Source organism: Drosophila novamexicana, unplaced genomic scaffold (genome assembly GCF_003285875.2).
Source record: "Drosophila novamexicana strain 15010-1031.04,08,12 unplaced genomic scaffold, DnovRS2.1 tig00000137-arrow-arrow-pilon, whole genome shotgun sequence".
Lineage (NCBI taxonomy): Eukaryota > Metazoa > Arthropoda > Insecta > Diptera > Drosophilidae > Drosophila > Drosophila novamexicana.
The window spans coordinates 1,023,206-1,095,294 of NW_020824777.1; the positions used below are offsets into that span (position 1 = coordinate 1,023,206).

Below are 72,089 nucleotides of genomic sequence, written 5' to 3' on the forward strand. Positions count from 1 at the left end.
GGGGTAAGTTGCGACAAGCCAAATGCCAAGTTATGTGACATGTGAAAAACAGCTGTACCGGAATTTAATAAACCAATTTGCGCTGGTCATAAACATCGTTGGAGGCATTCAAAATGAAAAATCTATACGATGTTTTCCAGCTATTTTTATAGCCCCGACCAAGCAGCTGCCCGGCGGCAAATACTTAGCTGGATTTAGTGCTCCATTATAAAATCATCATTAAAGAGGCCTGACAATTGATTGATATATGGCGCTTAGGTCTGGCAGGGAGTTCCGCTTACTTTCGAGGCGTATTCGGCGCCCAAATTGTGGGCTAGTTTGGCAAATGACTTCATTAGACGGCAACACGGCAAATTATAAAAATTTCTATCAACAGCTGCTGCTCACTTAAACGGAACTACCCTCAACTTAAAACTGGAAAAGCGAAAAAAGCCTAGACTAATTACAATTACAAAAGAAATGGAGAATGAAAGTTCTATAAAATTAAAAATAAAATGTCCAAAAAGTTGTCTACTTTCATCAAATACCTATTAAATCTATGATTGATGCGCTGAAATAAACTTTCTAGGATAGTAAATTCTTAACTTCTTCTTCTTGCTTAATATCAAAAAAAAAAGAAAAAGAATTCTGGGCTAACAGAAAAGTAACGTATAATAAATTTAAATAAAAGCTGTGCAAAATAGATATTCTTAATTACAAAAAGAAAACAAGAATGAAAGTTCTATAGAACTTTAAAAAAATGTACGAAAAAACATAGAAAACTCTATAAAAGTTTTTTATAAATTGTTCCTAAAAGGTGTCTGCTTTCATAAAAACATAAAATCTATGATTGATGCGCTGACAGCACAAAATCTGACAGAAATTCCATTGAAAAAAACTTAAATTTTATAAAGAATTTGAATAGTGAGTTCTTACAAGCAACGAACTACCCTCCACTTGACCAGCCGAAGCCAGGGAAACAAGACCTAGGCTAACAGAAAAGTATCATATGACAAATTTTAATTAAAGCTATGCTAAATACGCTAACCTTAATTACCAAAAGAAGAGGAAAATTCTAAGGAAGTTTTTTTTTTTTATAAATTTGTCCTAAAAGGTGTCTACTTACACAAAAACATAAAATCTATGATTGATGCGCTGACAGCACAAAAATCGTAGAGAAATGCCATCGAAAAAAACTTAAAGTTTTTAAAGGATTTTCATGGTAACGTCTCAAGTTTTTCCAACCACCTTTTGGGTTTTTCTTGCTGTGCGGCGTGAAAATTCGGAGCCGCATCTGCTCAAATGCCTGCACATAGTCTATGCAAATCAGTTTTAACCGTCATTCCATCATGCGGCATTCCATCAGTCTTGCAATTTGAGTAAGCGAATGACATAATTCCCGACACTGTGACGAACTTTGATTGATATGTGCGCGTCCGTTGAGATCAGTGAAAGTTTCTCTGGATGCGACAGCCATGGCGAATCCGGCGACTGGTTGCAATTCTCTTGCCGCCCTTTCTCTTCTCTTTCAAGTGTCAGAAATCTGTTTTTTGGGATTGATCACTTGAGAACATGATGTAGAGCGTGTTCTGCTTTCCTTTCCATCTTTTTTTTTTTTGCATAATTTAGTCGGGGCTTACATGAGTTTTACAAGGGATAATCGTTGGCTATGGGAAAAGTTTGGCTGACACCCTACTGACATTTTATGATGTGATTAGCCATAGGTTGAAAATATTTATAATTGAAAATACTATATAGGATATATGGAATGTTGCTGGCCTACACAAAGTTCAGCACAAGTTCGAAATTTCAGATTATATTAAAAAGGCTGGCAAATGAAATTTTAGAAAAATATTTTGTGCTTGTATAGACAGTGAAAACTCTCTTGAATGAACAGAGAGCGTCGGGTAATTTTTTACGCTCAAGAGGAGGACTAGAAGGAAATGGGTGTGACTTAATTTATAGGATTATCCGGAACATCCGTTAGGAAAGTTTCACTAAATAAGCTATTGAGCTGAGTGATATTTATTCTTCTGGAAAACGTGTCAATATTATGTTTCTAAAAGTATAAAACATATATAATCGTAATAAAGACAACTGTACACTTATATAGGCCATGTCTATCTATTGGTCTATCTGCTTTTCTTGTTAAAACCTTTATATGGAATCGTCAATGGGAGATTTGCTTATGTAATGGAATAAGAGAAAGAATAAAAAAATATAATATAAAATTAACTGTTCAATATTTTGGAAGGTAGAGGAAGCTCTTGGTACATATCTCCTACACAACCTTCTAACTGGGGCTAAGCTCCTTGTCTCGCTCAGCTCGTGCCGCATAAGAACCGCCTTGAACTGACCACAATCTTTTCTTCTACTCTCACTTACTAGCCACAAAGCCGCACACTCGACCAGTACAAAATTCGGTGACCCACAAGACGCAAAGATGAGGATTATGCAAAGGGAATGTCATTAGTCAATGGAAGATCAATGTAGGATCAACGCAGAATCAATGGACCCATATTTGAACTCTGACCAGAAACGCGTTAAGTGGACAAAATGCCAGCAGAAATGATGCCAATTTCTGTATGTTAGGGCCGAAAAAAAATGAAAAGAAAATACAAAAACCGCAAAATGTGTACACAGCGCACAATCCCCGAACAGGGAGAAAGGCAAGAAAGTTGATACCTGGCAGGGCACAGAGAAAACCCTCGATTGGAATATATTTTCGTAGCGCTTGGAGGTAAAACGTTTTGCAACTCGCGGCATTTACCCACCCCGACCCCCTTTGGACGACATAAACAATCTCATTGTGCGCACTCGAGCCAAATGATGTGTGAGATATCAATTGTCAAATTGACAATAGAAATTGACAGATCGGTATCTGTAACGTACCAATAGATGCCTGCCTTGCACCGTAATAAAATTAGAAGTTTATTGATTTGTCTTGACACATTCGCACAGCAAAAATTTCTAGAGACTGGGAATCAGATTGATTTAGACTGTCCTCCCTGAAAGGTAGCATATTATCAATGGGTGTGGCTCCGACTGCTGCTCCTATTGCCACTCCTGCTGCTCCTGCTGCTGCTGTCTTACCCCTTGCTGATTTCTCGTTGTTCTATAAAAATTATATGCAATTACATACGAAACAGTACAGAATTTTATATATATGAGTATGTATATATTCTGTCGCTGAGTTGTCATAAAGTGTGCAACTTTATGAGGTACTGTAAATATTTTGATGGCAAGCGCTAAAATTTTCGTTGGACTTCCGCTGACGATAGCCAATTTTTTCAGTTGTTTCAGTTTCCACACCCAGGCCCATATACCCAACGTGATGATGTTGATGTTAAGGTTCTTTCTGCCGTTCGCGTTGCTTCATTTCCGGACTGCCTGACGGACTGACAAATGAAGCAGCGCTTCCGCTTCAAGTGTCCCCGAGCACTTTTGGACTACGCCCCGTTTTAACTTACTTTCGATTTCAACGAAAGCAACAAACAGGAAAAACTGATAGAAGACAACTATCATTAATAGCATGACTTGCGCTATTTCAAGTAGAGTTCGTGTAGAGTTTTAAAGTTGTACTAATTATTATTAATGTGTCCATTAATGACTCTACCCAACGGCTGTCGATGATGCCTCGCTCTCGGGCACTGTTTGGGTCTGTTTTGAGGCATTGTCCGTTGGCTACAGATGCGAAAAGCGAAAGTTGCAACAGTGGGTCACAAGCTACAAGGGTGTGGGAAATTATGAGGTTGCTTGAATTTGAGATATCAAATAATAGAAAATGCATAATTGATGTTATTCTTGTTCATCTTCGACTAAGATAAGACTATAAGCATGTTTTGACTCCTTCCTTTTATATTTTATATTCCAATTGATATTTTACCATGAATCTGATCCCAAACCCAATCGGGAGCTACATAAACAGCCCAAACGTCACCCGCACTGAATTAGAATTTTCCTAATATTGTTTCCTCAGAGCATGAGCCCGATTCAAAGTTCGCGCTCACACTTTTCCATGGTTCAAACCTTGAACCGAGTTATTTGATTTTATTTATGCTTTTGCAGCCCAAATAACTGCGAGGAGCACATTAGAAGTAAAAATCTGTCATGTGCTGCTAACAAAAGATCTCCAAACGCGCGTATATCTGCGGGCCTCTTCCACACCTTCTGCTCTTGTTCCTGACACATAATCTCAACTGAGCCTGTCAGCTCTCGGCTCTCAGCTCCCAGCTCAGCATATCGAAAAGCCAAACCCAATCCTATTATGCAGTCCCCCACCACCCGCAAAAGTCGAAGTCGGAGTCCCACACTTGGCTGCATCTCTTCTAATTTAATAAAAAGCACACAGACTCAAGGATGCGCCTTTGAGCAGCTAACAGAGTTCCGTCGTATCAGTCATCGCTTGTTAATCCGAGTTAAACGTTTCGGCGGATATTATACGGCGCACATATATACGTGTATATATAACTTATATATATTTTCTTTTTTGGCCCGCAGCTGAATGCAAACTACGCGCAAACTTGGCTGGCAGCAGGAAGCCAAACGGTGCTGGCAGCAGGATATTAACAAGGTAAGCTAAAGGCGCCGCAAGCAGGACAGTAGCTGGTGCTAGGGTCTTGACTACAAAAGCGTAATGTTTATTAAATGCACTCAAGAAGATTCAATTCATATTTCAGAACGTTTTGCTTTCATTAGGCTGCCAACAAAGGCGGCAGACGTCGGGCGTTCTCTTCGCCCGCCGGAGGCGGCGACATGTGAGGAATTTGGGAAGCGCGTGCGCTGCCTTTAAGTGGTTTACGCCAAGAGGATTTCTCTGTGTGCTGGTGTGTGTGTATGTCAGGATGATGACACCTGTGCCACTCACACACACAAAGAAGACAATGCGCCTGACTTTCAGCTGATGTTACCTGCTTGTGAGCCCCGCTTCTTGGCCAATTGTCTGTGGCAACCGCAAGACTAACACAAAACACGCCCGCAAATTGACTCGATTTCGCTTTCACAGCTGAAAACCTCGCTTAGCCCTTTGTCATGTGAAAATATTTGAGGAAATTAAAACGGATTTCCCAAAAATTCCTGCCACACAATGTACTTAGCTAGAGTACAAGAGGAAGCAGCTATCCTAAATGCTAATTAGCTTGTCTTCTTCACAGTCGACTAACATGCATAGCATAAGTAGCTGCAGGTCCTGTACAAAGTTGCATTAACAAGGACCTTAAGAGAAATTCATGCAAGCAAGTTGTGGGAGCATGAAAATTCTGAATTATCTTAGGATTTGCTTAATAAGTTGTGAGATATTTTATATAAAGTGAGGCAAAGCTAAAGCAAGCCGACGTATAAATATCCTTCACGACTTTACAGATATGTGAGACGAAAAGTGAAGTTGGTAAATGCTAGTCCTGGTATCTTTGAAAACAACAAACTTTTCCACACAATTTTTGGTCCGATTCTACCTACAGAACTTTAATATATAATATGATGTATAAGATGTTAAGATATCGCTTATATGTTAGGAGCTTGGTAAAGCTCAAACAGGAGAAGTTTCCTGATTTTTTTTGAAAAACCAACAAGTTTACCTTGCAAACATCTTTATACATAGAAATAAATTTAATTTAATATTAAATATTATGAACCCAATATTATTGTAATATTTAGAATCAACTGAAACAGATTTATAAAGTTTTCTATTTCTGATCCGTAGATCTACTTTATCCAAAAGTCATCTAGGAAATCTGTATAGCACATAAACACTTATTTAAAATATGTAAAAAATTAATATATAATATTATTAATACGAAGTTTTAGAATATGTAGAATCAGCTGAATCAGATTTAAACAGATTTAGCATTTACTTAAATTTCGGTTCTGAAGAATATTCAGCTTCTTCCGGGAAACCTTTGGGAATGGTTTTTAGCACTTAAAACATTAATTATATATATAATATAATATATATACAAATTTTATATTGCTTTCAATTATTTGATTAATGTATGTATATGGAAAAGGGTTTTCCTGCTCTTAATTAATCGTATTTTAGAAATAGGAAATAATTGTATTTCATTAATTTCCGGAGAGCTACTCCAGTTTTCCGTAAAACATTAACTTTTAAGTTAGTTTTTCTTAATACAATAGCTAGCCATGTTTTAGCGATCATTTTAAGTTTTACAATTTTTTTCAACAAATAAATATCCGGACAAGTTTTCCACACGCGTTGAAAGCCGTACTAAATCGAGTTAATTAAAAAAATTAAACATTTTCTGAATTTTAGAAATAGCCTGAAATGACAATGTCAAACCTACAATTGCCCGTGGATTGTGTGGGCCACAAGGGAGATGTGGTCCAGCTGGCCTACAGCAAGGTCTGCAAATCGGGCTACTACTTGGCTTCGGCCAGCCAGGATGGGCAGGCGATGTTGCGTCATGGCGACACCGGTGACTGGGTGGGCACCTTTGAAAAGGACGGCGAGCCGATTCTCAGCGTGGACATCAACGGAGAGGCGACACGGCTGGCCACAGGCGGCGAGGATTGCACGGCGCGCATCTGGAATGCAGTCGACGGCAAGCAACTGACAAAGATTATGCTTAACTCACCCGTACGCTGTGTGGCGCTGGGCGCCAATTCGGAATATCTGGCCGTGGGCTGTTTGGATCGCAAGACTGGCCATCGCACCGACAAGGTGCTCTATCTGTACACACTCGAGCAGCCGGATATGCCTACCTTCTTTGAGGGACAGACGCGCGGCATGCGCGATGTGCTCTTCTGTCGTGATGACCGCGCGCTGCTCTCCTCCTCGCACGATCGCTCCATACGTCTCTGGGATCGACTGAGCGGTCGGCAGGCGCACTCCATAGCCCTGCCGCATCATGCCAAGTCGGTGGAGCTGTGCGCCGACGGACGCACCGTGACGATTGCCTATGGCCACAGTGTCGTCTTTCTCGATGTCGATCGCTTTGAGGTGCTGCAGCATCGCAAGCTGCCCGTCCGTCTGATCGGTGTATCACTGCATCCCGAGAAGAAGACGTACGTGTGCGCTGGTAGCAATCGTTGCATCTACAAGTGCGACTATGCCACGGGCGAAATCCTGGAGACGTTCAATGCCCACGAACGCCACATGCACTGCATCAAGTACAGTCCCGATGGCGAGGTTTATGCCTCATCGGCGGCCGATGGCGGGCTTCGCCTGTGGCAGCAAACGGTGGGCAAGAAATACGCATTGTGGGATACACGAAGCGATCAGAGCGAAGACAACGACGCACAGCCGGAATCCGGGGGCGATCAGAACTGACACAAGAAATACACAACAACACAAAAACCATCCTGAAAACTGGAACTCAACTGTAGTTGTACACGTGTTTTGCGTTCCTCTGCCTTTATTTTCATCAGTTTCTTCAGTTTGGTTTCAATAATAATAAAAAGAAAAATAATACAAAAAAAAAGGGTCACGCTCTGGTCCCTCTAATAAATTTGTCTGCGACTGCGCGGCGTTGTTGTGATTGACTGCCCCCAATCTATCTACCTGCCTGTGTCTACCCACAAGCCGGACTGTCTGAGCGTCTATAAGCCGCCACTCCTAACTACCTAGCATTCGATTGTATTCTCTACCCTGTAAATAATGCAGAAACAGGCCATTAGTATTTCAAATCTCTTAATGGTATTCTTGAACTCGGGAGACTACAAGGTCTATCAAATTTGTATCAATTAAGCTATATACGATGAAAAATAAGGTTTAGGCAACAATCCATTCAGGAAATATGATTTTTGACATACATGCGGTACAAATTCTTAGGATTTTAGTTTATCTGTATATCTTTACGAATAGATAATAATTAATCCGTTTCCGAAATATCATAAAAGAATTCATATAGCCGGAGGACTTTTACAGAAATCACTTTGATTTTTTGTATACGTGTGTTTTAGCTAACCAAAATTGTAAGCCAATCGCAAATAGAACACAAAAGTTACTTGAGACTCGGCATACATGATTTCTGAAAACTGGGTATCTTAGAGTCGAGCAGTCGCTTCAACGAGAGCCTCGCCCGATTCTTAATTTTTTCTTCATCGCCTGCTCTCAACCTGTTTTCGTTGCGCATTTAGAGTTGAGTAAAAGGTTTCCTGAAAGGATTTTGGGAAACCCAAGACGTCTTCTCAATGCTCCAACGTGTGTTTTTTATGCCGTTTCTCACCAAAAATCAGAGTCATAAATGCATTTTATTATTATTTATACAGTCGTGGCAGTCGAGAAAACGTTGCCCCTGGGGCATTGAAATCGTTTTATTATGCATCCAAAGAAGTACAGAGTTTTTCTGTTGTTGTTTTTGTCTTTCACGTTGGGGTAGGTGCATGGCGAGAGTCTGTCCTCAGCTAATGCAGCTGATAGACTAGGCAAACAGACAGGCCAAAGATACAAAGATACACAGGAGCATAGATACAGATACAGTCTGAAGTTTTGGGGCAAACACCAAAATGCTGACCTATGTTACCTTTTAAGATTTTGTCGCTTGACTTTGTTTGTTTGTTTTTGCTGCAAATGCATTTCCATAAATATTTATAATTTTATTTTCTCTCTTTTTTTTTGCTGGGGAGAGCGCTGATAAAACTAGTTTTCCATGCACCCCCTGTTGCTGCTGCTGCTGCTGCTGCTCCTGCTGCAATCATGCTGCGTTTTTTCCACGCGTTTACCAAGAAAACACGCCAGCAAGTAGGACGTTCCCAGTCCGATAACCTCGCCCTTTCTCTCTCTCTCTCTCGCTCGCTCTGTGTGTGTTTATCTAGTAGGTTGTTCCAATAAAGTGAAATGAGTTGTCATTTCGGCCTGGCCCTGAAACCTGGTTATCTCGCTGGCACAAGTGTGCGGCCCTTGATTGATGATGATTGTCCTTGCATTCTGGCAAGTAGCACAGTAGCCAAAAGGATTTTCTCTGTAACGGTAGCCAGTTTAAATATTTGCATACACATATTTAGCCTTTTTATTTTCGTATTTGCATTGCATTTGAAAACCCATCAATATGGCTCATCTAACCATTTATTAAAGCTGATCTTAACTGTCAAACAAAACTCTGGCACTGACCGCAGCAATTTGTCCGAAGGTGAAAAACCCCAAGATAAGCCACAAGTCATTTGTAAATGTCCTGAGACTGTGAATAGTTTTTCATATTAATGATTGGTCATTCACCGAGGGTTCAGCAACTAGAAATCTCAGCGATCATACGAACGAGATTCCGAGTTGAAGGAAATCACACAATTCTAACAAAAAGAAGAAGAACTTGATATGCAGGGAAGCATGCTGGGACTAAGATAAATGTATGTAGATCTTAGAGGATTGATCTTATGGTAAGGTTTAAATCAAATCATGAACGAAATTCATAAATCATATAGAAATCTATCAAACAACTCAAGTAGAACACACAATTTGGAAATTATGGAGAGGAAGATATGCAAGAAACGTGCTGAGACCTAGATAAATGTAGCTCTGAGGGGTTTGATTAGTTAGAGGATTACATATTTGCAGATTATACTAGTCTGAGAGACAAGGAAAAATAAAATAGCTTAAAATAATCTATTGAAGAATAACTCTTAAACGAAATTTGTCAATTATATACATATCTATCAAACTATTCAAGCAACATGCACAAGTTGGGAATTATAAAACTAATGCAGGAAATTATAAAACTATGTATGCAGCTGATTTAAAACTCTCTCGTTAATATCAACTTTCTATGGCTAAAACTAAAAACTAAATGAATCTAATGCACCGCAGCACATAATTGATCCGTTAATGGAAAATATGCCATTTTCTGTTTCCTTATGCAGAACTTGCCCTAAAAAGCACCTCAATTGCAGTTCACTTATGAATAAAAACAATTTTCCCATAGACTGTTAGACTTCATTACACCCCATCGGGAACACTTCCGCTGTATTATGCGAATAAGTTCGTGGCAAACCCTTGAAACGTGAAAAATATCCTTAACCATAGCGCACCTGCCCCCGAGTATCTCAGTTGAAATTGAGCTTGCGGTCACAGTTCGTGAGCTAAACAATTTTATGGCAATTTCCTTACGGAACAGAGCGCTATATATAGAGAAATATATCTTATGGCATTTTGGAACGTTACTTCGACAGTCACGCTGCCTGAACACTACGTTGGGCATGGAATACCTCCCGCTAGGCCGTCGTGGAACACGTGGCATATACTAAGTCAAGTTTTTAGTGGTATTCTATGTTGCCCCGTGGGCAGGGGGTGGGGTGTCTGTTGATTTTATGTTCCGCTCGGCGCGATAAGGCGTGCTGCATTTGAAATGAGTGTAACGTATATTTTATGCAGTGTCCGTTGAGGTTTTCCAATGAGATAATAATATTCCGACAATGGCGACCTTCAACTTGGGCATTGTTTGTGCCTCTTATCGAGGCATAGCGCAATAAAAGTCCGTCCTAAGCGCTTATCAGAGGGCATACTCTATAAGACTAAGAGTTATTGATTAAATCCAATTAATTATCGGATGTTCTGAACATAAGACTAAGTTTCTATTGCATTCTGTTAGTCAACCAGCATTAAGGGCCAATTTCTCTTTGTATAAACAAATGTGCATCTAATACCCGCACGTTCCAACGTTGGACAATCCTTTAATGGGCTGCCCTTATAAAGGATTATAAGCACCACTTGAAGTACACCCCATTGTTATGCTACCTCTTTTATATTTTCCTGCACAATTCGACGCCTTTTTTCCGTGTGTTTACACAGCAAAATGCAACCCATATATATTTTCACTACATCCTGTAAAGACATCGTCAACTTGAGGAAATTACTTAAAAGGATCACGAACTCTCGCCATCCATCGGCCCCCTTTACTACAGGATCTTGAGTTGTTTATGTTTCAGGCATGACTGCCGCAACTCAACGCCGGCAGAATTTTTCCAAATTTGTTAAAAAGTGTGTAAATTTACGTTCCTATATATTTCTTCTATTTTTTTTTTTTTTTTTTGTTCTCTTCAGTTTTTTTAGGAGGGTGTGTCCCATAAACAGAACTCTGCGGTGTGTCTGCTTATCACTTGGTAGGGATAGGGAGGCGAGTCAAGGCTCGATCTTGGCTGCCTAATCGATCGATAGATCGTTTCCTTGCTGCCTTTTTGGGGTGATTGCACTCGAGGCAGGGTTATTTAATTACAGTGAGTATTTCTTTTTTTTACGTTTGAAAAACCAAACGTTTGCTTTTTATTCGAGTTTTTGTGTGCAGTGCAAAGGTACAAAGCAAATGATGTCTTTAGTTCCGAAGCGGGTTGACTTTTTCTTTTTCTAATATTTTTCTCGCTTTTTGTGCACTTTAATTGCATTTGTGCAAACAATATAAATCGTTTTTTATTGCCCTGGCAATGTAATTTAATTTTTTACGATTTTGCACTTAAATAGCAAAGCTTGGGAAATTGTTGTATATTTTTTGAATCATGCTCTCCAAGTAACGGCTGCGTGTCGAACATAGCGGTAAATTATCTTTACACCCTATTCCGTATGTTCTAATGCACTTTTCAAAAAGTTGGCCCACATTTTCATTTGATGGCCCCAAGTTACAATAGGAAAGTGAAACTGTTGGAAACCGTCTGCGCTGCCGCCCTAAATCCAATTTGTCTGACTCTCAGACTCGGCAACAAAAATACAAAAACAAAAATCCAGTTTCAGGTTAAACAAACCGAAGCCAAAACATTTTTATCTACCCATCGCATTCAAACCAAAAGTACAGCTCCAACTCGCGCAGCAACAACAAGCAGAGACGCTTGGATATTTCCGCAAGCCGAATAGTGCATGTCCTTAAATATAGTTTTTCATATGAGCAATTCGATCATTTAACTTTCAGAGGTAATTAATATTTTGCTAGCTATTAAAGTGTTTAAGCAGTTGCTAGCGCGCTGTTGATTAAGTTTGGCTAAGTTCGAAGTGCGCTACATTATCTAAAATTTCTGTCCGCATGGGCAAATCTATATGCCTAGTTTTAAATAGAGCATTTGAGAACAACAAGGCGCTGCTTCGATCGTTTTGAATTCGAGGGTTGCTGTTGTGTCGTCACTGCAGTACGTCGTTGTATGGCAACGCTGCGGTGGTTGTTTGACGTTTGGTTTTGTGGTTGTTCTTACTCTCACTGCCTCTCAGTTGCTCTCCGACTTATTGAACGAAAAACTTGATTTGAGTGCAGTGTCGACTGTTTGTTCTTGTTTTCAACAGATCTAGCCAAAAATTGGCTATGTCAAGAACTTTAGCTATTTTGTGACAACCTTTGAATATTTCTCTATATATTAAAATTTCAAAACTAATATTATAATCTACAGCATATAAAAAGTTATAATTAGTCAGATTTTATAAAATTAATAGCTGTAAAATATATACGCGTCTTTGTTTAACATTTAACAGCCGTTTCCCTCTGTTTCTAGCCGTGCCCACTACAACACCGCACGCTTAGCTTGTCTTAGCCGTTTTTTCGTTATCGCATGGCAACCGAGCGCGTGCAGCACTGTCTGCGAGCGACACCAAGAGAGTAACTTGAGCGCTCTCTGAGCGCAAAGATATCCGCGTATAAATATCATTTTTACCCGTTTGCTTACGTTCAGTTTTGTTATTCTGCTCGTTGAGCTCAGTCGAAAAGTGCGTTCGCATTGCGCACTTCAAGGCAAACTAACAAAACATTCACTAAAAAACATAAATTAAAAAAACGCGACTTGTTAAATATATAAAAGATCTTACAACTTAAGTTGTAAAAGCAATAGTACACTGAACACGACGTGCAAACACACAAAACGAACGCGTCTTTCGCAATTGTCTCAATTTGTGAGTGCCCGACTCGTCAGTTTTTTGTGATTTGAGTGAGTTGGTTTTTTACGTGACCAATAAGAACAGCGATAAAGGCGTTTGCAAGTGCATAAAAACAATACACAACGAATTTGTTTATATCATATTTCTAAACAAATACACGTCAAATACAACAAATACGAATTTCACTTTTAAAGCGAGTGTATAAGAAAATACAAAAAGACTGCACCAACACAAGCGAACATTTACGCTCAGACACGCATACACAGGCGCAACTGAAACGAGATTTGGAGACTTGTGTCTCGTGTGTATGTGCATGTTTGTGTAAGCGTGTATTAGTGAGTTCGCCCCTCTTTAGCGCTGGGCAGCGACTACGTACAGGCGAGTGCAAAAAACCAACACTTTTTGGCGCCAAAACTTTGACAGTTCGCTTAGTCGTGCGATTCGCAAACAAGTGTCCAAAGTGTAGGCAGCAAAACTGCGTCGCATCGCAGTCCAAAACACAGGCAACAAAAATAGAAACGAAACAAACAAATTTTAAATAAAACAACCAAACGAACAACAACAAAAACATGGTCAGTGCACGCATGCTCCATCCGGTGGTGCGCAGTGAATTCTGCAAGATGAGCTTCAGTCCCGCCGTCAGTCGCAATTCACCCTGCGGCCCTCAATTGGAACGCATTAAGCGAAATCTCTTCGGTGCAGCACAGACGCCGCTGGTGGAGACCAAACCGTGAGTAAAAATTCAATCATGATCAAATCATGTTAATTTAATGTAAAATTGTCAAAATATTAAAAAGTGTATTTCTCACCTGCAGCTCCTTTAGCGCAGAACTGGAACGCCATCAAGAGTTGGCCACAAAGAAATGGGGCTTTGATTTTCGTAGCGATCGCCCGCTGGCCACCAATGCCAGCTACATCTGGGAGCGCGTCAGCACACAGGAATCGGACTATGCGCCGCAAATGTACACACTCACCCGTGCCGCGCATGTGCGTCCCGATACCTATGACTCGGCCAGCGACATGGATGTGCTGCTCAATGAGCGCGCCGATCGCGAGAATTTGGCCAACTCTTCGCTGGACTCCAACACAGACACCGAGTATGACTCACAGGATGAGTCGCTGCCATATCGCTTCACCAGCAGCAGCGGCACCGGCAACGTGGTCGCCTCCACTTCGGCCGCCGCTTTGACCGCCTCCTCCTCGTCCTCCGCCAACAGCAATTCGCCCGCGCAGCAACGCAAGCGACAGCTCAAAATCACAGGTGAGTTGCGTGTTTCCCTTTTCTGTTTTCCTTCTGCCGTTCCCGTAGCGTGTTCTTTCCCAGCGTTATACCTGATTGCACAAAAACCATTTCGACCATTACAAAACTTATTTCCCATAACCCACAAATTTCGCTTTTTGTAACCGTTTAGTGGGCAACAATCCAACCCCAGCCTCAAGCTCTTTAAAGATACTTCTTAAAATAACCTAATATTCGTAATAGGAAAATTTTATATACACAAAATCCAGCCCAACATTTGGAAATATTTATTAATAAATTTGTAATTTGTTGATAATTTTTCTTTCAATATTTCCAATTCTTACTCATAAACTTTATATAAAGTTGTGGTTTAGTTCTTGATTCAGGAAGTTATTTATTAAAGCTATCATGCTACAAAAAGCTTAAATGTCAATTCAGCTCTCAGAAGAATTCCAGGCTCTACTCTGCTTTTCCGACAAAGTGGAATTGTGAAACTACATACCCCTACCCCATTAAAGCTAGCCTCCTATAGCATGCAGCCAGATTGATTCCCATGGGCGCAGCCTTTTCTTTAACTGCCGCGTGGGCGTTGTTTCTTGTTCTCGAAAAACCATAATAGCAGGCTCTACCAAATGCTGCTAGGCATATAATTAGTTTTGTTTTATGTGATTTAGTCAAGGGGTTACGTTATAGAGGGCCGATCGTTGCAGCTGTTTTTTTTTTCATCACTCAGCGCTCTCCCTCCCCTTGCCGCTGGCTTAGAGTCAATGCACGCAACATCCATCCCTGCGTCTCTGCGCCTGCGTCGCGGGGGTTGATTTCCAAATGCGATCATTGCATGCGGGTTGCTGTAAATGTTAACAGATGTGCATGGCTCTGCTTTTGGGCAGCCCTCCACGCCTTCGGTTGACCTCATTAGAGACAGCGACAAGAGGAGAGAGAGATGGAGCGATAGAGAGAGTGGAGAGAGGGGAGCCGGGAGCGCACAATGCGCCGCCATCAAAGCGCAGCACTTATCAACGGCCGCTGATTGCTTTTGTATAATACATTTTTTTCTCTTGCCACTTGGCATAGTTATTAGCATAATAATAAAAAACTGTAGAGAAGTGTCTGCGCTGGACAGCCCGCATGGGCCGTGGCGCAGCCTTGTTGGACTAGCTGTACTTTTGTGCAGCCAAGCCTAGAAACTTGCCCAGTTGGCAGGGCGTGTAATTTATGCAGCCTATGCAAGATCCATGCAGCGTTCACTACCTGAGCAGCAGGCAGCGTCTCTCGTTTTCATTCACTATTTGCTACCCCTGTGTGGCAGCAACCCCTGGCCAGCCAGCCACGTGCCACAATTCAAAATCAAAATGTGCAAAAACAGGCGGCGCCTGCTGTTATTATGCCCTTAGACAATTATATCAGTGACTGATGCTCAAACTGGGGGTAGCTCGAATGCCAGCTGACTTTAATCCGGACAGACAGAATTATTTGTATTTATTTAATTACTCACGTGCTTCCTGGTTCTTTCTCTTCTTGCAGAGTTCATGAAGGAGCGCAAGCGTCTGGCCCAAGCGCCCAAAAAAATCTCACCCGCCAAACGTATGCGCACCAGCTCCGGCAGCGGCAGCAGCAACGCCAGCTCCAGCTCGAGTACAGCTCTATTTGGTTGCCAGCTGAAGCGTACGCGTCACAATTAAACTCAGTCGGCTGCTGTGCGCCGCATCCCAGCGAGAGTAGTTGCAACCTACTCGCCACCAAAAAGAAAAACGAAAGCGAAAACTCAATTTGCAATTTGTATTTGTAATATTATTTTTAAATTTTTTATAACACTGCAAACAAAATACGTAATTTTTTGTACACATTTCGATGGCTAACATTTTAAGTAGCTTTCACATTACATTTTTTATACAAATTAAGTACTCATTTTTGTGCAGTGCAAGGGCGTAAGTTGCGAATATTAACTAATAGTCTAACTAGTTTAAATGCCAGTTACTACAACCAGTACTAGTACTAGAACAAAATAGCGACTAAGCATTTAAGTATCGAGCTATATGAAACTTTTTAGATTTCTCTAGTGAGAAATGCCATAAACTAAGTGATTAGTTCTTAACAACAACAACAAAACAAACACAAAAAAAAAACAACAACAACCACACGAAAAAACGTAAAATTAATTGTTTAAAGAAAAACAAAAACAAATTATCTAGAGACACCTTCAATGAAATCCACCTTTAACCATGAAATTTATAAGCTACTAACGAAATATTTGTAAATTCCAAATTGATAAATTTTACCAGCAACTCTGCGGTTGCTTGTAAAATTTACCATGCAAAACTTGATGTCGCTCTGCTTTACAAAAATTCTACATGTACACATTTATTTGTTTTTACACATATTTTTTTGTCGAAAAGCAGAGTAATATTGACTTTTTTCTCTCAAAACAGACCCTAAAACAAACAATTATTAGGCCTACAATTTTACAGTCAGGCTTATGCTTGTTTTTGTTTTTGCGGCTGTAACTAAAGTCCTTAATTCGACCAGTGTTATAACCCATAAATTAAGCCTAAAGCGTTTGCCAATTTGTGCGCTTTTGCAAATACATGTTACCATATGTTGACGTATTTGTAAAACCTCACAAATTGCCAATTTGTAAACTCTCAACTGTATAAAATTAATTTCCATCCGTTGCCAAATTGTTTGGCAAATGATGAAAGAGATTTTGCTTAACTATCATGTACAAATGCTATTATTGATAAACATTTATACATAAACTATTATATATTTAGGCAGAGCCTATATTATTAAATAACATTTTCACAGATCATCCTAATTCATAAGCTTAGCATAGAACAAAATCCAAAGTATTCACTTAATATTTATATTTAATTCATATTGTGTGTATAATCAAACTCATACTTCAATAAAAAGCAAAAAACTAGCAAACAAAATACAAAAAATAAAAACAAACAAAAAAACAAATCATAACAAACTACTCGTTAATGCTGTACCATCTAAAATGGGTACTCAATCGACACGAGTAGATCCATTCAGTTATATGTTGTTGTTTTCATTTGTAGACTTGTATTTGTTTATATCTATCATAACATTATAGTTTTGTAAGTCTATTAAGTTGACTTTTGTTTTCAATAAAATTTTGTTTTTCTTTTTGTAGTAGCCTAATTTCTAATACATATATTATTATAGCCGGGAACTGTTCTATATGAACTGGTTTGCTCTTCAAGCTCTGATGTTGATATTTGTTACAGTTGCTTTCCTTTGCTGTGGTTTAGTCAAAGTCCTTGTGATTAATTTGCTAACATGCCATAAATCAGCTATAATATTTATTGTGTTGGGCACATTCACATTTTAAAAGGAATATTATGTTAGCAGTTACAAGCTATCTAAAAGTAAAGTTAATGTTACTGAGCAGATAACTAATAACAGTTTATTAATATCACTTTAATTTCTCGATACTAATTTCGGTCTAATCATCATGGTAACAGATTTGAATGAATACTCCCAGTCGTGCCAGTCTGAGCCAGCCCAAAGTATGCCCTTATCCGCATGGTAATCAGGTACACTTTGCTTCACATACACTCCGTTGAGGTCACTAAAAGTATGTAAGGAAATACTTGAACAATATAGTTCTCTTTTCGTAATACTCGTACCCACCTGGCGCCACAAGCGCGATACCACCAGGCGCTGTGCATGTCTTCAGCGCAATTGTCCTCATCGTAGTCATTATCACGATCGTATGTGCTGAATTTTTGGTGCAGGTTATAGATCAAAGCGTTGCCCGCATTACCTGAGTAATTGCCCAGAGATTTCAGTTCATATAGCTCTTGGGCGTTGCCCACTAAAAACTGATTATACTGCGCAAAGCGGATTTCATTCGCAAAATCCGTTAGTCTGATAAGCAGCTCATGCTCCTTGGCGCTCGTCAAGTGGTGCAGGGTCTCCAAACCTATGAAGAACTCGGCTTGGTTATTGCCAAAACCGATTTGATAATCGCTCCAGTTGCGATAAAAGTTAACGCTGCCGTCTAAGCGTCGCTGGATAACAGTCCAGCCGGCGTCAGCCTGTGATTCATCTTGACTGGGAGGGGAAATGTAGCCCCTGCCTGGCACATGACTAGCTCCCACTTGTTGTGTGCGCTTGGCCAAGGCCAAACAATTCCTGGGTGCGCACTGCTTTAGTTGTTCCATGCTGGATTGTTCGGCACTTAGCTTAGATTTCAACTCTGATATTTGTGCGATCAGCTCATCTATATAGCGCTTATTTTGATCGCATTCCCTTGCCAATGCGCGTTTGTCATCTTGAAGTCTTATTATGTCTGCCTCCTGCCGTTTCATGGCATCCTTTTGCCTCTCCAGATGGTATGATAATCTACGTAGAAGAGTACTTAATTGCCTATTGCTGTTTGCATATTTGGGCGTGTTGCCTGTTGAACCTGCGCTGGAACTCTGAGTTGTAGATTTGTTTTCTATATGCGACTGCATTGCTTGAGTCCGGTTAATCTTATACGATTGGTCGTCTCTGCTCTGTTGCGGCTCCACTGTGGACTAGAAATGGAATTTGTATTTCTGATAAGTCCATTCGCTTGGAATTTTATATATTATATGCAAACATACAGGCCCTCTCACAGCTAGCAGAAAGACCAACAAAAGTATCACATTCTGTGTGCTGTACGCCATGTTTGGCAGAACTTTGATTTTTTTTGGGCGACCGCTTAAAGCTAAGTCCAAAGCGCAACTAAATCTCATTTATTTTTTTTTAATATGAAAAGTTACGAATAATTTGTTATGTTATGTTAATGAGCGTTAGCTATTGCGAATCAAACTGATAAGCGCTTGACTTGCCAGAGCTGGCAAAATATTTCTAATATTATCGGGTTGATATTTTATTGTACACACAACGGCATTCCATTACAACTGTATATACAAAAAGTCCCTTTTTTATACTCTGAACCCATTAAAAATGGGTATAAGGGTATATTGTATTTGTGCGAAAGCCAAATGTATGTAACAGGCAGAAGGAAGCAACCCGACCGCATAAAGTATATATATTCTTGCTCAGCATAAATAGCTGAGTCGATCTAGCCATGTCCCTCTGTCTGTCCGTCCGTCCGTCCGTCCGTATGAATGAACGGAAGGATCTCAGAACCTATAAGAGCTAGAGACTTCAAATTTTAGATGTAGATGCTCCTAGCTCCCTCGCAGATCGAGTTTGTTACCGATAAACGATAACTTACTCCGTTTCCAAGCAATCGATAAAAATCGATATCGATATCCTGTTTTTTGGGCAATTTAGGTAAATAATAGGAACTAGAGTCACCAAACTTGACATATAGCTTCTAAAATAAAATATATATATGATATAGGATTTTTCTTCATGGTTTTCCCTCTAGATTAATCTGGCATTCAAATCTGAACACCGATTTTTTAGTCGAAATTTAAGTCCAAATCTTACCCCAAGATTCGTATATAGACATGGGTCAAAAATTACCACCCCCATAACTCGGTCAAACCTCATCCGATTTTCACGAAGCTTGGCGTTTTCTTCATGGTTTTTCCTCTAGATTAATCTGGAATTCAAATCTCGACACCGATTTTTTAATCGAAATTCATGTCCAAATCTTACCCCAAGATTCGTATATAGACATGGGTCAAAAATTACCACCTCCATATCTCGCCCAAATCTTATCCGATTTTCACGAAGTTCGGCGTTTTCTTCATGGTTTTCCCTCTAGATTAATCTGGCATTCAAATCTGAACACCGATTTTTTATTCGAAATTTAAGTCCAAATCTTACCCCAATATTCGTATATAGACATGGGTCAAAAATTACCACCCCCATAACTCGGTCAAATCTCATCCGATTTGCACGAAGTTTGGCGTTTTCTTAATGGTTTTCCCTCTAGATTAATCTGGCATTCAAGTCTCGACACCGATTTTTAATCGAAATTCATGTCCAAATCTTACCCCAAGATTCGTATATAGACATGGGTCAAAAATTACCACCTCCATATCTCGGCCAAATCTTATCCGATTTTCACGAAGTTTGGCGTTTTCTTCATGGTTTTCCCTCTAGATTAATCTGGCATTCAAATCTCGACACCGATTTTTTAGTCGAAATTCATGTCCACATTTTACCCCAAGATTCGTATACAGACATGGTCAAAAATTACCATCCCCATAACTCCGTCAAATCTTATCCGATTTACACGAAGTTTGGCTTTTTCTTCATGGTTTTACCTCTAGATTAATCTGGCATTCAAATCTGAACACCGATTTTTTAGTCGAAATTCAGTTCCAAGCTTACCCCAAGATTCGTATATAGACATGGGTCAAAAATTACCACCTCCATATCTCGGCCAAATCTTATCCGATTTTCACGAAGTTTGGCGTTTTCTTCATGGTTTTCCCTCTAGATTAATCTGGCATTCAAATCTCGACACCGATTTTTTAGTCGAAATTCATGTCCAAATCTTACCCCAAGATTCGTATATAGACATGGGTCAAAAATTAGCACCCCCATAACTCGGTCAAATCTCATCCGATTTTTACGAAGTTTGGCGTTTTCTACATGGTTTTCCCTCTAGATTAATTTGGCATTCAAATCTGGGCACCGATTTTTTAGTCGAAATTCATGTCCAAATCTTACCCCAAGATTCGTATATAGACATGGGTCAAAACTTACCACCCCCATAACTCGGTCAAATCTCATCCGATTTTCACGAAGTTTGGCGTTTTCTTCATGGTTTTCCCTCTAGATTAATCTGGCATTCAAATCTCGACACCGATTTTTAGTCGAAATTCATGTCCAAATTTTACCCCAAGATTCGTATACAGACATGGGTCAAAAATTACCATCCCCATAACTCCGTCAAATCTTATCCGATTTACACGAAGTTTGGCTTTTTCTTCATGGTTTTACCTCTAGATTAATCTGGCATTCAAATCTGAACACCGATTTTTTAGTCGAAATTCAGTACCAAGCTTACCCCAAGATTCGTATATAGACATGGGTCAAAAATTACCACCTCCATATCTCGGCCAAATCTTATCCGATTTTCACGAAGTTTGGCGTTTTCTTCATGGTTTTCCCTCTAGATTAATCTGGCATTCAAATCTCGACACCGATTTTTAGTCGAAATTCATGTCCAAATTTTACCCCAAGATTCGTATACAGACATGGGTCAAAAATTACCATCCCCATAACTCCGTCAAATCTTATCCGATTTACACGAAGTTTGGCGTTTTCTACATGGTTTTCCCTCTAGATTAATTTGGCATTCAAATCTGGGCACCGATTTTTTAGTCGAAATTCATGTCCAAATCTTACCCCAAGATTCGTATATAGACATGGGTCAAAACTTACCACCCCCATAACTCGGTCAAATCTCATCCGATTTTCACGAAGTTTGGCGTTTTCTTCATGGTTTTCCCTCTAGATTAATCTGGCATTCAAATCTCGACACCGATTTTTAGTCGAAATTCATGTCCAAATTTTACCCCAAGATTCGTATACAGACATGGGTCAAAAATTACCACCCCCATAACTCGGTCAAATCTCATCCGATTTTCACGAAGTTTGGCGTTTTCTTCATGGTTTTCCCTCTAGATTAATCTGGCATTCAAATCTCGACACCGATTTTTAGTCTAAATTCATGTCCAAATTTTACCCCAAGATTCGTATACAGACATGGGTCAAAAATTGCCACCCCCATAACTCGGTCAAATCTCATCCGATTTTCACGAAGTGTGGCTTTTCCTTTATGGGTTTCCCTTTAGATTATTCTGGCATTCAAATCTCGACACCGAATTTTTGGTCGAAATTCATGTCCAAATCTTACCCAAAGATTCGTATATAGACATGGGTCAAAAATTGCCACCCCCATAACTCGGTCAAATCTCATCCGATTTTCACGAAGTTTGGCGTTTTCTTCATGGTTTTCCCTCTAGATTAATCTGGCATTCAAATCTCGACACCGATTTTTAGTCGAAATTCATGTCCAAATCTTACCCAAAGATTCGTATATAGACATGGGTCAAAAATTGCCACCCCCATAACTCGGTCAAATCTCATCCGATTTTCACGAAGTTTGGCTTTTCCTTTATGGTTTTCCCTTTAGATTATTCTGGCATTCAAATCTCGACACCGATTTTTTAGTCGAAATTCATGTCCAAATCTTACCCAAAGATTCGTATATAGACATGGGTCAAAAATTACCACCTCCATATCTCGGCCAAATCTTATCCGATTTTCACGAAGTTTGGCGTTTTCTTCATGGTTTTCCCTCTAGATTAATCTGGCATTCAAATCTCGACACCGATTTTTTAGTCGAAATTCATGTCCAAATCTTACCCCAAGATTCGTATATAGACATGGGTCAAAACTTACCACCCCCATAACTCGGTCAAATCTCATCCGATTTTCACGAAGTTTGGCGTTTTCTACATGGTTTTCCCTCTAGATTAATCTGGCATTCAAATCTGGACACCGATTTTTTAGTCGAAATTCATGTCCAAATTTTACCCCAAGATTCGTATATAGACATGGGTCAAAACTTACCACCCCCATAACTCGGTCAAATCTCATCCGATTTTCACGAAGTTTGGCGTTTTCTACATGGTTTTCCCTCTAGATTAATCTGGCATTCAAATCTGGACACCGATTTTTTAGTCGAAATTCATGTCCAAATTTTACCCCAAGATTCGTATATAGACATGGGTCAAAACTTACCACCCCCATAACTCGGTCAAATCTCATCCGATTTTCACGAAATTTGGCGTTTTCTTCATGGTTTTCCCTCTAGATTAATCTGGCATTAAAATCTCGACACCGATTTTTTTATCGAAATTCATGTCCAAATCTTACCCCAAGATTCGTATATAGACATGGGTCAAAAATTACCACCCCCATAACTCGGTCAAATCTTTTCCGATTTTCACGAAGTTTGGCGTTTTCTTCATGGTTTTCCCTCTAGATTAATCTGGCATTCAAATATGAACAGCGATTTTTTAGTCGAAATTCATGTCCATAATTTACCCCAAGATTCGTATATAGACATGGGTCAAAAATTACCACCCCCATAACTCGGTCAAATCTCATCCGATTTTTACGAAGTTTGGCGTTTTCTACCTTGTTTTTCCTCTAGATTAATCTGGCATTCAAATCTCGACACCGATTTTTTAGTCGAAATTTAAGTCCAAATCTTACCCCAAGATTCGTATATAGACATGGGTCAAAACTTACCACCCCCATAACTCGGTCAAATCTCATCCGATTTTCACGAAATTTGGCGTTTTCTTCATGGTTTTCCCTCTAGATTAATCTGGCATTAAAATCTCGACACCGATTTTTTAATCGAAATTCATGCCCAAATCTTACCCCAAGATTCGTATATAGACATGGGTCAAAACTTACCACCCCCATAACTCGGTCAAATCTCATCCGATTTTCACGAAGTTTGGCGTTTTCTTCATGGTTTTCCCTCTAGATTAATCTGGCATTCAAATCTCGACACTGATTTTTTAGTCGAAATTCATGTCCAAATCTTACCCCAAGATTCGTATATAGACATGGGTCCAAAATTACCACCCCCATAACTCGGTCAAATCTTTTCCGATTTTCACGAAGTTTGGCGTTTTCTTCATGGTTTTCCCTCTATATTAATCTGGCATTCAAATATGAACAGCGATTTTTTAGTCGAAATTCATGTCCAAAATTTACCCCAAGATTCGTATATAGACATGGGTCAAAAATTACCACCCCCATAACTCGGTCAAATCTTATCCGATTTTCACGAAGTTTGGCCTTTTCTTCATGGTTTTCCCTCTAGATTAATCTGGCATTCAAATCTGAACACCGATTTTTAGTCGAAATTTAAGTCCAAATCTTACCCCAAGATTCGTATATAGACATGGGTCAAAAATTACCACCCCCATAACTCGGTCAAATCTTATCCGATTTTCACGAAGTTTGGCCTTTTCTTCATGGTTTTCCCTCTAGATTAATCTGGCATTCAAATCTCGACACCGATTTTTTAGTCGAAATTCATGTCCAAATCTTACCAAGATTCGTATATAGACATGGGTCAAAAATTAGCACCCCCATAACTCGGTCAAATCTCATCCGATTTTTACGAAGTTTGGCCTTTTCTTCATGGTTTTCCCTCTAGATTAATCTGGCATTCAAATCTGAACACCGATTTTTTAGTCGAAATTTAAGTCCAAATCTTACCCCAAGATTCGTATATAGACATGGGTCAAAAATTACCACCCCCATAACTCGGCCAAATCTTATCCGATTTTCACGAAGTACGGCTTTTTCTTCATGGTTTTCCCTCTAGATTAATCTGGCATTCAAATCTCGACACCGATTTTTTAGTCGAAATTCATGTCCAAATCTTACCCCAAGATTCGTATATAGCCATGGGTCAAAAATTACCACCTCCATATCTCGGCCAAATCTTATCCGATTTTCACGAAGTTTGGCTTTTTCTTCATGGTTTTCCCTCTAGATTAATCTGGCATTCAAATCTGAACACCGATTTTTTAGTCGAAATTTAAGTCCAAATCTTACCCCAAGATTCGTATATAGACATGGGTCAAAAATTACCTTCCCCATAACTCGGTCAAATCTTATCCGATTTTCACGAAGTTTGGCGTTTTCTTCATGGTTTTCCCTCTAGATTAATCTGGCATTCAAATCTCGACACCGATTTTTAGTCGAAATTTATGTCCAAATCTTACCCCAAGATTCGTATATAGACATGGGTCAAAACTTACCACCCCCATAACTCGGTCAAATCTCATCCGATTTTTACGAAGTTTGGCGTTTTCTTCATGGTTTTCCCTCTAGATTAATCTGGCATTCAAATCTCGACACCGATTTTTTAGTCGAAATTCATGTCCAAATTTTACCCCAAGATTCGTATATAGACATGGGTCAAAAATTACCTTCCCCATAACTCGGTCAAATCTTATCCGATTTTCACGAAGTTTGCCTTTTTCTTCATGGTTTTCCCTCTAGATTAATCTGGCATTCAAATCTGAACACCGATTTTTAGTCGAAATTTATGTCCAAATCTTACCCCAAGATTCGTATATAGACATGGGTCAAAAATTACCTTCCCCATAACTCGGTCAAATCTCATCCGATTTTTACGAAGTTTGGCGTTTTCTACATGGTTTTCCCTCTAGATTAATCTGGCATTCAAATCTGAACACCGATTTTTTAATCGAAATTCATGTCCAAATCTTACCCCAAGATTCGTATATAGACATGGGTCAAAACTTACCACCCCCATAACTCGGTCAAATCTCATCCGATTTTCACGAAGTTTGGCGTTTTCTTCATGGTTTTCCCTCTAGATTAATCTGGCATTCAAATCTCGACACCGATTTTTTAGTCGAAATTCATGTCCAAATTTTACCCCAAGATTCGTATACAGACATGGGTCAAAAATTACCACCCCCATAACTCGGCCAAATCTTATCCGATTTTCACGAAGTACGGCTTTTTCTTCATGGTTTTCCCTCTAGATTAATCTGGCATTCAAATCTCGACACCGATTTTTTAGTCGAAATTTAAGTCCAAATCTTACCCCAAGATTCGCATATAGATATGGGTCAAAAATTACCACCCCCATAACTCGGTCAAATCTTATCCGATTTTCACGAAGTACGGCTTTTTCTTCATCGTTTTCCCTCTAGATTAATCTGGCATTCAAATCTCGACACCGATTTTTTAGTCGAAATTCATGTCCAAATCTTACCCCAAGATTCGTATATAGACATGGGTCAAAAATTACCTTCCCCATAACTCGGTCAAATCTCATCCGATTTTTACGAAGTTTGGCGTTTTCTACATGGTTTTCCCTCTAGATTAATCTGGCATTCAAATCTGAACACCGATTTTTTAATCGAAATTCATGTCCAAATCTTACCCCAAGATTCGTATATAGACATGGGTCAAAACTTACCACCCCCATAACTCGGTCAAATCTCATCCGATTTTCACGAAGTTTGGCGTTTTCTTCATGGTTTTCCCTCTAGATTAATCTGGCATTCAAATCTCGACACCGATTTTTTAGTCGAAATTCATGTCCAAATTTTACCCCAAGATTCGTATACAGACATGGGTCAAAAATTACCACCCCCATAACTCGGCCAAATCTTATCCGATTTTCACGAAGTACGGCTTTTTCTTCATGGTTTTCCCTCTAGATTAATCTGGCATTCAAATCTCGACACCGATTTTTTAGTCGAAATTTAAGTCCAAATCTTACCCCAAGATTCGCATATAGATATGGGTCAAAAATTACCACCCCCATAACTCGGTCAAATCTTATCCGATTTTCACGAAGTACGGCTTTTCCTTTATGGTTTTCCCTTTAGATTATTCTGGCATTCAAATCTCGACACCGATTTTTTAGTCGAAATTCATGTCCAAATCTTACCCAAAGATTCGTATATAGACATGGGTCAAAAATTACCACCTCCATATCTCGGCCAAATCTTATCCGATTTTCACGAAGTTTGGCGTTTTCTTCATGGTTTTCCCTCTAGATTAATCTGGCATTCAAATCTCGACACCGATTTTTTAGTCGAAATTCATGTCCAAATCTTACCCCAAGATTCGTATATAGACATGGGTCAAAACTTACCACCCCCATAACTCGGTCAAATCTCATCCGATTTTCACGAAGTTTGGCGTTTTCTACATGGTTTTCCCTCTAGATTAATCTGGCATTCAAATCTGGACACCGATTTTTTAGTCGAAATTCATGTCCAAATTTTACCCCAAGATTCGTATATAGACATGGGTCAAAACTTACCACCCCCATAACTCGGTCAAATCTCATCCGATTTTCACGAAGTTTGGCGTTTTCTACATGGTTTTCCCTCTAGATTAATCTGGCATTCAAATCTGGACACCGATTTTTTAGTCGAAATTCATGTCCAAATTTTACCCCAAGATTCGTATATAGACATGGGTCAAAACTTACCACCCCCATAACTCGGTCAAATCTCATCCGATTTTCACGAAATTTGGCGTTTTCTTCATGGTTTTCCCTCTAGATTAATCTGGCATTAAAATCTCGACACCGATTTTTTTATCGAAATTCATGTCCAAATCTTACCCCAAGATTCGTATATAGACATGGGTCAAAAATTACCACCCCCATAACTCGGTCAAATCTTTTCCGATTTTCACGAAGTTTGGCGTTTTCTTCATGGTTTTCCCTCTAGATTAATCTGGCATTCAAATATGAACAGCGATTTTTTAGTCGAAATTCATGTCCAAATCTTACCAAGATTCGTATATAGACATGGGTCAAAAATTAGCACCCCCATAACTCGGTCAAATCTCATCCGATTTTTACGAAGTTTGGCGTTTTCTTCATGGTTTTCCCTCTAGATTAATCTGGCATTCAAATCTCGACACTGATTTTTTAGTCGAAATTCATGTCCAAATCTTACCCCAAGATTCGTATATAGACATGGGTCCAAAATTACCACCCCCATAACTCGGTCAAATCTTTTCCGATTTTCACGAAGTTTGGCGTTTTCTTCATGGTTTTCCCTCTATATTAATCTGGCATTCAAATATGAACAGCGATTTTTTAGTCGAAATTCATGTCCAAATCTTACCCCAAGATTCGTATATAGACATGGGTCAAAACTTACCACCCCCATAACTCGGTCAAATCTCATCCGATTTTCACGAAGTTTGGCGTTTTCTTCATGGTTTTCCCTCTAGATTAATCTGGCATTCAAATCTCGACACTGATTTTTTAGTCGAAATTCATGTCCAAATCTTACCCCAAGATTCGTATATAGACATGGGTCCAAAATTACCACCCCCATAACTCGGTCAAATCTTTTCCGATTTTCACGAAGTTTGGCGTTTTCTTCATGGTTTTCCCTCTATATTAATCTGGCATTCAAATATGAACAGCGATTTTTTAGTCGAAATTCATGTCCAAAATTTACCCCAAGATTCGTATATAGACATGGGTCAAAAATTACCACCCCCATAACTCGGTCAAATCTTATCCGATTTTCACGAAGTTTGGCCTTTTCTTCATGGTTTTCCCTCTAGATTAATCTGGCATTCAAATCTGAACACCGATTTTTAGTCGAAATTTAAGTCCAAATCTTACCCCAAGATTCGTATATAGACATGGGTCAAAAATTACCACCCCCATAACTCGGTCAAATCTTATCCGATTTTCACGAAGTTTGGCCTTTTCTTCATGGTTTTCCCTCTAGATTAATCTGGCATTCAAATCTCGACACCGATTTTTTAGTCGAAATTCATGTCCAAATCTTACCAAGATTCGTATATAGACATGGGTCAAAAATTAGCACCCCCATAACTCGGTCAAATCTCATCCGATTTTTACGAAGTTTGGCCTTTTCTTCATGGTTTTCCCTCTAGATTAATCTGGCATTCAAATCTGAACACCGATTTTTTAGTCGAAATTTAAGTCCAAATCTTACCCCAAGATTCGTATATAGACATGGGTCAAAAATTACCACCCCCATAACTCGGCCAAATCTTATCCGATTTTCACGAAGTACGGCTTTTTCTTCATGGTTTTCCCTCTAGATTAATCTGGCATTCAAATCTCGACACCGATTTTTTAGTCGAAATTCATGTCCAAATCTTACCCCAAGATTCGTATATAGCCATGGGTCAAAAATTACCACCTCCATATCTCGGCCAAATCTTATCCGATTTTCACGAAGTTTGGCTTTTTCTTCATGGTTTTCCCTCTAGATTAATCTGGCATTCAAATCTGAACACCGATTTTTTAGTCGAAATTTAAGTCCAAATCTTACCCCAAGATTCGTATATAGACATGGGTCAAAAATTACCTTCCCCATAACTCGGTCAAATCTTATCCGATTTTCACGAAGTTTGGCGTTTTCTTCATGGTTTTCCCTCTAGATTAATCTGGCATTCAAATCTCGACACCGATTTTTAGTCGAAATTTATGTCCAAATCTTACCCCAAGATTCGTATATAGACATGGGTCAAAACTTACCACCCCCATAACTCGGTCAAATCTCATCCGATTTTTACGAAGTTTGGCGTTTTCTTCATGGTTTTCCCTCTAGATTAATCTGGCATTCAAATCTCGACACCGATTTTTTAGTCGAAATTCATGTCCAAATTTTACCCCAAGATTCGTATATAGACATGGGTCAAAAATTACCTTCCCCATAACTCGGTCAAATCTTATCCGATTTTCACGAATTTTGCCTTTTTCTTCATGGTTTTCCCTCTAGATTAATCTGGCATTCAAATCTGAACACCGATTTTTAGTCGAAATTTATGTCCAAATCTTACCCCAAGATTCGTATATAGACATGGGTCAAAAATTACCTTCCCCATAACTCGGTCAAATCTCATCCGATTTTTACGAAGTTTGGCGTTTTCTACATGGTTTTCCCTCTAGATTAATCTGGCATTCAAATCTGAACACCGATTTTTTAATCGAAATTCATGTCCAAATCTTACCCCAAGATTCGTATATAGACATGGGTCAAAACTTACCACCCCCATAACTCGGTCAAATCTCATCCGATTTTCACGAAGTTTGGCGTTTTCTTCATGGTTTTCCCTCTAGATTAATCTGGCATTCAAATCTCGACACCGATTTTTTAGTCGAAATTCATGTCCAAATTTTACCCCAAGATTCGTATACAGACATGGGTCAAAAATTACCACCCCCATAACTCGGCCAAATCTTATCCGATTTTCACGAAGTACGGCTTTTTCTTCATGGTTTTCCCTCTAGATTAATCTGGCATTCAAATCTCGACACCGATTTTTTAGTCGAAATTTAAGTCCAAATCTTACCCCAAGATTCGCATATAGATATGGGTCAAAAATTACCACCCCCATAACTCGGTCAAATCTTATCCGATTTTCACGAAGTACGGCTTTTTCTTCATCGTTTTCCCTCTAGATTAATCTGGCATTCAAATCTCGACACCGATTTTTTAGTCGAAATTCATGTCCAAATCTTACCCCAAGATTCGTGTATAGACATGGGTCAAAATTTACCACCCCCATATCTCGGCCAAATCTCATCCGATTTTCACGAAGTTTGGCTTTTAATAGCCTGAACCCATTAAAAATGGGTATAAGGCTATATTGTATATGTGCGAAAGCCAAATATATGTAACAGGCAGAAGGAAGCAACTCCGACCCCATAAAGTATATATATTCTTGATCAGCATAAATAGCTGAGTCGATCTAGCCATGTCCGTCTGTCTGTCCGTTCGTCCGTCTGTCCGTATGTATGAACGGAAGGATCTCAGAACCTATAAGAGCTAGAGACTTGAAATTTTAGATGTAGATGCTCCTAGCTCCCTCGCAAATCGAGTTTGTTTCCGATAATCGATAACTTACTCCGTTTCCAAGCAATCGATAAAAATCGATATCGATATCCTGTTTTTTGGGCAATTTTGGTAAATAATAAGAACTAGAGTCACTATATAGCTTCAAAAATAGAATATATATATGCATTTGATGTTGGAAGAAGAGGGTTCAGGGTATCCCCTAGTCGGGAGCTCCCGACTATAACCTCTTGTTTATTCTTGAAAAGAACTCTCTCGTGTAACTCTGACTTATGAAACGCTTACAGCACAGAACTATATATGGAGATATTATTAAGCTAAGAGACTAGTTTGGATATAATGATAGCCGGGTAGTCGTAAATAATTTTGACCATTCATTCATATTAATTCTCGAGGAATTTTAAAATTTCAATTATTTTAAGACAATGTTTGCTCAGAGTTAACTTTATAGCATTTGCTAATTTACGAAATTCCGATGGCTGTTTGTTTCAGTTTTAGTTCTTATATTATGTTTCAAACCCGAGGCATAAGAACCTTTTATAAAATTATTCCTTCTAGGCAGATATTTATAACTATATTTTTCTTCCACTTTTCTAAGGTTTTCATTTAATCTATGGATCTAGGGATCTAAGTCAAATCCACTTACATGCATACATTTTTAAAGCTTTTAAATGCTTGAAATTATTATATTATATTAATTTCAATAAATTCTTTAGGTTATTTTCTATTAAAAATATTTTTTTTGGCAGCATCCACATTTCGATTCGGGCTCTTTCTGTTTTTTTCATATAATTTTTTATTTTCAATAAATTAATATCATTTTTTACTTACGACAAATACATAAATAATTTGATTCATTTGCAAACATAGAAATTGACTAAATTGTAACTGCGATTAACTAAGTTTGATTTTTAGTTTGATTTGGTTTTCTTTTAGTTCTTTCCTGCTTGTAGTATGTATAGTACATGAATTAGTAATGAAAAATTATATACAGTATTCGTATGGTACTGAATGGACACTATTTCCCCGTTGCCTTCTCCTCCAGCTGGGCCTGTATGTGCCGGACATTCTGACCGCCGCTGCTGTGGCCGTGGCGCTGGAAGAAGGCATTGATGGAGCTCATGGAGCGGTATTCGAGATTATCGCTGACATGCCAATCGACGCTGATGCTCTGATGTCTGCCCACGGGATTGCGTATCTTTGTCTCATTGTATTTCTCTAGCAGATGCAGCAGGCAATCCTTTGTCGTATTGGCCGCCTCCTCCAGATTAACCGTTTGATGCGTATCCGGCAGGCCAACGGGCACATCGCGACTCATCTGATTGATACGGAACTTGGCGCGTCGACTGCTCGCCGACTCCGAGAAGACATGGTTGCCGCTGTTGCTGCTGCTAGAGCTGAACTTGGAGCTGCTTGTGCTGGTCCTTTGCACGTGGCTCTTCGTATTGGCCGTGCTCATGGTGCTCACTGTGGACTGGCTGCGCAGCTGCTGCGACTGCTGCGACTTGGACCAGCTGTTGTCGCTCTTGCCATTGCTCAGCTTGGGCGTCTCCTCAATGGACTGCTGCAGGCGCACGGACAGGGAGCTAACCTTCTTCTGGTGGCCATCATTGGAGCGCGTTTGAGTCTGGTGGCTGCTGGTGCTGCTGGCGCTGTGCAGCTGGCCACGCGGCGTTGCTCGGCTGGCGCTGGCGCTGTTGCGCGTGCTGCTTATCCACTTGTTGCCCTCCTGCGTGAAGGTGCTCTCCTTGGCCGCATTATTGTTGCTATCGCCCAGCTTGGTATTGATCTCGGCGAGCATTAGCAGATGATCGGATAGCTTGCGTATCTCATCCGCCAGATTGACGCGCTCCCCGGAGCTGCGCCGTCCCAGCAAATAGGTCGTGTCCGAGTTGCGACGATCGAATGTGTGCAAATAGCTTTTCATGCTGCGCTGCTGCTGGGCGCTGCTTTCGCTGCCGGAGAACTCATCAAAGTTCTCATTGAACAGATGCTGCGGCGTGGGCGTGGCACAGCCCGAAGCACTGGCCGTCGCCGGGAACAACTTCTCGCGGGATTCGTTGATGGGCGTGGTGGCCACCGAATGGGGACTGTCCGCGCTGCGTCGTTCCTCCTCAAATGCCGCCGCCGCCTGCCTCTCATACTCCTGCTCATCGTCCGTCAGCGTTGCTATCGATTCACACGGTGAGGGTGAGCACACTGCAAAGGCATGGGAAGAGATTTCAGTTCCATGGAGCAATTCACAATGGAGGATACAGACAGATTAGGTTTGTTCTGGGAAGGGTTAGGTTTTAATTGTAATTATCAAAGTGGTATCGGAAACATAGAGACACATATATACACAAGATTAGAGCATGCTTATGAGACGGACAGCCCAGTTGATTAGCGCCAACAGAGAAGTTAGTAATGGATCGTAACAGCTAGCCCTGACAGACAACATATGTGCACAAAACATACTTGAAGTGAAAATGAGCTGTTTTTTATGCTTTGAGTCCTCAGTACAAAGAAATTATTCAATCTCCGCAATAGACAACTTTTTAAGATTTTCTTTCCTGATTTAATTAATATTTGAACTATATTTATTGTGGTTCTTTGCCTTTTAATTAGTTCTTTAAGTTATTAAACATAATTAGTTAGAAGTTTCAATTGAGTAGTTGGATTGTTAATCGGTAAAAATTGTTTAATAAATATTTTTATGCAGAATTTACATAAGTAGTTGAAAAAGTAAGTTATGTACAATTAAATTACATTTAATTTACCAAAATTATAAATGTAATTTAATTATTTGTCATACTCATATCAGAATTTACAAAAGTATTTGAAGAATTAATTTTATTAACTAAATATTATGCATAATGTGCAATTAAATTTCTTTAAATTAAAAATTAAATTTAGTTATTTATCATTATCATACCAAAAAGTAATTAATTAATTAAGGAAATGTATGCACAATTAAATTACATCAAATTCATAAAAATTATAAATGTAATTTAATTATTTATCATTATCATACTATCATATTTTTTAAAGTAATTATTTTTATTTTTATCCATTTTTAATTACTCTTGGTCAGCAGGTTAACAACAATTTTTAATGACTGCGGTTGTTATTTAATTCAAAAATTTATAAAAATAATAATGCTACATTATGCTACAAATCTTTCTTGAATTTTTTGATTAAACTTTACTAAAATATATAGAAAAGTAAAGAAACACAAAAAGTGAATAGTATTCGATCTTAAAGTAGTTTTTTCAGAAAATTAAAAATAAATTAAATAATAAACTTTAAATTTTTTTTAAGATTTTTTTTTTATAATTTCTTATTCGTAATGGATCACAACATAAATAAGCTTCATGTTTTATGAACGACATCCGTTGAGATGAAATGAAACTTCGACAAACTTTGTAATTTGGCTGCAGTTTTGATCGATAAATTTTCTCTTTATTTGATCGATAATGGAGCTTACCTTGTCCGGTAGTTTTGAAACTGTGGCTAGGTGTTGAGCTAAACTTGAACTAGGTTAGGATAATGTCTTATTTTGTTTTATATTTTTTATCTTGGAATGTTTTCGTTTGGATAGAGTTGTGACTAATGTATTTGAAAGAAGGTTTGTAGTATTTGAATTTGAAGTAAGTATATTTTGGTATTACTCTTGTCATTGGCTGTCTTTATCACAGTGTCGAAACGCTAAGCAACTTATAAGTATAACTAGGCAATTTGGTTAATAGAGGTGGCATCCGCTACAAGGATGCGCTTAAAGCTACGGTTACTTAAAATATAAACCAACAACGTTTATGCAAATACTCAAAATTTGCTGCTGTTGTTGTTGTTGTTGCTGACATGCCTTCTTTCTTCCACACACAACATAATTACAATAGCTCATTTAAAGCTTATGTTAACACAAAACATTAAAAGTTGAAAAATTTAATATATATGAAGAAAAAGAATGAGAGAGCGCATGAGAGTTAAAGACCGCACTGAAGCGTGCCCTTCTTCGCGCTTCTCATTGAGCTAACTTGGTGTACATTCAAGTTAAGAGAGAACAACAATTAGTTGGTCGTTTTCTGTTTGTTTGTTTGTTGGTTTTCAAGTTAATTATGTAATTTACAAATTGGTTGTGATTTGCGTCGCCCCCGCTCATTTGCCATGGATGAGCGCATGCCGGTCGCGCTGCCGCTGGGAGCCACCGTTGCGGCAGTACTCACCTCGGGATGAGGAGATGCTGTCCTGGCCATGGGGTCGTCGCGGATGCGTGTAACTAGTCTCATTTAATGGCGCTATCACATTGCCCTCGACGTCAAAGACGTACGGGCTATTCGGATGCGTCTCCCAGCGCACTATGAAATTCTTTAAATTATCCTTCGTGGCATCTAGCTCTTTGTTCTGTTGGGAATTGGGCAGCACAGAATTTTATAATAGTTGTTGGTCTATTTTCCTAGCTTCTGCTTACCTCTAGCTCATGTGTGTTGCACAGCTGCGCCAGCTCTTCGCTTTCCTCGTCCTGTTCCGTCGCCTCGTCCTCGTCATCATCCGCATCTTCAATTGTTTCCGTTGAATCCTCCGAAGACTCCGAGGCTAGCGGTGTGGGCGACTCCGACTTCAGGCGCGTCTTGCTGCTCACTGTGGCGCTCTTGGTTACTTTTGGTGTTCCAGCTGCTGTTGCTTGTTTTGTGGGCGTGGCAGCGGGATGTTGTTGCAGCCATTTGTGCTTAACACAATCGGCGGCTGTCATGCGGGTGCTGTGGGGCATTTGGTTGATTAAAAGGGCCGCTAAGGCTCTGCGGGAGGGCTGCTGGCCCGGTTATGGCTAGACACTAATTAAGAAAACGCACCTCAAGTCCTTAACAAGGAGCTTCGCTATGAAATCCAGGCACTCCGGGGATATGCCATTAAAGCATTCATCCTCGAAATCGTATTTTGCAATGGTTACATTTGACATTGTTTCAATGTCGTTCTCGCCCATGAACGGCGACAGACCAGAAATGCTGTTCTTGTTGTTGTTGTTGTTTCACCATGTGTGTGTGTGTGTGGCAAAGTCAATAAACATGAAATGTAAAAGCAGCGCACACAAAATAAATAAATACATAAAAAAAACACACAGCAGCGTTTAATTAACTAAATTAAATTGGCGCCGAGCGAGTGCTGTTTAGTTTTTCCTTAGCAGCGCGGGCGGTGGGTGGGGGCGTGTTTGAAACACCTTCCTTACCATTGCTAAGACTTTGATTATTCAATTCAAGATTGCCGCAATTTTCACAGATTTTTAATTAGTTTGTTCTGCTCACTGCGGCAGCCCCAACCCCAAGCCCAACGACCAAGCGCTAGCGCAAGCTTTGATTAAATTTTCAAGTGTCATTTTATTGAAAACACTGCGCAACAAAATTTTGAAAAAAAAATTATATATATTCTGCCTATCAATTTTTGAATATTTGGTTTTTCATTCGTGATTATTAAACAGTGAAAATTAAATGTCTTTATTTGGCTAAAGCCAAGGAAAAAATTTAATCAAATTTGTGCAGCGAAAAAATCATATTTATACTCATATATTAAGTTTATCTTAAATAAATTTTAAAAAATGTACAAAAAAAATAAATCCCTTATTATAGAAGAAATACTTGTTGTGTAGTGTAACTGACTTTAATAAAATATATTTCGGCCACAAAATACTTACAGCACATAGCAGATGACACCAACGCTCCACATATCGGTGCCATAGGAGATGCAGTCAAAGTTAACAACTTCGGGCGCCACAAACTCAGGTGTGCCAAAGAGCACCTGGAAGGGAGTCAGTCAACATGCGTACCCCAATATAATTGAGAACTTGTAACTTACCCTCAGACGCTTGTCTGGATCAAATTTGCGTGCCAGTCCAAAGTCAATGATCTTAATGCGATTGCCCTTTTGGGTTAGCACCAGAATATTCTCGGGCTTTAGATCCAGATGGATAATACCATTGCCGTGTATAAACGCCATGGCCTCGCACACCTGACGTATAAAGACACGACACACGCGTTCCGTGAGCACGAATTCATCGTCCACAACACGATCAAAGAGTTCGCCGCCCTCAATACTGTCAAGTTAATAAAATCAAATAATATTTTGAGTTGATCGAATGCAGAAAAGATACTTATAAAAAAGCAACATCGAACATATACGAAAAGCATGCCAGCTAAAGCCAAGACAACAGTTAATGCCAAAACAAAACTATGACCCACTTAGTGCTAATTTTAATCCATTGGCTTACCTGCCCCGACTACCCACTTTAAAACTACATATGTTATTTACAAGAGCAAGGCATTGTTTGACATAACACGAAAATCAGATAATACATGAACATCAACCTATGTGGAGGAAGAAAAGCGCAGCAACTGAACTGCAAAGCATTAGCTTTATAAATTTAATAAAATTTATAAACCAAATGCCTTACAAGAGAATAAAACTTTTAAGTATGCCTAAGTTTCATTTCCCTATATAAGGCAGTTTATGCGCTTTACTTTTTAATGCTTGAACATGTCTACTAAAAATACCTGATTACCTGATATCTTTTGCTTGTTTGTAATTTAATATAACATTTTAACTGAAATACGAGAGACTTGGATATATTTTATACTTAATAGTATTTGAATATGGGCTCTCAGAAAGTTCTGCATAGGTTTACTTGCAAAAGTCAAAAATTAGTATAACAAATTCGAGCAGTTGAAGATAAATGTATCTGCTGCCTCAATTTGCTCCCTCATAGCTGCTTGCTATGAAACTTCGCTGTAAATATTGACACCAATAAAGCACATTTTAGCAGAAAAGCAAATAAATACCTTTAAAGTGAAACTATTCATTTAGTGTTTTCTACAAAGCGGAATTCTATGCAACTTTACTTTAAAAATGCAGAAGTTAACTGTAAGACATATCGAATAAGATTATAAATAATTATATATTTATCGAGACATCTGTCGCATGTTTGTGTCAAAAAAAGTTATTTCAAAATCTTCGTATATTTATCTGTTGGTTTAATTGGGCGCTCTCATAGCTGCTTGTTATGAAACTTCACTGTAAATATTTATACGAATAAAGCACATTTAATAGCCAAATATCACATAAATACTTTAAAGACAACTATTTGATTAACTTAAAGCTGCTGAATTAGCTTTATTTATTGATCCCATTATATTTCATCTAAAAAAGAACAGTTGCATAAGGGAATCGGCTTATGTGATATTATTTAAGCATTTTATCAGCTGCATTTCCCATATGCGGTAATCGATGTGACTTATGTGCCCGATGCAGCTGCAGATTACAACTTTTGTCAGTTGACATGAAATATATTTACAAAGCAAAAGGACTACGGCAATTCCAACAGTCCAAATAAATATTATTGTGTGTGTGTGGAATAAAATGCAATTTTCATTAGAATAGCAAATGGACAATTTTTGAAAACGAGCTTGCAGCTTGTCAACGAATTCTGTCTTGGCAAAAATATGTTTGCTGCATTTTATGAATATGCAAAACGAGACAACTTTTGCAAGTAAACAATTAAGGCAAGGAAAACAAAAACAACGCCAACAATGCAGATTGTCAGCATTGTTGTTGAGTGTAGTTAGAGCACAACCAACTCTTAGCCATGAAAATTAATTTAAAAAGTAAAAAGTCGAGTGAGCTAGACAAAAGAGTCGTAACTTTATTGTTCCTGGCCAGCAAGTGTTGCGTTTCATTTCTGCGGCGCTACCGAAATATGGGTCAAGGTCATGGCCTAATCGTTGCGCCGTTACCTGGCTCAAACGCTTTTATGGCACAAAGACAATGGCCACGTTTTGGGCCAGATTGTTCCCTTTTTATTAAGTGTCAACACCAGATATAATAAGAAAGAACGGCTATTTGCGGCACGTCGAAGATTAAATACTCCTTAATGCCATACGGTTTTGCAGATATTTGAAAAGAATATATAAATCGGAAAACAGAAAAGTTTTCTATTCAAAAACTTATTTATTGTCCGATTCTTTCTATGTGATATGGTAGTCCGATAATGTTCAGATTGTGCTGGCGTATAAGGAGAATGGTAAATCTCGTCGTGTTAAGCTTGGTCAAGATCTTTGGAGATACAACAAAGTTGTTCATGCAAGAACTAAATTTTCGACCGATTCTTTCTATAGCGAAGGATTCTTTCTAAATAATATAATTGTCCGATTCCTAAATATGTACTGTCTGCAACAAAGAGACGGATCTATGCAAGGTTTTATGACGATTGCTTTAGGTCAGAGGGACTAGCTTGAATCTAAACATGGCTCTTTATACTGATTAAGAATATATATATAACATAATTAATAGGATTGGAGATGTCTCCTGCTATGCGTTACACAATTCATGATCAAGTTACAATACTCTATAGGGTATAAGAAATACATTTCTAGAAGTAGGAAGTACGATAACCTGTTGCTGAAGGTTTTCTTTCTGAGTGTAGTCAAAAAATAAAATAAGGAAAACTTTTATAGTTTTGCGTTGTGTGTGCGTGTTTGTGTGCGTGTGTGAGTGTGAGTGGAAGAACTTTACTACTTTACGATAATGTGCGTACGTGTAAATCGTATTTTATGCACATTTCCCGCTGATTGCAAGATATTGTGTTCCACAACAATGTAACAACAACAATAGAATAGAGCATTCAACAAAAAGACCAACAAAAGTTATGAAAATGTTGTCAAAGTAGTTCGGCAAGGACAACAAAACACACACGCACACACACACACACACACACACACAGACACAAGTCCCAACACAACAAAAACAAATACAAGCGAAATCAACATGTTTGCTACATGGATAGATAATTTCTACTACATATATAAATATATATATATTATATATGTGTGTGGGTTCGTTCAGCCTTACAGTTCCAGGACGACGCACATCATTTTCTGATATTCGTATGCAGCATACAATTGTATAATGAGATGATGTTGCAATGAATTCATAATCTCCACTTCACGCTCCACATTCCGCTTGTCCTCGCGTTTTGGTATGGGCACAAATTTCGCTGCCAATTGTATTCCACTCTTCTTGTCCCTGCACTTGTACACTGTGCCGAATTTACCACTGAGAATTGGATATCGTATGATTAGCATTTCATGCATCCGAACGAAAAGTGTGTTAGGTTGAATGTTTTTTTTTGGTAGTACTTACCGTCCCACCTCGCCGAGCACGTCGTACAATTTATGCGCGTCCACATTCCGATTTATGGTCACATCGCGCATTGGAAAAGCGGCCTCCAGAACTGCAAGAAATACGGTGAGAGTAGTTATTAATAAATAATAAATATGGCTTCAGACAATGTTCAAGTACGAAACGTGAATATAAACTTCTTGCGAGTTAATCCAGAACTGTTTACACATATTCCGTTTATTGCTTCTTACTGTTGTTTCCAGAAGTGTTTTCTCATTGTACTTAAAGAAAGCTTTTCTATCCACTTCACGTTTCATTTTGTTAGTAACTAAAAGCTTAACTGAACTCTTCAATTTGTTGATTGGCATCCTTTGTTACGCCTTGCACCACAAAGCAATGATCCCTCTCACTTCACCAAGATTCTGAAGAAGTTACTTTAACCTTTATTCAATATCGATTGCTATTTTCCTAGCATTTTTTTTGCTCTTTCAGAAGTATGTTTTTCTTATTTCTTTCTGCATGACCTCTCTATTCGCTTCTCACACAGTGATTTGCGACAAAAAGTCAGTCGCACAAGGCATAAACCTAAATGCGAACCACTTGCAGCATACTCCAACATATTCGACTACTTCGAGCGTCTCTTGAAATATGGCATTCAATCATTTTCATTGTGCGCCGATACGAATTGCATTTAATATCGGGTATTATGGCCTCCTCGGCTCCCTCAACCACCCGGCAACAGTTTCTGCTTGTCACATATTTCGCAACATATTGCAGACAATTTGTTGTGGTATTTTTTGTGCTATTTTCTTGTTATTGTTATTTTTTTTCTTATTCAAAAGGAAACCCTTTTCAAAATTCATTTGTTGTTGTCGTTGTTGTTTCTACAAGTTGCCAAACAAATAAAAATGACTTCATTGAATTGAATTCTACTGCCAAGGGACACACCAATGAGCACAACCGCAAGCGAGGACGACGACAACGATGACTTACTGAAAATATTGTGTGTGCTCACAGTCACACACAGACACACACACACATGCCCAAGCATATGTAGTAGGTGTGCCAATCGTGGACATAAACGTTATTTTTTCATATACCCTATACCCCAAGGGGTACCGTGAATTTGTTTAAGGGACAATGGTTTGCAACATCCTACAAAAAAATCATTTCATATTTCAAGTTTTAAGCATATATTAAAAATCAAAATAGTATGTATTATATACCCATTATATCAAAGATTTTATAAAGAATATTAAAAAAATAAATAAAATTGTATACTCTATCAGCTCCATGCAGAGTATCTGCTGTTCAGACACACCCAGTTGTGAGCTGTGCAGCTTGTTTTCCTATATTTCCTTTTAATATTTTTCCATTAAGCGTAAGCAGTTCAAATTGACATTTGGTCGCACCGAAGCCCCATCGAGATTTGTCCAAAATCTTGAAAAGAAATCAACTAGAATTTGCAATTTAAATTATTGATAAACTCTCTCCAAATCTGCTCCTGTCTCCTCTCTCCCTTTAGCTCTGTCTAGCGTATAGTTTGTTTTAAGCCTTTGCGTTGCACTCATAAACGCTGTCAGCTGGAAGACTTTGGGTGCCGTTTGCTCTATTAATATGCAAATGGCGCATATAAGTATGCTACGAAAAGCACGATAAATCTTTAAAATCAAAGGCAAGCCCATAACGGCATATGGATGAGTGTGTACGAATATGTGTGAGTGTGTGTGAGGATGTGTGACTGTTGGTGTAATTTCTAGTGTGTGTGAAACGAAGCGTAAGGTGCGCTCGCGGGGTTGCATCTTGCGGAAAAACTTGGCAAATTCAAAGTGAAAGTTGAATAGAGGCATGTGCAGCATATTCCAGTGTGTGTCTATGTGTTTTTGAATGTGTATGTGTGTGTGTGTGAACTGCTATTTGTGTGCAGTGAGGCACTTGTGCGTGTGCAGCGATTGCAGCAACTTGACGCCGTCTCACACACTGCTATCTCTTGCTCTAAGGCTGTGTGTGTATATCTGTGTGTGCTCCCTAAACGGCTTTTTGGCGCAAAGTGTATGCATGTTTGCTGCAGTTTCTGAGTGTGTGTGTGTGTGTGTGCGTCTTTTGAGTGCACTTTGCCAATAATGCGCACAATTTAAGTTTGAGCAAACACGCCAATTCGAATCGCAGCAACCCCATTCTCGTTAGATCCCAGCGACATATTCAATTGGAATACGAAACTTGGGCAAAACTTCAGGTGATCACAAAAATAGAACTTTTTTTTTGCTCACATAATTTATGGCCAAATCAAATATTTTCATAAATTGCATGCGTGTCAGACAAAACACACAGACATCCTTTATGCGCCATAGCAGTTTTATATACAGACACACGCACACGCACGTACATTGACGCGCTAGCTAACACGTTCATTTCCGGTTTTGAACTCATGAATAAATGAATTTATATCGACTCTGCTTGGTAGTTGAACTGCGGCACATACTTTCCAGCGCTTAGACCGCCATATACCTATACCTTTGCAGTATAATCTGTCCCCTACTTTTGCAGCATCTCCTCTCATCTGCTCCCCCTGGTTTTTATGCTCACGTTGCTGTGATTGTGTCTGCTGTTGCAGTTTTGGCCCTGGCTTAGCTTCGACCCGTTTGTGCCTCACGAATTGAATTGGATTTGGTTCGAATGTTATGCTGCTTAACGTAGAGCCTCGTGTCTGGCCATCGAGCACACAAATGCGCTTATAAGCGCAGCCAAATAGAGTCGAGAGGAGTCTTATTAGGTGCACGGCATATGCTATTGAGCTGTCTGCTGGCTAAGCCTATGAATAAACAAGTGGGTTTTTCTCGCATGAACTTAAGTCCAACAAATATCTGAAGCCCAATTCATAAAGATAAACTTCTATATTCATGCGGGATAGCGAAGTGCATAAATTTGTGTTGTTCTGCTCATAAAAAGGTGTGTGAACTGCACAATTTAATTTTTGCTGCTAAGCAGTTGAGAAATGTGCTTAAAAGAGGTTTAATCGAGGATTTCAAATAGATGTTAAGGGATTTAAAAATATGTTTCAAAACTGATAGCGTGCAAAGTATTTCAAATGAGCTGCTGAAATTAAGTATCAGAACTCAAAGTGCAATAAAAGAAATTATTTATTTATTAAACATCCACGAAAATTTAAACAAAATTAATTCTAAGGTAAAAAGTTAGCTTTAAAGACTTCAGTTATTAAAAAAAAGGTTCCAATTAATTATGCTACTTAAATATTCTGGCTTAAATATAAGCTCAAATATATGTTGCCCTTTTTAATGCAGAGTACATTTTTTTTAAGGAACAACTTTGTCGACTGCAACTGCAAATACTCCACACAAAAATCCCAACTAATTTAATTATTGCGAACACTTAACAAATGCTGCCACCGAAATCATTTAATGTGATGTACTACGGCACCTTAGAGCCCGACCACGCCCACATCGTGCAGGATTGTGTGAACGTCAAATGGTACTGATAAAATGCCACTCGTTGCAATTTCAATCTACAAAAACTTTGAAAAGTTAATTTATGCACAATATCAAAAGCGCATTTGAGAGGGCGATTGTAAAATGCCAAAAGAATAGATTGAGGGTGAGATGCAGTGTGGTTGTGCGGGGAGGGGCAGGTCGGTTAGGGCGTGGAATTAAATGCGAATATATATGTATATAGTATATAGTATATTTGCATGCGCTCTCATTCAATTGAGTGCCGTTTGTAGATAGCGAAACGAGTTTTTTGTGCCAACGCCGGCAAATTTTTGTGATATGAGAATCAGCAGTTTCTTTTCTTTGAATTGCCGAGCATATTCGCAGTTTTCCCAAGACTTGGCCCTGCCCCTCTGCCTCTTGCCCAGCCTTTTGCACTCTTCTTTTGTGCATTTTGGCAACTGTTGACAGTTTGGCCGCATCTTGACTTTTACTTCAGACCATCAAAATAAAGCATGCAGTTTAAAATTAATTTTCAAATTATCTCAATTTGAATTTTAAGTGTCTTTAAATTAATGAACAAATTTAATGCCGCCATGAAAACTCTTAAAGTTCGTTTAACAACAAATTGTTCAGCAATTGCGAACTGTTGCACATCAAAATGATAACGGCACACACACACGCATCCGCAAAAAATAACAATATTAATGTGTCGTATTATGCATACGCCGCGTGTGCCGCAAAAACACAAAAAATAAAATGTATTTTTTATTTAACAAACGCGTTGGCATTTTAATATGTGCGTTAAAAAGTTGTGTCATGGGGCAGAGGGAACTGGGAACGGGCAGGGTGCTTGTTGGTGTGTGGTTTATAGGTTTTTAATAACACTTTTTATATGTCTGACGGCGGCACAACAAATGCTCAACTTAAACCCATCGTTTTGGGCCGCTGGCCCGAGGCAATAAGCCGCAAGTATATCAAGCATTTAATGGCAAAGGATATAAGTCCAAAGCACGGCATATTTACACCAAGATTAAACGCAAGTTTTATTTGTATATATAGAGGTTAATGTCAAACAAGTACGGCAGAACACACCTAAAGATGTTCCAGAAAAGTTATTCTTCTGCATTTCGCTTTCGGGCAATATTGTCACAGTTCCGAGCCAAAGGACGAAATATAATGCTAATAATAAAACTAAATCTAAATAGCATATAAATGTATGCTTTGATCAGAGCTGGGCATGGTCTACACACATGAGAACTATCCCTAAATTCTCATTTCAGGTTTCATAATTATTTCGTAAATATAATGTTTTTGCTGATTTTTACAGGCTAATTTTTACAGGCTGCGACATACATGGTTTAATTTAAATTATTCCAATTCTACACATTTCGAGTAGCGCATGCTGTGCGATGTCTTATGATATATATAAACATATATTAAAAGAGTGCCTGCTTATTTTTGGAATAGCAACTTAAATTTGTTCTTCTTGTCAGCTTTGGGGTCCAGACTACAAATAATAACTGACATTGCAGCTGACTAATAGGGAATAGCATATGACAAACGACTGAAAGAATACAAAAAATGCTGAAAATGTATGTTATTGTAGTTGTAGTAATAGTTGTTATTACTGTTTTTGTTTCCGCCTGGTTCGTGCACTTTAATCAGCCTAAGTGCTGGCAAAAGAAGAGCAACAGCAAAAAAAACAAGTAAGAGGTTCTAGTCGGGAGCTCCCGACTAGGGGATACCCTGAGCCCTGTTCTTTCAACATCAAATATATATATATATATATATTCTATTTTGGAAGCTATATGTCAAGTTTGGTGGTTCTAGCTCTAATTATTTACCAAAATTGCCCAAAAAACAGGATATCGATATTGATTTTTATCGATTGCTTGGAAACGGAGGAAGTTATCGATTATCGGAAACAAACTCGATATGCGCGGGAACTAGGAGCATCTACATCTAAGTCTCTAGCTCTTATAGGTTCTGAGATCCTTGCGTTCATACATAAGGACGGACGGACGGACGGACAGACAGACAGACGGACATGGAAGAAGAATATATATACTTTATGGGGTCGGAGAAGCTTCCTTCTGCCTGTTACATACATTTGGCTTTCGCACAAATACAATATACCCTTGTACCCATTTTAAATGGGTTCAGGGTATAAATACACCGACTACCACAGGCAAAATTAAAAATGGTAAAACTTTGCTCGTTTGCTGCTCTGATGGCTGCTGCTGCTGCTGTGACTGTGGCTGCCATTTCAAATTGGTTATTACACGAAACTTGCCACACATACCCGCACACACACACACACGCACAGTTTGCCTGCATCTGTGTGAAAGGTCTGTGCGGACGCGCGCTGCAGTTTACGTATTTCTGTCGAATGTTTGTTTGCATTTGCACTTATTGTTTGCCGGCTTAAAAAGCCGAAAATGAGAGTTGCATCATTTTCTTTTTTAAAGCCAACTTTTTGTCATTACGTGCTGTCATCCGACATTCACACATATGCCTTTGTTTAGTCTATAAGCCATTTTTTATGTAGCGAGTCGTTCACCTATGGCGGCTTATTAATAATAATAATGTTTGTGTGTTTATAAACATAAGCTTTGTCGCATAAATGAATTAATTGCAGAATTTAACTGCCTATTAACATTTTATGGGCGGTTTGTTATTAAATTAAACATGATATTAAATAAAATTAGTATAAAAAACAAACAAATGACAATGAGTTTTTTGCATTTAAATAGAGTTGAGGTAGTCGAGGATAAAATATATTTAGGATGTATATATATACAAGATACAACTCATTTTAATATAACAGAAGTTACTTCCAGTTGAATACTCTTTTTTATACCCTTTTAGAGAGTTTCATATTTTTGCCATGAATTGTGTAGCGCATAGAAGGAAGAAGACGTCTCCTTTCCTATAAAGTATATATACTTATTTTAGATCAGCATCAAGAGACAAAGATTCTGTTTTCAAAGATATTTTCAAGAAATAAGCATTTTCAAGCTTCACTTTTCTCTCAAGGGATATGCCAACAAGAGTATTAAATCTTCGGCGTGCCGAAGATATCCTTTCACGTCTAAAAATAAACGTTTAACGTATATTTAATTGTGTTTTATGTTGGTGTTGGTTATTTTGCATTTAAAAAAATAAATATTATAAATTAAAATTTTTAATTATAGTTAATAAGCATGAATATATATTGGGTGCTCGCTAAATTTACATTTTAATATATAGGCTGTTGTATTGAGAATCAAAGAATCTTTCTTAGGCATATATGTTCTGTAACAGATTCATTTCAATATCTGTCTTCCATTATAGATATAAAAGAACTTTGTGCTATAGACTAAAAACGTATTTAAGCAAATAAACACATAATACAATTTTTTGGTGGATTTAATAAATTCAACATATTTCTTAGCATTAACCTTGAGAATACCTGTATTAATCAAAATTCTTAATGGTAGCAACAATTTATTTCTTACAATCGAATTCATTTGCATATTTTCTTAAGTCTCTTGCCGATAATCAATTGAACAAATGATAAATGACAAGGTTAAATTGTCTAGGCACAAGATATGATTTTCTTTTTTTTTTTTCTGTTTTGTTTAAAACAAAAGCGTTCGGTTCAGCGAACAGACAGCAAATCAATAACAACAAAAATGTCGCCCAAAATCTTTTAATACACGTGCATATACACACATATACATGTTTTCACGTGTTTATGTATGTAGATACAAATGAATCTGCAGTCACATGGCAGCAGGCAGCAGGCAGCAGGCAGCAATTCATCTTCATCATTTTTGCATGCCATGCGTAAGTCCGTTGCCACGCCCACGAATATTTTAACATAGCTCAAGTGACGACAACGTATATAAAATAAAAAAGATATATATATTTTATATATATATGAAAATCGTTAAGGCAAAATGAAAAGTAATAATCGGGAAGAAGAAACCTAGCAAGGTTAGCGATAAAGCCCCCCACGACGCCAGTTAGGCAAGGGAAATGCCAAAAATGAATGCGTATGTATATGTGTGTGTGTGGCGATGTGCGTATGCTTGTGACTGCCTGTGGGTGTGTGCTCAGCTGCTCTAATGCACTGTCAAGTGTTTCAACTACCAACTGTTTCCAAGTCTTGGCAAAGTGTTGCTATGAACCGCACGCGCACTTTTCAACTTTAAGTTGCATACTTTTGTGGGCCACTTTAATTGCCCATTGACATTTAAATTTATGCGTGTGCGTATCTAGCGCAAAAAAGTGCCAACTAAAGGGGGCCAGCAGGCGGAAATTGTGTGTCTCTGTGTGTGTGTGTGTGTTGCTCATAAGATTTTATGATTCTAATGCCGCTTGCCAATTTGAAAGTTGCGCAAGTTGATTATAAGCCAAGGCAAGGGGCATGGGTCCCATAACTTTGGCATAAACTTTGCCAGACTAAATAGACGAGCCAATTATTGGCACATTTTTGATATGCTGCTATGGCAACAAATTCCTTAAAGTTGAAGCACAGAAATTCTATTTCTCACTCTATTTTGGGCTTTTGGACTAGCTACATTTTTATTTAAAATGTTTGCAATTGTTATTTTATATGAAATTATTTATTATATAATATGAAAATATTTTACATTTAAAAAGAAAAAGGAAAATATGAGTATATATATATATTTCTTATTTTATATTTAATATATATTTATGTTAAAGTATTTTTTATTTATACTTGAAGAATTATTTAATAAATCATTTGAATAGAAAATATATTTTGTTGCTTCTTATGAAAGATTTAGTCTTTCTCTTCTCTTTATTATTTTTCTTCTTCAAATAATTCATTTGATATAATTTGTTCCCTTTGATTTACTTAAATTAAATAAATATTACATTCTTAACCAGCATAAAACTAAAACTAAGGTTCTTTTTGTAGAGTATTTATGTTTCTTCTATAAGGAACATTTTCTTAAGTTAATTTTTTTCGCTGTCTTCATTTTGGCCTGACAGCGGCAAATGAAATTAGCATTAGGAATTTGTATGCAAGTGTGTACGCGTGTGTGTGTGTGTGAGGGTGCTACAAATTGAGTGCTGCCTGGCAGAATTTTTATTTTTATTTGTATTTTTTCATATAATTTTATTTGCATTGCTGTCGTTTTCATTAAGTGCGAAATTTCATTCAGATCGCGCGCTTAACCAAGTTATTTCTATGCATTTCAATTATTTTTGTAGAATTCTTTGGTCGTACAGTTCATTAAGCTGTTTAATTTGGATGGGTCCGCATAAAACACGCATACGCCATGTGTGCGCGTGTGTGTGCCTGTGTGCTGGATGACAAAGGCGTTTAGGTGTGTTGGTCTAAAAGCATTTCTGGCGCGCACATTTCTTAAATTGTTTTTTACCAAACACTTTATGACTATGCACCCGCCCAATTCGTGCTCGGGTGCCACTGGGCCAAGAGCTTTTGTGGCGTCTTGTTCATATGTTCTACTCACACGATGTTTAGCTAACCCTTTACACATTCATTACACCGGCTTTTGTGGTGGGCGTGTGCATATTTCGCGCTTATGTATAATCAGCGCTGCTATTCGAGCTGCTATGTCTGTGTGTGGCACCAAGAGTTTCCTCTTTTTGCTTTCAATTTCAATGCATATACGTGCGTGTCTGTGTCTGTGGGTGCAAAGTTGGAAGCGCTTTAAGCAAAGTGCCATAAAATTTAAATCGACTGAAATGTGCTGCTGTCTACATGATGGCAAACAGGGCCAACGCTAATTGATTGATGTGAACACAGCAATTTTCAAGGCAATTTCAAAGTTCAACAATGGTTCAACAATGCCTGAATATGGCACCCGGCGACACACGACAAACGACAAACGACAGACCCAGACGCACAGGCCACACAAGACCAATGCAAAGGGCTAGCTGACAGCTGCAAAAGATAAACACAAGAGACTTCACTTCTTTTCAGCTTCTGCCTGTCTTCGTCTACATATTCATCAGCAGTTCCATCTCCATTTCCACTTACAGATACAGCTTTAGCTCTTCAGCTGCAATCACTGCAATTTTTACAATATGCCCTTGCAGCGGGTGTGAAGCAATACAGTTTACATATTTTTGATCAGGCTGAAAGCCAGCTGTGAAACGTTGTGTCCTCAAATTTCAGACAAAGCTTTGCAACCGGCGGATACTATAGTCATACTACTAAATATATTTATTATTGAAGATATCTTAGCATCTCTAAATATATCCATTGGGATAGTTTATACTACAGTAATAATCAATCTTAAATTGAGTTCTCAAATGAAATATCTATTTATTTTTGGAGATATCTTAACATCAATATATCGACTTATGCATTAGGAATATTTCGTGCTTCTAAGGCATTACAAAAGTTTTTTGTCTATAAACGCAGGCAAACATAAAATAAAAATTGTAATTCTAACGACCTGCAGGGCATTCAATCTTCGGCAATGAGCTAATAGCTCTGCTTGCTTGTATTCAGTTTTTGATTTTTTTTTGCCACGTCAGCAACAGGAGCCGTAGATATGGCGAGTCCTTAACTAAACGCGGCGCTCTCATAGAAAATGCAAAACAATTTTAAGGCTGTCTAACGATGTACACGATACGTCGCGTCGCTTGGCTATAGCCGCAGAGAGCAAGACACAGTTCTGTGCGGCAGAGACATAAGCAGAGGCAGAGGCAGACACGGCACGAGATGAGGCAAAGATGTGGCGTCGCAGTGAACTCATTAAAAGTTTCGCTTAGCCAAGTTGCAACAAAAACGGCAGCTGCGACAAATGTTAAGCGTTGCATGTGAATAAAATGTGCAATTCCTAAATAATAAGCAGGCCGCAGAAACGCGTTCACCATTTTTCTAAAACCCCACCCCTCGCCCCCTTTAGATAGCGTTTAATTAATTTAATGAGCTGCCATCGCAGCACCACGTGAGGCAACGGTTGCAAAATGCCTCGTTGCTGTTGTGTCTCTGCCGTCTGCTAATGACTTATGAGCCAAACAGCCAAACTCACGTGCCCCGCGCACCTGCAGCTCGTTAGCATTAAACTGGAGCTACCTGGCGATATTTTGCCATTGAACCGGGGCCAAATGCGCTGCCATTGAAGCGCGTCAGGCGCTTAGTTAATTATTGGCATTTGCGGTGACCAGCGCAAAAGCGTATTAATTTATAGCACGCATACGCCATGTTGTACACCCAGGCACCCATAAACGTTATGATCCCTGCCAACAGCAGCAGCAGCAGCAGCAGGAACAGCAGAAGCCACGTGAAATTAACGATGCTGCGGCTGAAACCACATTTCATGGCCGCTTTTGGGACTTGGACGAGCTGGCGGTGCATGTTGTTGGTTTATAATTTTGATTAAAATGTTGCTGTGCGGTAAACGGCTTAGTTAATAAAGGTTTTATCACGATGTAGTACAATGATTTTTTGTGTTTTAAAAGCACTTTCGTTATAGAATTTTTAAATAATTGTTATTTATGTTGTACACCTATTTTTGCTACTCTTCTCAAGACTTCAGTAATCGCAGTTCTCTGGTTTGTCTTGAAATTGTTTTTAAACATTTTTTTAGAATTTAGGTCTTGAGCGCATTTCAAAAAAGAAAAAGCAAATGTTATTGTAATATTTTCCTAGGCCATTTTCTCAAAAACTTTCGCAGTCACCGAATTTGCGGCTTCTAATTAGACTTGTGCCATGGCAACGCATTCATTTATCTGCCTTCGTATATTTCCGTCGCTGCCCATAAAACGGAAAACCACTTGAAAAGAAGGCAACGCGGCCGAAAAGAGCCACCACAGCACAGCCAGCCACAACAAAAAGAAAAGAACACACACACACAGATATGGCCAAGCAAAAATCAAAGGCGAGGACTAGACGGCCGCAGACACCGAGCGAGGGGTGTGTGTGTGTGCAGTTGGACGTTTTGTGGCTGCTTTAAGAGCGGCGGCAAACATTAGCGAACACATATTTGCACTCAAATTAAATTGAATTTTAGGCATAATCTAATAACAACAGTTCACTGCGAACTATTTGCCGAAAATGGCGGCTAACGCAAACGGAAATGCATGTGGCGTATGTAACGATGGTCCGACGAATGAATTTGGCTGTGTGGGGAAGCAAGATAAATCAATTAACGTGCTGCGGCACGGGCACAAACAAAACAATTAATCAAGATGCAGGTTTTTAGTTACATACGCAGCGGAAATGAGGTAATTGAAAAGCCATCGATTCAATGACAGCATATGTGCGCGTGTGTGCGTGTGTGTGTGTGTGTGCCTGTTGGGGTCAGCAGCTGGTACATGTTCACACGCACAGCTGACAACAATTTGTTAAAATTTAACGCTTTATTTACTGCTGACTGGCTGAATGCCTGAATGGGGCTGACTGGCTGCTTTCCACAGGGGGGCGATTCGGTGGAGGGGGAACGTATTCTTTCCCGTCTCCTCCGACTGCCAGGACACTGTAAAGTGTCCATGTTGAACGACAGTTTGACATCTCTAAATAAAGTTTGCAGTCTAGCTACGTGTGCACACACACACACACATACACACCAACACCAGGCTTGACGATTTAATGGTGTTGAGGTTATTTATACAATACGCTCGCTGCATCCGTTCAAATATTCATGGGATTGCAGCCAATGACATGACCAGAACCGAGTGTTGGCACATCTTAAAGCGCTTCCCCAATTTCAATTGATGGAGTATACAAAGCAACTAACTGAATCCATTGTCTTTTATTAAAGCGAAAAAAATGCTTATGTTATAAAAATAAACTTGGCATAGTTACAATGGAAAGTTTAAAAAAAATATATATTTTTTTATATATGGCAGTAATTTACTGGCAAGTCTAGGGGTATTCCCTGCCAGCATAGCAAAATTACATGTAATGGTTACTCATGACATTTACCTTTATTTTTGAGAATATTAAATTTAGTGTTATATTAATGCATATAATCAAAATAATAAGCGGCAACCGAATTTAAATACAAAAATGAAAATTGTCAGTAAAAAAATTAATTTAGGGTACACAGTGTAAAAAATATTACTTGCAAAATTGTCAATGCAATTAGCTGGGATTTTCAACACAGAAAAATATAAAATGTAAATAATAATAGTAGTGAATTTATTGGAGCTCAAAGACAGGACTTGATAAATTCTCTGCCAGCAAAGAGGCTCTTCAAGATCAAGCATAAATAATAATTAATGCCAGGAGTGCACATTAAATTTTCTTCAACAAATTTGCCTTAACTTAATACAAAAATTCCCATAAATTGTTGTGTAAGAAACTGCTTAAGCGTAGTTTGAGGCGGACAGTAAATGTTTATATTAAAGGCCACCTATTATATTACCGCACAGGCGCCCCGTAACCGCATGAAAGGGTCATAACTCAGCGCTAAAGCGCATTATATGACCTACCCCCGAACTCAGTTCCAGTTGATGGCCCGCTACTTGCCATTGCATTTAATTTGAACAGTACTCGAAATTAATGGTCAGCGTGCGTCGGTTACATAAAAGCGACTGCGTATCGTTTTAACAGACACAAATGTGGAAATAAGAGGAACATCAATTCAAACACTCGTCGCCTTAATACATGTGCACTGCAATTGCCCAAAAGCAATTAAATAACACACACGATAATAATTCGATAGTAATTAACCGGCTTTTAGGGTAAATACGCAAAATGTCCATGTGAATTTGTTTGCTGGCAGCACTCGAGGCTCAACGAGGTTCAACGTTGCGTATACGCAATGTGTTAGCCGATTAGCGAAGAGCAACCTGCGTGGGCCATATTGTAATTTATCATAACGGTATATTTGTGATGTATTGACAGTTACCAGAAGCACATAAATAACAACAACAATGTTGGGAAATGGAAAATTCGCTCGGTGTTGTTGTTGTTGTTGATGCAAATCAAATGAGCTGCTGGCGACCAAATGTGGAAAAGCGTTGAGCGAGGCGAGTTGTAATAAATAAAACAAATGAGAGAAGTGCACTGGCATTTACATAATTTTGATTATTTTTGCAGCTAGCTGCGGGAAGGCACTATCCAAGCTAGTAACAACAACAACAATAGCAACATAAATGTTTGCAATATGGAAATTGCAGTTTGCCATTTTGGCGCGAAATGTCTACATGAAAATTGAGTTGCACTGGTAAATGTGTGCTTATATATATGCATTGTGTGTTTGTGTGTTTGTTGTGTATGCGTGCTGTGTGTGTGTATGTATGGTTGGCTTGCATTTGGCAAATGCAATCTTAACAAGACTCCTGGTCGCTGGCAATACATTAAATTGCAATTTTAATTTGCTTAACAACGCGCTCTCCCTCACTCACACACTCTCTCTCTACCTCTCTCTCTCTCTCTCTCTGTTGTTCTTCAAGTCTTTAACTCTCTAGCTGAATCTAGCATACTCTCACTCGTTTTTGTTAGCTGTCCGTGTGCCACATGGCGTATGCGCTATAGCCATACATATATGCATGCACTCACGCCTTGTCTGCAATTTTAATGCTGCCGCTGCCGCTGCTGCTGCTGCTGTTATTGTTGGTGGTGCTGCTTTTGCTGTTATTTCACCTGCAGCTGCGGCTCAGACAGCCGCCAGATACTTGCGCATTAAAAATTTAAATAAAATTGCAGAGAAACAGAAATACATGACTGTGGGAATGGGTATTGGGTTACGGCTCAGCTATATGAAAATGGATATTGGATAGCTCCGCTTGGCTGTACGTGTTCCTCACAGCTTCTCTGTGTATTTTTCTACTTTCAAATAACAGTTCAATTGCTTACAACAATAAACATTTATATATGCTTAAAGTTATTTTGCTTTTAAGGCATTCCCACACAGTGCTTAGCCTTTATTGTTAATCGGTTTTAGAAATGATGTGTCTTACTTATGGGATTTTCACAATGATTTATATTTAAAAACATGTGTGCAGGCTTTCATTTAGTTTAATTAGAAGTTTATTGCTAAGCAAATTTGTTGTTGTTGTGTACATTATTTATATAAATTTATTAGTATACAGCCAAGAGCTGAACTTCTATTTATATAAAATAAATTATAGCTAGAATTTATGTAATATTTCTAGTGTGTGAATTACACAAATATTTCTCCTAACCACCGAAATTCCTACAAAGAGAACAAAAAATGAATATAAAACCCGTATACCTCCATTTGTCAGTCGAGCGGAAAACGTAAAAATATTCATTAAATCTTGGTTTCTTGCCAATATCGGCGCACATAGACACCGAGACATAATCACGTTCATTCAGTTTTTAAATATACATTATATATAGCAGCCAAACGATTCTAAACAAAAGAAAAAAGCATCCAAAAAGCAAGCAGAGACAAAGAATAGAAATGCTCAAAAGAAATCACATGAGGGAAGTGCACCCAAAGCAGGAAGCCAAATTCTGAATTCGACAGTAAAAATATTTACATAATTAATTGACATTTAGCAAAATTATTGCATCTATATATATATATATATATATATATATATATATATTTATATAGATTGTGTATTCCAAATTGCTGCTGTGTACACAAATTTGTCGATCATTAGTGTAAACTGTAAAAACCCCAAAAACGAAATAGAAGAACGCTCTCTGCATGAGACAGCCGCAAGGAATTTGCAACGTCAAATGAAGTGAATATCAACGAACGACCTTCAACATGAAATGCGACGTAAAATAAATTTATCTCAATTATATATATGTACTACATATATATTTAGATATCTTTTCTATGCGTTTGAGTGTGTGCGGGTGTGTGTGTACGTGTGTGTGTTGGTGTGCTGCTTTTCATTTTTGCTCATTTGCGCTGCCCGCTGCTTCGACGGGTTGGGGCAGTTACTCAGAGACGTGAAGTGAAAAATTGTTGTGTGTCTTTCTCTATGTGTAGGTGTGTGTGTGTGCGCGTGTGTGTTTGCTTTACATTCACCTTGGCAACGTACAAAAATTAAAAGCAAAATAAAAATTATTTTGATATTTGTGCGGCAAACGCGTAAAAAAGAATGAAATATCTATCTACATACAGTGAAAACTCGCTAGCTGAGAATGCGCTGCATGCTATCTACAGCTCTTTTCCACACAAAAAAAAAAAAAAACAAAACTTCAATGTCATTGATGTAAGAATGGTTAGAACAGCGCTCAATAGGGCTTCATGAAGTTCTATAATAGCCTTAATTGCATTATTTATTAAATCATTTAATTTTTGAAGACTTTCTATTTAATTTTGACTGACTGGATGCTTAACTTACTGACTGGCTCACTGACTGACTGATTGATTGACTAACTGATTGATTGGCTGTCTGACTGATTGACTAACGGAAAGACTGATTTACTGACTGACTAACTAACAGACTGAGAGATTGATTGGTGATCAACGCAACGCAGCCCAAGCCGCAAGAGCTAGGAACGGCTTAAATTTTCAATCGGCCTTAAGTTCATTTTCAACGATTCTCGTTGTTCAGATTGCTTGTAAATTTTTTTACTGTGCCCCGAAAATCTCTTAGCCAAATATACGAAATTTGTGCGCATTAAATGACGCCAACATGATGCGTTGGCCAGCAGTTTTATGCATTTTTTTTTTGTCGGTCGGTAGCTGTCTGCATGTTTTTAAATGTTAAAACAAAAATTACATGTGTGTATATGAAAATATTGTATAAATTATTTAGCTAGCAATTTGTTGGGCTTAGCGCTGATAAAGCGATTGAATTTTTCAATTGTTTGTGTAGTAGACTAAATCACAGCTCCATTAAATAAATAAAGTAAATTCGAAGTGTTGGCAAAGCTTTAAATAATTTATATTCGTATGTTTCATAAAAAGACACTGAAAACTGTATTTACATAGTTTTATTAACGAGTATTTTTAATTTCTGTGCGGTTTGGTAATTTCCGTGCAGTTGCTGTTGAAATTTTTTTTCATTTCCGCTTGGCTGTTAAAGTCGTTTGTGGCAGATACAATTTGAGGCAAGTTTGTTGAGAGAGAGCGCATTGAGATCATTTAACAAACCGGCTGGGTCCCTAAACGGAAATTGAGAAATCAGCTTTCGCGCCATTAGCACATAATTCAGCTGTGTCAACAGCCAGACAAAAGCCTACACACACACACACGGAGGAGATAAATAAAAACTGAGCAATTTGCCAGCACACATTCACACACACACACTCACTGAAAAAGGGTTTCAAGTTCCTCACACCTGTAGCAAAAGTATTTCCGTTTGTTGTTATTTGCCAATTTGAGAAAACAGCCTGGGAAATCGAGCCGCCGCAGCGCAACCCTTTTCTTTTTTTTCTTATTTTTTTGGCTTATGGGCGTGACGTAGGCGTTGTGAGGTTGCCCGACACTAAATCACGACGCCCGTGTGCGGTCACACCCCGAAAACACGAAGGCAAATACAAGAGCACATGCCATAGCTAATACCCTGTGTGCAAGAACTAAGCGCGATCTGATACTTAATTTGCGAAGTGTTTTCACTCAAATAATTGGGATTAATGTAACACATACTCAATTATTGGGATCACAGAAATAAGTATTTTAATATGCTTAAGCGTAATTATTTTGATATATTTTATTTTTCATCGAAATGCAATTGAATAACAATTATTAAGACACACATTATTGGCGATCTTTGAAGTATTAGACGTAGAATGGATGCACATTCTACAACTATTTCCCTGAGCGCAGTTAACTTTATATTTTAATTGAATTAAAATATCTTACATATTTCAACCTCTTTTATTAAATAGGTCATTAAAGCATAATTGACTGTACTTATGTATTTTTTACCCATTTTTAAATAGATAGTTGATATATATAAAAATATTATTTTAAATAAAGTGTTTTAAAAATGTTGACCCTTTTATTATTAGGTTATCGACTCTGTTGAATGATCAAAAATATGTAAGTCAGAGTTCACATTTTAAATATTTTCTTACCCCCTGTTCAGGAAAACATTAAGATATTCAAAAGTATATTGATAAATAAAATGTTTCTTGCTGACCCCTTTCCATAGACTGAATTAAGATGTACAAAATCGAATTGATAAATAAAGCGTCTCAACTATATAAAACATCTCTTTGTTGACGTTTACACTCCCAATCAAACCCGCTAAATATTCGTTTTATTCGCGATTTTTGTATTACAGGGTATTTCTTAGTTTGGTAATGTCTTTTGGTAACTTAGCCTGTGTATTGTACAACGTTTGCATTTTTTTTTGTTTTGATTTCCACTCGTTGCCCTTTTCATTTTTCAAATTGCTTCGCGCTTGCCATTTTTCATGCTATATGCTTTTGCCTTTTATTTTGTCTGACTTTTTGTTCTTTGCTCCCTCTCTCTCTCTCTTTTTGTCTCTATCTCGTTCTCTCTTTTGTCGCCCATCCAACTACTTGACACTTCCGTTTCCGTTTGAGGCGGCCTGACATTGTCTTAGGTTTCTAAGCCAGTGCAAATTTTCAAAGCAAAGCCACTGTAGTTACACTTACGCATACCCGAAGCTTACCCGCCGCCGCTTCCCCTCGCCCACTTTCCTGCGTCCCCATTCCCAAATTTACGCTTGACGTTTATCCTTCAACGCCTTTTGGTTGCCAGCGCCCAAACTTTAATATGAATGGCAACAAGAAAAAAAGCATTTGCTTTCAGTGTTTTATGTGTGAAATTTATTGTTTCTGACAATGAAAATGGCGGCGCAAACGTTTCCTGATCACAGCCCGTCTTATCTATGGACCCTTTTCCTCCCCGTTTTGTTATTTTTTTATTTTTTTTTTTTTGGTATTTTAGCTGCCTGCTCCATTGTCGTATTTTATTGAAATTCATGTATTTTTAAAAGCCTTGGCCATTTGGTAGCTGAGCCGCATTGGCTCTAAATCGTTTAAGCATTTGTTCTGTATTTTGTTGTTTTTTTCGGCTGGCTTTATTTTTGCTTGATTTTTACAGATATTTCGTTGTTGTTCGGTTTCGGTTTTTATCTGTGCATAAAACTTAATGCCTTGCATCATGGCACAGAAATGTTTATTGCGCCTGGGCTGTTGGTCCTTTATTAAAGCGTAGTTAGAAGCGATAACTAAATTGGCAAAAGACCCCAAAAATGAAAGGGAACAGCTGCTAATCTGTAGATTTGTCTTGATTTGATTTGTCTATTTGCAGTCGTTTCTTTTTAGCTTTATATCTTGGGCAGAGTGGGGGCAATAAGAAGTTGCAGTTCAAAAGAAATTAACTTTTATGAAAATTGTACTTTTGTTGAATGACGATCAGAATTTTTAGTTGATTGACCCGCTTAAATTTAGTAGGATGTAGAGATATACAACTTCATCTAATTATCTCTGTTATTCACACACTCGACTTTACTTTTGTGCTTTCCCGACCGACCTTGACCTTAGCTTATCACAATTTTAATAAGATTGTGTATAATTTAACTAGTTCAGCTATAAATAGATTCTATAAATTATTGTCTACAATAAACTAGTCAAGAGCTATTGTAAGAGCTTTTTAATGCCCAATTTACAGCTGTAATCAAACTCATATTACTTTCCGGCATATCAGTGGACAGGTATATACCCACATAAACATATAGATATTTGTAAGGTACTCTTATCTTATCAAATATCACTTGTCACTGATACGGAATACGCATACGCAGCGTTGTCGTCGTTTTTCTTTTTTCACTTTGTTCAACTTTATCAGCCTCACTATTGACTATTCCCCTTTAATATATATATATATACGTCTGAATTAGTTGGTAACTAGTTAACGACTTACCGCCTTCCGGCTCTGAGTCATCGATGTAGATCATTTTGCTCTGACTGCGTCCCTTGGCGCTGGGTTCACGTAGACGAGTGCCCGTTTTGGTTGTTTTGCTTTACAATGTATATTGAGATATATTTAAAATTGTTTTTTATATATATATATTTTTTTATATTTGCACGTTTGTACACACTTGTTTTTTGCTATTTGCTGCTATCTATAATATTTCACACAAATTTCTTTTTATAACACAAAACATTTTCTTTTTGCGTTGTGTCAAAATTAAATGATTTTCTTTTGACTGAACTTCACTTCACAGCAGGATTTGTGTTATTTTGATTTATTTAATTTTTTTTTATTTTTATTTCCAATATTTTTTTTATTATTTTAGCTACAAACTTAAAAAATGACACAAAAAATTTTTAAGCTTTGCGACTTTTTATATTTTTTTATGGATTAGAGCATGTTGCGTATGCGTAATATTTGAAGCAGTTTTTCGGTTATTTCTTTGATTTGCTTTTTGAGTGGGGGATGGACTCCGTTTTGAGCTGAGGCAGCCTTTGATTGCGTGCTATTGTGTCATCGTCATCGCGAGCGAGCGTTGTGCATCAAACTGTTTTTGGCCTGCGCCACATTATTTGATTTGGGGCTCCGCATTGCCAATATTTTTCTTTTGCCTTTCTGCTTGCCGCTCTTTGGCGCTCAATTATAAAGGGGTGTATATATGTGTGCGTGTGTGCGAGTATGCGAGTGTGCTTGGCTGATTGCTGATGGCAGCCTGGCTGGCAGCAGGGGCGCCGTGGTAAGGGGGGTGGGCCTGGCACGACTTGTCGCCGATCGACTCGACTCCGACTCCGACTCTCAGGCTAGCCCAGTGCCAGCGCTCGCGAGCGTTTTTATTCTATATCTATAAATAAACAAAGAAACAAAAAAACAAGATACAAATACATTGGGCCCACAAGTTGTGCTCGCTGTTGCCGCTGCTCTAGCTAGCGTATCTGTATCTGTATCTGTATCGTTCTGTCTGTTTAGTTATAAAAATAAATTGCAAAACAATTTGTATGTTGCGCTCTCTTTGCGGCTTGTATTTGGTAAACGAATGAAAATCATTTTCCTTGCTGTCGTTTAGCACATTTTTGTAGTGTGTGAATTTTCTTCTTCTTATTTTTTTTCAATTTTTTGGCAGCTTTTTGCCACCTACTTGTCGTATAGTTATGTATATATAAATATATATATGCCCTGGTAAATGGCTTCCTATGGCCCCCGCCCTTGCCTCTTTGTGTCTGGCGTCTCTCTGTTATCTGCCGTTTTCTGTGCGCTTCGCAACTTGTTGCCGCTTTCAGCTGCATTCTTGCTCTGGGCATGTGTCACGTTTTGTTGTTGTTGTTGGCCAAAAAATTGTCAATCGCTTAGTTGCTTATATCACACCATTGACCTTCGTTGAGATTTGGCTTATCAGGCCCAGGTTTGTTATGGCCCATCAATACTTGCTAAGCGCTAGCTGTCAATAACTTGTGTTTCAAAGATACAGCAAATAAAATGCAGTTATTTATTGTGCTGTTTGTTGGATCGACTATATGGTATTTTGGGCGCTGAGCTGTATTTTAACTTCCTGGTGAAATTAGCTAACTTTATACGTAAATACGACCGATAAATACATTTTTGTATATTACTTTTTACAGCTTTGTGAAAAAATGCCTTTTGGCTGATATGAGACTTCCTGACTAAATGTTAATAAATTTAACATTTGTTTTATTTTTAGAAATATCTACTAAATTTCAATCAAATTTTAGCTTGAGAGTGGAATTTCGTACTTTATGAAATATCAGATTAATTCGCCGTAAATCATATATATTTGGTTTTCGGAATTGGCTGCGGAATTTATAGTTTGTTAATATTTCTTGATTGTTTGCGTAACTAGAATAACTCACATCAAGCTCAGTTATCCCAATCTTAGCGATCCGTAGTAGATTTTTACCTTTATCATAAATCATAAATAAGTATAAAGCATTTTTGGGCCAGCCTTAGAACAAATAAGGAGAAAATAACTAAGCTCTGAGAGTCTACTCACAGATCTGCAACTTGCATAGTTACACATAGAATGCTCTTATCGGGAGTGCCCGACTTATGGATACCCTAAACCTTCTTATACTAACACGAAATGCAGCTCTCGCTAGGGAGGGAGAGGCTTAGCGATGCCTATAAAATTGAAAGATAAAGATAGTTATATACTCTGTATATACTTTTCTACAGGCTACATGTCAAATTTGGTGTCTCTAGCTCAAAAAACGGGATATCGATATCGATTTGTATCTATTGCTTGGAAACAGCGCAATTGAACGATTAAATAAAAATTAAGAAATCAAGAAATCGCATATCAAACACTTAGAGATTAAACTCTATTATTTTTGGACTTGCGCTGTCTTTCATATATAATTCGTATCAACAATAACAAACCAAACATCGAAAAGAAATGCTGTCTACTTGAGAAGAGAAAACTTGCCCTTGAGATAATAATGTAGATTAAAAATAAAAACAAACTGAGATTACGCATTATGACTGTGACATTCAGTAGCTCCGATATTCCTCGCATTTTTAGCTTTAGTTAAATTTTGTATTCGCTTTCTCTAAACTCAAGTGTGAATCTTAAATATTTGCCAAGCCCAAGGCTACTTGGCCATTATCTGGGCAGCATTATTAAATTACGCTTTGCTATATTTATATGGGTTAACATCATGGCCGATAAGAGCCCGCACACAGACACACACACCCCCACAGATACACACTTGTGGGTGCATGTTAAAGTACTTGTAGCCTATCTTATCGGACGGAAGAATGCTTAATTGCCGGACAGCCGGGCTATAAATGCGTCATGCATTTCAGTAAAGTAGATGAATAGACAGAGGGTGGAGAGGGGGAGTCGGAACTGCAGACGTAGGCAAGTCGGCTAACTGCGTTTTGGTCAGCTCTAATTGGTCTGTCTTTGTTGCAGGCGGCTAACTTAAATTGCTTTAAAATGTAAACAACAATAAGCACTAAGCCGACAGAGCAAAACAGAAGCCTTGGCAGTGTAAAACAGAGAAAAAAATTACGTATACGCCATGTGACTGGGCCGCAGGCCGAGTGGACAGCGAAGGCAAATAAACAAAACGCTGTCTGCGAACGTGTTCCGACGCGTTTGTGGCCGTGAACAGGACTCTATAGAGCTCTGGCTTAAAGCTGCAGGAGTGCAGTAGAGTGGACCGGAGAGTGAGCCGAAGAGTGGGCTGCCGAGTGGGTCGGAGCGTGGGTCGAAGAGGGTGCCGGAGCGTGGGCCGGTGCGTGGACACTAAGCCACGTTTTGATTTGCAAAGGTCCGGCAAATGCATTCGGCTTTGATGCACTATAAAGTGACTTGGGCGAAGGCAAACCGTTTTAGTCCAGCTCGAGCTTTGTTTTAAATAATGCAAATCCTTAAATGCGCTTAACGCAGCGGGTGCTGCCGCTACCGCATTCGTGCTTTTTATGCACGTTTTTTTTTTCAGCAGTTTTTCACTTGGAAATCGAAAATCGCGCACACGGCACGTTTTTGTTTTCCGTTCGCTATTTTTGCTGTTATTGTTGTATTTTGGCTAGGCGTTGCCTAAAATGCTTTCGTGATACACAAAACAAATCAAACAACAAAACTTTTGTTTGTTATTTAGTGTGCACGAAATCATTTAGCAAGCGGCAGTTCCTGCATTTTCAATTGTTTTGCTTGTTCTATTTTTATTTTTATTTGTTTTTGTTTTTGGGATTTTTTAATTAATTTTTTTTTGTTTTTATTTTAGGACTCATTTTTGTTGTAAGAATGTTTACATATCAATGCTGCACACTTTTTTGCAAATATTTTGACAACATTTTCAATCGTATTTATTTTGGCTGCACTCCGCACGGCTGCTCATTGCACGTTCAACTGTTCGAAAAACATTTAGTTTTTAACAATTTCAATCAGGTTTTCGGGAGAGCCGTTTTTTTTCGGCCTGCCAACGCCTCACGGCGCTATTTTCGTATTGCTCGTGCACAATTTTCGAAACAGTTTTCATGGGAGTGTTTGTGTGTGTGTGTGTGTGTGTGTGTCTTGTGCGTGCGCTTTTGTATATTGATGACCTGCACATACAAATTTAGAGGGTATATTAAATTTCTGTAGATTGTATATAATATTAATTGTATGCTCTTTATCTACAAAAGTATTTTCGGATTAAAGGGTATCTGCTAGTAAAGCACCTCTCCCTCTTTGCTTATTTGATTCAGATACATTTACTTCCCATATTTTATACACATTCGTGGAGGGTATCATTTCGTCGAGCATACGTGACTGACAACAATCTCACTTGTTTTGTAATTTTCATGCGGTAACGCCGACTGCGTGCTGTTGGCGCAACACAAAGCCAATATGTTTACCTCGCCAAACTTCTTTGGAGCTAATAATAAACCGAATCTCTTGGCGTTGCATGCAGCACAGCAATGGTCCATTAGCCCCAATTCTGTGTGGGTGTGGGCCTTTAGAGGCCGGGCAACGTTTGCTGTACGTGAGATAAAACAGGAAAGCCAAACTGTGGCTGAGAGTTTTTCCGATTTTTTTTTTTAAGTTGTTGGCTTTGCCAAGTGCGACAGGTAGTTGCCAAAAAAAGGTATGTTTTTATGGTCAAAGTTGGCAAGTTAAGGAAATATATATTGTTTTCTGTATACAAGATTTTATTGTCATAATAAATAGTTTATCATTTTCATATTGTGTCTTCGATAACTTTGAATTGTAATTGGCGACTTCGTCCTGTAGCGCAATGGATAATACGACTGATTACGTATCAGAAAAGTATTGGTTCGGCTTTTGGATGATAGGTTAGAAGATGATTTTGTAACGCACATTTATTTTGTATATACTATTAAATAACTTTTATGGTCGATTATGTAATGTACATATCAACGCGTCAAAACAAAAGTTTCTTTGTTCAAAATATTTATTGTTATTGTAAAGAAAAGTTATGCAACCTATATTATATGAAGTGAATTTATTAATTGCTAATCGTAAAATCTTAAGAAATCACGCTTAAAAAATTTGTATCGCGCCCAACGTGGGGCTCGAACCCACGACCCTGAGATTAAGAGTCTCATGCTCTACCGACTGAGCTAGCCGGGCTTGTTGATAGCCGGAAGCCAAAAAGCAAAACTATAATATGAAATGTGTTTTTAATTAATATACCTTTTTTATTAATATATTAATAATATATTAGATTGGAAACTCGCTGTCTAGCAATCATAAGCTTGTGATCTAGTTAATTTTTATGCTTATGGTGTTCCACTTAGTCTCAGTCTCTTGTGCTCGTCTCTACCAACGCACAAGGCAACCTTGATCGAATCTGCACGCCCAAAATGACACACACACACACACGCACGCACACCCAGGGACACAACACAGAACACACTCTATTAATTTTACTCTTTCTCTTACCACATGGCGTCTTCTATCTTGGCCATCTATCCTAATTCTAGTTATTCGCCTTTCATCTCAGCGTGCGTTTTTTCGAGTTGTTGTTTTAGCCGCAATTATTTTTCTGGGTCATTAATGGGAAATATGCAAAGTATGTAGACAAATGGCAATATAAATTATTTAATTTCCACAAACGTATATATACGCTTGAATTTTATGCTATATGGAAAAATATTTCACTCGCTCGCTTTTCCTCTCACTGAGGTCGTCGCCGAGTCGTTGACTGCAGCTGTGGTCGAATTTTGTTGCTCTTGTTGTTGTTTTTGTAGATGGCGCCGCATTTTACGACAGTTCACGCACATAAGTAGCTGTATATATATATAAATATAGATATATATGTGTCACTGCTGTTGCCGCTGGCTGCTTGATGCTTGCTTTATTATTAAAATTAGTGGCATTTGGCCTTTTGCAGCGCGTTGACAGCCAGAAATCAATGTTAACGTGGCCCGAAGCGCTACAAATTTATGAGCCTTGTGGACCTTGTCGCTTGAACTTGTGTCAAAGTGGCACAATGACAAAGATGCGCAATCACAGTGGCCAGCAAATGCAGCAGTCGCCAGCCGTTGTTGTTGCTGGCATCCCATGTGTCAGAGGGACAAACTGAGTGCTGCCTGTTGGATATACCCTGTAGCGTGTCAGGTTTACTTAAATACACGTTAATATTTTGTCTTTACGATATGATAATATGATAAATGATTTTAAACTAAATGATGCTTGACGTTATGTTCGTTATGTATAAATTAATTTTATGTTTATGTTAATCATATCTTATTTACATTTAGGCTTGATTGATTCTGAATAATTTACATTCATTGATTTTCCTTTTTCATTGAATAGGCTCTACTGAGCCTCCCACTTCAAAGCACGTCTTTGAAAAATTTCTCAAAACCTTTTTTACCAATTTTTAATAAAATATATATTCTCGAGATCTAATTATTAATTAATAGTACTGCATAGACAGATTTAAATTTATGTTTGGTATAAGAGAATGAGAGTTTGTGTGCTCTTTTCATATTTTGTACTAGAGTCTAGTTTAAGGATAAGTTAGAAGATAAGAAAGTGGCTTATTATACCCTGAACCCATTAAAAATGGGTATAAGGGTATATTGTATTTGTATTTTAGATGTAGATGCTCCTAGTTCCCGCGCAGATCGAGTTTGTTTCCAATAATCGATAACTTACTCCGTTTCCAAGCAATTGATACAAATCGATATCGATATCCTGTTTTTTGGGCAATTTTGGTAAATAATAAGAGCTAAGGTCACCAAACTTGACATATAGCTTCTAAAATAGAATATATATATGCAGTTGATGTTAGAAGAAGAGTGTTCAGGGTATCCCCTAATCTGGAGCTCCCGACTAGAACCTCTTACTTGTTTTTACTGTTGCGACAAGTTTTATACTCGTCTCTCAAATACTAAAATTTTAAAAATTACTTCTACAAACATATTGTAATAAGTACTCACATCACATTTATAAGCTAAACCATTTTTCTGTAATCACTTCCTGATGGACATCCGTATTTTCATGATATTCGCCATTTATTGCCTATTTGATTTGTTGTTGTTGTTGCTGTTGTTGTAAATGTAGTGCGATGTGGTTGTTGTTTATGTGGCCTACTTCCGGCGACTCTTGTTTACATCTAATTGGGCTGGCCACGTAAACAAACGTATAGGTGAGTATTTATAGGTGCTTTGGGGGCATTGGATTGAATTGGATCGGGTTTTTGTAGCTGCGTCAACAGCTAAAGAATTTCGCTTGATTTGCGCTGCATGTAAATAAATTTAATTGACATTTTTGTCAGGCAGCTGAGTGCTCGTTTATCATTAAAAAAAAAAGGGGGGTAGAGAAACATATAAACAAAATTTATATAAAATACAAATTATTGCTAGCCTGGCCGAGTGGTTTTCATATTCTATGGCACTTTGGCATTTCTGAGTTGAACCGAAGAACTTTTGCGGCTAACCGCAAAAACAATTTAATTTGATTGCCTTTTAAATCCTTGGGGTATTTGTCGACAGTGGGGTGCAGGAGTACGTCGACTCTAATCCTTTTCGCAAAAGTTTCGTGTCTCGGCACGTACTTGCGGCCATGCCCACACCTGTATACGGCTGCCGCTGCTGCTGCTGTCATGAATTGCAGAAAATTTATTTTACCACAAGGACTGCTGTGGATGCTGTGTGGCCAACACGGATTTATGCCAAAAACAAACAAGTTTTGTTTATGTATTTCGATTAAACTTAAAGTCAAGCAATTCATTCATTGATAAATTTAAACATTCCTTTAACTGAAAGGTCACACCAATGGATTGGCATGCCAGAGCGTTGCACACACGCGCACAACTTTTGTGCACAAAGGCGAACAAAATAAATATTTATGAATTGCGCACATGCCAACGCAAATGGCCAGTTCAAGTTGATGACGTTACTTCTACACACCCACACACATCCCCACACACACCGATACACACAAAACGCACAGAAACGAAGAGCTTGTGCGGGAACGCATGAGAGGCGGAATCGTAGGAAGCAAATAAATTTAACCGCTGCGCTCAAAAGTATGCAATGCCAAATTGTGCAACATCAAATGAGCCAATGCTGGCAAAAGTGTTGCATACTTTTGGCTGCAAATGGAAATTCCTTTTCAAATGCACTTGCTGCCACGAAAAGTGTTCTTTGGTTTCAGCTTGAGAAAGTGCAGTTGAAAGCTGTAAATAAAAAATAGCACTTAATATTTTCACATATGTTCAAATTAAATATTTATTATCTATTTACAATCTGCTCAATGGTTGAAGTGAATGGATATTAGGAAAATACATGAAATGTATGTTGGACATTTAAGCCACCGCACAAAGTGAATTATGTTCAAGTCTTGCCTGCAGGCAATGCACGAGGGCAGAGCTGCATGAAGCTTGTCTTAAGTGAATAGAATGTAATGTTATCTTTGTAATATTTACAACTTCATAGAACTATATACATATAATGCATACAGTAGCCGCTCCATTAAGATAACGTAAAAAGTATGGCATACTTGTCAGGATTGCGAGTAAAGAGCTTGTCTTCAGAGTGCTACTCGACCACATTCTTGTGTATGTTTGCAGGACTTGGTGCGTTAGGTAGATCAAGTCTACATATTGATAATGAGGTCACCTTTTATCAATCTTGTATCCTGCTGCGTCTTGGTAAATCATTGTCCATAATTATGCACGTGCTCGTGCAAGATAATGCAGCAACAAACAAAAACAACAAAATTGAAATAAAATTTATGGCAAATGCAACGCAGCAGCCATAAATTGTTAGTGCTGGCAAACACAAAAAGATAAAGGGGATAAAGGTGGCTGCAAAATCTCATCAAAAACGCAACAACCAAGAAAAATATTGAATGCAATTTTATTTATCACACACACGCGCACATGCAACAGCATGCAGCAACTGCATGCAGCAACAAGCTGCAGCTGAGGCGACCGCAAAGCGCATTTTTTGTGACGCAACTTCCGCATGGAAACTGAGCTTTTTAGGAATATATCATATTGGGTATGCGTATGTGCGAGTCTGTGTGTATGTGTGCGCGCGTGTAACTATGCTACTTAGTGTCTGTTTGCATAAAAGGGAGAGACTGCTTATAAGTTGCCTGTCACACACACACACATGCACGCTAGCCCGAAAGGAATCGTATTTCCTGCCGCGCACAATGGGGCAAAGCGTCAGCCGCAACTGTTTGCTGCACATTGCTGAGCTATTGCTGGGGCGCCACGCCCAGTGCTACTTGGTACAGCTGCTTGTGGCTGTTGTCAATTCATCGCTCACTAAAACTCGCAGTCTGTGAAAAAGACACACGCAGTCATGGTTACCTCCAGCTACCAACTTGCCCCTGGCCAACTTGCCAAATGCCACCTGGCCGTCCCACCTGTGAGCTCGTGTGTGCGTTTAAATGAGTTTACGTGCTGTTATGTGTGCGTTGCTATGCACCTTCAGCAGATCCTGTTGCCAGCTCCTCTGCTATTTGTTTGTTTGTTTGCTTGGCTTTAGCTCTGCAGCAACAGCAGCAGCTAGAGGATGAGCTGTGGGAGAACCTCGCCTCAAATGTTGTCTGTTGTCTGGTTGGCTGATCGCTCGGTCTGTTGTGCTGCCTGCGCTCTCATCAAAATCCAGTTTAAGATTTTTGATTTAATTTTGTTTGCTTGTCGGTTTCCTGATGCACGTACCATGTACTTCACATTTGCTTTCGGCATTTGGCATCGTCCTGTGCACATCTTCCAGCCCAACTTGGCCAAAACGAATTTATATGGGACAGTCAAAAGGCTGCTTTTGACACACACACACTCACACACACACACTCACACACAGACATGAAATGTTTATCAACTGGCAAATATGAAATGCTAATTTTGGATATCTCAGAGCTTTCTTTGAAATGCCATCACATACAGCAGGGCTTAGGCATCGTTGTTTAAATAGTATTTGTCTGACTATCTGTGTGTTTTGAAGGTAAATTGAACTGTTTCGAAAGTGGGGAATTTTTTGATTGAACATCAATGTGAAGCTCATTTCCATGCAGATTTCATCAAAAGCGACTCAAAACAAGTTTTGTAAGCTTTAATTAATAATAACTCCCCTAAGTCAAGAACTTGTGAACTTCCATACAAAATGATTGAATGCTAGGATTTATTTTAGAATTAATCCAACTTGAATTCCTGATTATGTAATGCCAAAATATGCTAGCTTTATCTCTAACGTTTTAGTTATCATAAAAGAGCTTGACACCTAAGATATTTGAAAATTAAATTAAATACGCTGCTTTTGACAATATAAATAAGTGTAAGAAAATAGCAGCAAGAACCACAAAATGAAATGAAATCACAGCAAATTAGTTGTAATTGAATTGTTGTCTACTTTGTAGGTGTTTTGGTCTAATCGCCTTAAAGCGCCAGAGGCGGCAACAAGAACATGGCCAGAACTTGTTGATTACCGCCGACCCTTGAACGACGACGCGACAGGTGATCAACAACAAGAACAACAATAACAAGAACAACAGCAGCCAGAATGTCGAGTTCAAGTACACGGACTGGTCCGAGGCAGTTCTATGGCCCTTGTATCGTATCGTATTGTATCGCATACATGTATTTGCCACGCCGACAAAACGAAAACAAATATTTAACGTTTTAGTCTAATTAAATTAGCGAGAACGCCGCTCTGGCCCTCGGGAATTGGTATAAATTTCTGTGCAACGTCCAAGCGGCTAACACAAAACGCTCTTCAATATTTGCAAAAGCCGCGCGGACCGGACATTGTGTCAAAGTGTGGCGAGCGGAACGCACGGCGTGTTTTTGGCTGTACAAAACCAAAAAAAGAAAAAGAATTGAATTAAAATAAAAATAAAAGTACTACCTACACACACACAATATAAATAATAAAAAAAATAGCCGCGCGCCTTAACGTATGCAATACAAAAGTTAAGCCACAATATTTTTTACCTCTAAGCCACATGAAATTTCGACGTCCATTGTGCGGCCAAGCTGAACAGTTGCACACGTTTTTATGCGCCAGAATGCAAGAAGTAAGTGGCTTAAGTGTCCCAGCGACCAAGTGAATTATGTAGCCAACAGTGCCAGGCAGAGATCGAGACAGTGAGAGAGAGAATTGAAAGAGTTGCCGAACAAAGCTGCTGCCGGTCATTGTGTGTGTACGTGTGCGTGTGTGTGCGTACGTGTGTGTATTTGAATACGTGTCTGTGCGTGTGCTACTTGTGACAGCAATTGTGCCGCATATTTGAATTGAATACTAACTAAGCCTGCCATGTGCAAGAAAAGTGTTAAGGTTTAAGTAGACAAAACTCCAAGCATAAAGATGAAAATATTTCTAAAACAGGTGACCAAAATGTAGAAGAAAAACATTTGTTTTTTTTTTTTGCTAGTAAATATTTAGCTATAGCATACAAATTAAAATAAATTAAGGTGTGATTCCTTTTTATAATCCTTTTTTAGAGCCCATTTCCCAATGTTGTAGACTAGATTCGACTTGACCCATATTCGATTTTGTATTGATGAAAATAATATAAGACATATGTTCTTAACTTATTGAATACCCCTGCACGAACCTACATACCAAATTTATCCAAAAATGTATACTATTAAATCGTCCAAGCCCAGGCTTAGCCAACATAACTCAGCTATTGAAATCTGTGGACGCAGCTTACTCCACAAGAAAAAAAGCTCTTAACCTGATATTCAATTGTAAAAAAGATGAGCCAGCAACCATTCAGCATAATTTTATTTCAAGAAGTGATTTTTCCCTAAATGATTTTTTTTTAATTTTGTATGTTATTGAAGGCACACTTTAAATTAAAGTTTTATGAATAAATACTAATACAACTTATTCTACTGTAGAAAAGATTGAATTGCAAAATGATTGATTTCAAAACTTAGTCAAGTTTTGCAACTGTATGCCGAATTTGTAATAGCTGAAGTCTCTTTGAAGATTTGACCTTTTTTACTCCAGACAAATTATTTTCTCATCAACAACTGGCTGGCATATCGGATCATATATTCGCATATGAAATAAAACCCTAATTGCTTAACAAGCCAACTCGTTGATGGGCAATCATAAAATATTAATCCCTTACTGAAAGAGCACACCCTATACATATATATATATGTATATTGCAGCTTATATCAGCTGTCTCTGCAGATAAAAACGAATTTATTGCGGCGGTTTTATGCGTTTCCTTGTCAGCAAAAAACAAAGAATACTAATAGAAAAAAAGGCTATCTGCATACATGTTAAATGACAAACGCGCGAGTCGACTTATAATTCTATTAACTTAATTAAACAATGCAGTTGTTGCCTTTTGTCTGGCTACTCACAATGCTTTTCGCATAGCTGCTGCCCGGCTTCAGCGGATGTGCCGTTTTTTAATGCCGGCCATAAAAAATTTGCATTGCATGGCCATTTTTTACGCAAGTGGGAAATACTTTGAATTGCAGCCAATGAACGCAAATTTTAAGTACACTGTGAAAAGCTCTGCAAAAATAAAAAAAAAGGACTGAAATAAATACTTAAGCATTGATTGGACAACAATTGCATAATAACAACATTGAAAGTGTTTGAAGAAAAATATATCATTATTTTTTGAAGCTGCGATTCGAGCTTAGTGCTCAAAATTGTAAATAATATTGAGAATAATAATTGAGTTATTTGTGAAATAATCCACTCGGTGGCCGCGTGCTACATGTAAACAAAGTCTGTTATAAGCAAAAGCAACAATTACAGCTGGCAAATAATATACAAAATCAAATCAAATACAAAAGAAAATGAACAAAGCGCGAAAGGGGAAATTAAAATTTGGAAAACCTTAAAGAAAATAAATGTTTTTTTGAAAAGTTTTACTTGTGATTTTTCAGTTCTTATTTTCAGCTCCATACATAACGAGTATGTGTACCAAGACTTACTGAAAAAATAACATAAAATAAACAAATGTTTCTGGTAAAACACAATTTTAAAATAAAGTAGAATTAAAAAAGAGCAGCAACAAAATATAAATAATTGATAGATATAAACAAAACCCAAATTGGATAAAATAAAATACTGCAATTAAAAAAATGTAGATATAATAAATCTTAAAAGGAATCTCAAATCTAGAAACATGACTCAAAAATGTGATATTTAAGTCCGAAGAGTTTTTGAATATTTTAAGCACAGCTTTGGGAAGCTAAATAAATGAAAATAATAAATATAACTAACACAAACGAATACCAACCTAAAAAATTTGCTTTAATTTAATTGCAGTTCAAAATTGCTCAAAATTAAATGCATAAAATTGTCGGACACTTGAAAAGAGCTTAGCAGAGTGCCGAG

The 72,089-nt window shown here is 38.3% G+C and overlaps 5 protein-coding genes and 1 non-coding gene across 8 annotated transcripts in view; 3 read left to right on the plus strand and 3 right to left on the minus strand.

Annotated features, from left to right (window-relative positions):
* The first annotated feature begins 6,153 nt into the window (after positions 1-6,153).
* Positions 6,154-7,397, plus strand: LOC115758212 (serine-threonine kinase receptor-associated protein). The gene has a single exon (XM_030698763.1). It carries the CDS (start codon positions 6,260-6,262, stop codon positions 7,262-7,264), a length of 1,005 nt encoding a protein of 334 aa, XP_030554623.1. The 5' UTR covers positions 6,154-6,259; the 3' UTR covers positions 7,265-7,397.
* Positions 7,398-12,595: 5,198 nt separating this feature from the next.
* On the plus strand, positions 12,596-17,208 carry LOC115758248. Its single transcript, XM_030698803.1, has 3 exons — positions 12,596-13,505; positions 13,591-14,036; positions 15,540-17,208. Exons 1-3 carry the CDS (start codon positions 13,345-13,347, stop codon positions 15,695-15,697), a joined length of 765 nt encoding a protein of 254 aa, XP_030554663.1. The 5' UTR covers positions 12,596-13,344; the 3' UTR covers positions 15,698-17,208.
* A 115-nt stretch (positions 17,209-17,323) lies between these two features.
* On the minus strand, positions 17,324-18,725 carry LOC115758247 (fibrinogen-like protein 1). The gene is made up of 3 exons (XM_030698802.1): positions 18,632-18,725; positions 17,673-18,562; positions 17,324-17,610 (listed from the first exon to the last, which is right to left on the minus strand). The coding sequence occupies exons 1-3, from the start codon at positions 18,692-18,694 to the stop codon at positions 17,460-17,462; spliced, it is 1,104 nt and encodes a 367-aa protein (XP_030554662.1). The 5' UTR covers positions 18,695-18,725; the 3' UTR covers positions 17,324-17,459.
* Positions 18,726-31,184: 12,459 nt separating this feature from the next.
* On the minus strand, positions 31,185-59,111 carry LOC115758233 (myosin light chain kinase, smooth muscle). The gene is made up of 9 exons (XM_030698785.1): positions 58,743-59,111; positions 39,548-39,638; positions 39,257-39,460; positions 36,212-36,449; positions 36,051-36,154; positions 35,215-35,367; positions 34,833-35,121; positions 34,588-34,765; positions 31,185-32,581 (listed from the first exon to the last, which is right to left on the minus strand). Exons 1-9 carry the CDS (start codon positions 58,774-58,776, stop codon positions 31,401-31,403), a joined length of 2,472 nt encoding a protein of 823 aa, XP_030554645.1. The 5' UTR covers positions 58,777-59,111; the 3' UTR covers positions 31,185-31,400.
* Positions 59,112-63,812: 4,701 nt separating this feature from the next.
* On the minus strand, positions 63,813-63,885 carry Trnak-cuu. Its single transcript has one exon. It is a non-coding gene; the product is annotated as a tRNA-Lys (tRNA).
* A 5,684-nt stretch (positions 63,886-69,569) lies between these two features.
* Positions 69,570-72,089, plus strand: part of LOC115758206 (transient-receptor-potential-like protein) — an 11,613-nt gene continuing 9,093 nt past the window's right edge. Inside the window, exons 1-2 of one of the 3 annotated variants that reach the window (XM_030698755.1) lie at positions 71,626-71,717; positions 72,021-72,089. The exon at positions 72,021-72,089 is cut by the window's right edge and continues 549 nt beyond it. Coding sequence is in view for 1 of the 3 variants with exons in the window: in XM_030698757.1 (XP_030554617.1) it covers positions 70,083-70,103 (21 nt within the window). In the remaining 2 variants the exon portion in view is untranslated. Of the gene's footprint in view, positions 70,104-71,625; positions 71,718-71,892 lie in introns of those variants that run through there. The other 2 variants (XM_030698757.1, XM_030698756.1) reach the window with 2 other exon arrangements.

Excerpts from the sequence above, each read along its gene's own strand:
- LOC115758212 (XM_030698763.1), top strand. The coding sequence starts at position 6,260 with ATGACAATGTCAAACCTACAATTGCCCGTGGATTGTGTGGGCCACAAG.
- LOC115758248 (XM_030698803.1), top strand. The coding sequence starts at position 13,345 with ATGGTCAGTGCACGCATGCTCCATCCGGTGGTGCGCAGTGAATTCTGC. Across the intron at positions 13,506-13,590 it reads CCGCTGGTGGAGACCAAACC|CTCCTTTAGCGCAGAACTGG; the intron begins GTGAGTAAAAAT and ends TCTCACCTGCAG. Across the intron at positions 14,037-15,539 it reads GCGACAGCTCAAAATCACAG|AGTTCATGAAGGAGCGCAAG; the intron begins GTGAGTTGCGTG and ends CTCTTCTTGCAG.
- LOC115758247 (XM_030698802.1), bottom strand. The coding sequence starts at position 18,694 with ATGGCGTACAGCACACAGAATGTGATACTTTTGTTGGTCTTTCTGCTA. Across the intron at positions 18,563-18,631 it reads TGCTAGCTGTGAGAGGGCCT|TCCACAGTGGAGCCGCAACA; the intron begins GTATGTTTGCAT and ends TTCCATTTCTAG. Across the intron at positions 17,611-17,672 it reads TATCGCGCTTGTGGCGCCAG|TGACCTCAACGGAGTGTATG; the intron begins GTGGGTACGAGT and ends ACATACTTTTAG.
- LOC115758233 (XM_030698785.1), bottom strand. The coding sequence starts at position 58,776 with ATGATCTACATCGATGACTCAGAGCCGGAAGGCG. Across the intron at positions 35,122-35,214 it reads CTCCTTGTTAAGGACTTGAG|CACCCGCATGACAGCCGCCG; the intron begins GTGCGTTTTCTT and ends AATGCCCCACAG. Across the intron at positions 32,582-34,587 it reads CAGCATCTCCTCATCCCGAG|TGTGCTCACCCTCACCGTGT; the intron begins GTGAGTACTGCC and ends ATGCCTTTGCAG.